Source organism: Ailuropoda melanoleuca, chromosome 6 (assembly GCF_002007445.2).
Source record: "Ailuropoda melanoleuca isolate Jingjing chromosome 6, ASM200744v2, whole genome shotgun sequence".
NCBI classification, from domain to species: Eukaryota; Metazoa; Chordata; class Mammalia; order Carnivora; family Ursidae; genus Ailuropoda; species Ailuropoda melanoleuca.
This window is the reverse complement of record NC_048223.1, coordinates 45,435,543-45,507,631: the sequence shown is the minus strand read 5'-3', so window position 1 is coordinate 45,507,631 and position 72,089 is coordinate 45,435,543. Positions and strand designations below refer to the sequence as shown.

Genomic DNA, 72,089 nt, shown 5'->3' with positions numbered 1-72,089 from the left:
ATGCAGCAAACTAACAGACATTTCTTTCCCAATGTGTAAAAGAAAGTCCATAGCTACAGTTTTGGGGAAGCAAAGCTTGGTGGTCAAATGTACCATAGAGTCAGTAAAAATAGGAAATAATGGCAAATGAAATACTATATATGTGTGATACATAATATAAAAAAAGAAGTTATTTATTGTAATAGTCCTAATAAACCCAAGCTAGAAAAGTACCTTGATTCAGTAGCAGACTTTAGATAATATATTCACATCTTATCTGAGGGTCACAGAAATTCAATGCTACTTCTTCAAAGGTGAGTTTCCTGAACAGAAACCTCTGAACCTTGGACTTCAGATATGTTTACTAATAGAATTACTTAAATTATTTAAATTGCTTGCCCACACTGCTCCTCCAATTCTTGAGATTTGAAAGAATTATTAATATTAATATTAAATATTATTATCCTTAAGCCTACATGAAATATACTATTTTGTGTATCCTAGTAAGGCAGAATATAATCTTTTGCAACATTATTTTTATTTCTTTAATTTTTAATTTTGGTAATTTTCAAGCAGAAAAATCTGAACATGTACTGTGCACATAAATGTACCTACCTAGATTCAATAATATTTGCTTTATTTATCTATCCAGGTAGCTAGACATACAGGGTTTTACTCTTTGTTTTTCTTTTTCTGAGTGAGCAGAATAATTTGCAGAAAATAGTAATATTTACCCCAAACTAATTCAGCTTTCATATATAAAAATCAGAACATTCTCTTACATAATCTCAGTCTATTATTTTTTCCAAGGAAATTAACAATAATTTCCTAGTATAAAATATCTAGCGCATACCCAAATTTCAAATATGCTTTTATCTCACACAATATATTAAAAAAAGATTCAACATGGATCATAAACATAAAAGCTGAAAGAAGAAAATCCTAATGCCCTCAGAGTAGGCAAAGATTTCTTAGGACCGTAAATAAAAATTATAGATTGGGCTTCTTCAAAATTAAAAAATCTTCAGGACTCTAAAGAACACAATTGAGAAAATGAAAGGCATGGTATAGACTGGGAGAAAATAGTTGCAAGATTTATATCTGCCAGAAGACAAGCATCTAGATAGATTATATAAAGAATAATTATGCCTCAATAATAAAGGCAAACAGCCACTTTTTGTAAAAGGACAAAAGGTTTAGAAAATATTTTATGAAAGACGATATTAGAGGGGCACCTGGATGGTACAGTCAGTTAAGCATCTGACTCTTGCCTGGGCTCCATGCACACTCAGTGGAGGAGGAGGAGGAGGAAGAGGAGTCTGTTTGAGATTCTCTCTCCCTCTGCCTCTTCCCTTCCCACTAGTGCTCTTGCTCTCTCTATCTGTCTCTCTCTAAAATAAATAAATAAATCTTAAAATGGAAGAAAGAAAGAAGATATTCAAATGTTCTCTAATCATATGAAAAAATCTTTAATATCATATTAGCCAGGGAAATGTAAATTAAAATCTTGACGCAATATCACTATAAAAGTACTAATATTTAAGGGGCAACTGGCTGGCTCAGTCAGTAGAGCATGTAACTCTTGATCTCAGGGACAACCCTGAGTTCGAGCCCCACGTTGGGCATGGAGGCTACTTAAAAAAAAGCACTAAAATTTAAAAGACTACATAATTTGCAATATCTATATAGTGGAATATCATTCAGCAATAAAAAGAATGAACTACTTATACATTCAATACCATTAAAAAGTAAAAGAGACTAAGAATGAATGAGAATATTTCTTGTATTTCATTTATTTAAAATTCTAGAAATCAAAAAAACATATCTACAGTGAGAGAAAGTAATTCAATAGTTGGCTGGATCTGGGAGCAGAGATTGACCTCAAAGGAATAGGAGAAAACTTCAGAGTAATGGACATATTCTATATTTTGACTGTGAAGGACATTATCAGAATACATACATTTGCGGAGACCAACTGAACTATACAGTTAGGAAAATAATGTCTCAATAAAGTTTATTAAAAGCATAAGATCAGTGCAATAAGTAAAATATGTTACTTAACAGAGATAAATAAAAAATAAATACTGAGGTTTATAATGCTACCAAGTTATTAGACTGATCTGGTTAACAGGGAGTGAAGAAAACAGGAGACATTTGTTTTGATAGGGGAAAGCATTCAGCTTTAATTAGGGGGGACAAGGGCAACTTCAGTGAGAGAAGGGTGGGGGCAATTGAACCATATTGTTAGGGAGAAAAGGGAATGAAGTCCCCAATGGATTGTAATAGATACTGCTTGCATCTCAGCTGGTCACAAATCATGTAATTTATTTATAAACAATCTTTAATTTTTTCTTGTTCACTGTGTTTATTAATAAGACATGGTACTCATAATTCAAAATCATTAAAAGTAAGTTTGATGGCTCATACTTTCATATTCCCCAGAGTAAGCCTTTAATGCCTTGAAGCACATTAATAAATAGTACTTGATTAATTATGTATCTTGTAATAAAGTTCAAAAAACATGGTTGGTTTTCTTTCTTCTTTAACTATACAAAGCAATAACTACCTACCTATTAATTTATCCAGGCTTTAGCTAACATACTTGGTATTGCTATATCTCTTTTTCCAAGTATGTATCCAAATACTGTCACTTCACCTTAAAAAGTAAGAATTAAGCTTGCTAAGTATGATTCCTTTAAGACAACTGGGCTCAAATTTAAAAACTGGTGATAATGTATATTTGTTTAAATATCTCTTGGATTATTAAAGAATATAGATGGTGGCAGATTTCCTCATGATTATAGAATGATACTGCTTGTTTACATATGTAACATGGAGGAGTAAGTTTGTGCTATTTGCCCTTAGATCTAGATGAATTAGAAGACTGTACTCTTATTATCATTAACAATATTATTGCTCCGAATAATATTAACGTGTGTCATGTCATAAAATAGATAAGACAGTTTCTATTGTGTAGTGGCAGCTATGTTCAACTATTCTTTCTCTTGTTCTCTCTCTATCCATCTATCTCTGCGGTAGGTCTCATTTTCCTATTTTGCCATTCATATTTTCAGTTTGTCCAATAAGAATCACAAACCTCATGTTGTAAATTTTGGACTTCATTAATTTTTTAAACGAGCTTGTTATCTGTACCCTAACAATCTCTTAGGTTGTTCTTCCATTTGTCTTCAAATTTTTAAGAAGGTAACAAGGGGCCAGTCCCCATAAGGGTGGCCATCTGCTCTGGAGGCTATGGCTGCCCAGCTCCTGGGTGTTGTATGGTTCATCAGTGACCACAGTACCGTGGGGAGCTGCTGCCACCACTATCACGATGGAAAGGAGATGCTTAAGTGTGAGAACCTTAAAGTGGGGGAGTATAATTGTAAAGATTCAAAAAGAAATGACACTACACAAGAACCAGTTAACTGTACAAGATACACAGCTCATGTTCCTTGTTTTTCAACACCCAACATAATTTGTAAGGCTTTTGGCGGCAACGAAACACATTTTACTGGAAATGGAGTTGGTTTTCTTAAGCCCAGGTCTTGCTGAAATGCAAATGGCTATTTGTATCAAGCAGCAGTTGCACTGGCTCCTTCCCTTGGATGGCTGGGGGCAGACTGATCTTACCTTGGATATCCTGCTTTATATTTGTTTAAGATTTACACTGTAGAGTTTTAGAAGCCTAATTGATTTCCATTCCTATTTCAATGCAGGATTTGGGCTTCCTTGATTTTAAAAGAGCACTCTCAGTATGTGGATTTCCAAGTTTTCCATTTTACTTCTTCACATACCATTTAATGGATCTATATAATTTTTTGTTGGTGGTGGTGGGTTTTTTTTTTTTGCTGTTTTAGTTAAAAGCATATTATTCTGAGATTTATTTGATAGAATTTTTTTTGAAAGCTGCATGATAACACTCTTTCTTAGGTTACTATCACTATGCGATAGCTAGCTTATTACCCTGATATTCTTTAATGTCCTTTCCAAAGGTAAGTTGCCACGTGTCATTTTCACTTCTGAAAAATAAAAGTATGTCTTGTTGAAAAAAGAAGAAGAGGAGGAAGATCGATAAAGAGAAGGAGGAGAAGAGAAAGAAGAGGACAGGAAGAGGAAGAAGGAGGAGGAGGAGGAAATAGAGGAGGAAAAGGAGAAGAAGAAAAAGAGAAGGAGGAGGAAAAAGAAGGGGAAGGAGGTAACTGTCTATTTTCATGGGAAGCTAGGAACTGAAAATCCTTTTGGAGCCCTCAAAATATTCAGTTATCCTTTCACTATTAAAATCACATCCTATTAGGAGAAGAAAGGGATAAAGAAAGGGGGGGTAATCAGAAGGGGGAATGAAACATGACAGACTATGGACTATGAGAAACTGAAGACTTCAGAAGGGAGGGGGGTGGGGGAATGGGATAGACTGGTGATGGGTAGTAAGGAGGGCACGTATTGCATGGTGCACTGGGTGTTATACACAACTAATGAAGCATGAACTTTGCATCGGAATCCGGGGATGTACTGTATGGTGACTAACATAATATAATAAAAAAAAAATCACATCCTATTGATATTTGGCTATCAACACTGAGTTTTCCATGACTCCACGGGTAGAGGACATGTGGAAACTCCATGTTTCTCTGCATTAAGAGTTTCTTTCCTTGGCTGGCTTTAATCCATATCCTGTAATAACCATACCCTCGGAGTATAACAGCCTCAGTGAGTTTTGTGATTTATTGAACCTGAGGGTATTTATTGTGGACTGCACTTCCTCTAACTTTTGCAATCCGCCATGATAAGGTGCTCAAATCTATATTCTGTTCCATACCCATGGTTCCTTGCCCTCATGATCATTAATGCACTACTACAACAGATTTGCACCAATTCTCTTCCCTTGGATATCAATTTTCTCCCTTTAGTTACTGCTATAAAATACAAATCTCTTCACATAGGCTTTGTCAACAATAGATCGCTCCTTCACATAACATTTAATACCCTTGCAATATGGCTCCTTTAAACTTTGGAGGTTTCATATCCCTCACATCCTGCTCTCCACCAACCCCATGATTTGGTCATTTATACTCAAACATGGTTTTCTATATAATCCATGAAATTTCTTGCCTCTGCTTTTTTGGCTTATTCATTCTTTATTCACTTGTCTATTCATCTTTCAAGACTTTGCAAAAATCTAACTCTGTAGTGCCTTCCTTTGTGGTCCAGGCAGAATTAATTTGTCTTCATTTTATATTCTTTGAGCATAGCTTATATTTATTATAGAAAATTCCATGTTTCTCTCTTATTATACTTATTTAGACTGTAAGTAAATGGCAAGTCAGGAGATATATTTTGGAGGAGGGAGGGAGGAAAGTCTTCCAGTGATTAAGAGTATGATAACTTGGTATTAACCTTATCCCAAGAGTATAACTTTTACTTACAAATGCTAATGTGATCTATCCATGCTTTGAGATGAGAAGGCTGTCTGTAGAGTGGAGGCTCAGGTTTCAGTATCAGAGTAGGAAGATCTGGGTGTTTGAAGAAGTGGAGAGAAGAATTACTTAAATGAGCAGACTTAATAATAGGAGTGTGATTATTTAAAAAGTGTTTACTATGTGCCAGGCACTGCATTAAACATTTTTATGCCTTACATCAATTATGAAATGCAGAAAGGCAGAACAGTGGCAGAAGAATAAGTAAACAGTAATATATTTCAAACTCCAAATCATCAGGCCAGGAACTACATCCATTATTTCCTCTGTGTTCTTTGAGCTATCATTATACGTGGGACATAAAAACTAAAGTGCAAAATGAGTAAAATCTTCCTTCATGTAACATGCCATCTAATAAAAGAGAAAAGATATTTTTAATGCCGTGGGAAGATTATTAGGGGGTAATATAATATAACACGCAGAAACACAGAAGACAAATTATCCTTCTCTAAGGATACTGTAAATATTCTCTGAGGGGGTAGTATGTGAACTAGGACTCTAGGGAACAGTATTATTTTCCCTTATGATACAGACATTCTGGTCAGAAGGTAAAGGAAATACAGAGCCATATGGAGTTCATGTCACTTTAGCACGAAAGAATTTTCCACCTTTACACCTTAAATATGTTTTTTATTTATTTAATTTATTTATTTTTTAAGATTTTATTTATTTCTTTGACAGAGAGAGACAGCCAGCGAGAGAGGGAACACAGGCAGGGGGAGTGGGAGAGGAAGAAGCAGGCTCCCAGCAGAGGATCCTGATGTGGGGCTCAATCCCAGGACTCTGGGATCATGCCCTGAGCCGAAGGCAGATGCTTAACGACTGAGCCACCCAGGTGCCCCATTAAATATGTTCTTTATTAAACTTATTAGAGGGAGTAGCTTCACCAAGACTTTGGATTTCTTTAAAAAAGATAACATATTTCTCAGCATATGACATATGAACTTCTCCCGCAACCACTTGGTGTACCTGGGGGGCTCAGGTGGTTAAAATTCTGCATTTGGCTCAGGTCATGATGCCGGGGTCCTGGGATTGGGCCCTGCGTGGCTCCCCGCTTGGTGAGGAGTCTATTTCTCCTTCTCTCTGACCCTTGCCCCTGCTCATGTTCTCAATCTCTCTCTCTCTCTCAAGTGAATAATAAAAAACTTTAAAATAAAATTAAAAAGGCATATTTATTGCTAAGGACTGATAATCATGTGTCACACAGAGGTTCCCTATCTTTAATTACTTAGTTTGAATGAGGTAAGCACTAGTATAAATGTCTTTCCCTGAACTTCCCCTGTAGATAATCTTCCCACCATCTTAAAACATTCCCCTCCAACTTCTTTCAGTTGCTTAGGCCAATCTATGTAGCTTTTCTTCAGTATTTTGATTTGTGTTTTGGCCTTTTGTTTGATTCTTTATATCCCTATCCCAAATGTATTTACTTTCTGTACAGAATTCTTTTTTTGGTCCTTGTCTATAATGACAAATGCACTTTTTAAAAAGATAATGATAGAAGCAGGAAAGTATAAGCTATATATTTTAAGAAGATGGTTGGTTTGTTGCATTATAAAATGATACAGATTGGACATTTAATATTATTCATAAAGAGAGTCCTTGGATGGCTCACTTTAGAAAAACAGAACCACATTAAATTCTTTTATTCTTTTTTAATTATTATTTGAGAGAGGCAGAGCAAGCACGAGTGGGGAGAGGGGAAGAAAGGGAGGGAATCTCAAGTAGACTCCACACTGAAGCTGAGCATGGGGCTAGATGCAGGACTCGATCTCATGACCTTATATCATGATCTGAGCCCAAATAAGGAGTCAGATACTAAACCAATTGACCCACCCAGGCGCCCCAAGATTCTTTTACTTTTTTTGTACAATAGCCTCTTATTTCTTTTGGGAAGTGCCACTGTGCGCCCACCCATGGTTCTTTATCACTGGGCTAATATGTCCATATAAGCACTGCAAACTCTTTCCCAAATCATAAAATGAATTTGGGTCAGACTGGAATCATTGTCTCTTAAAAAAAGATATATACTCTGTCCTTTAATTTCAGCAATATTTACACATAAGAACAGCTTCATAAAGTTCACTCTACAGAAGGTTAACAGCATTTCCTTTCTGTATTTAAAATGCTCACATTTTATTTATCTTGCAATTAATATAAGCACAAATGTCAAGAAAGCATTGGACACTCACTGCTTGATGGCTTTTATACAAATCTCAAAATCCAATTGACATTTTGTGCTATTTTCTCTTCTTATTTATACCTCATAATAACCATTTGCTTTTCAGTATTTTTATTTTTAGAATTTTGCTTACATTACTGGGTAGATGTAGTATGTATCATCATTTCTCACTTCCCAAATGGCCAACCACGATAGGAAAAAAAAATTCTTTCAAAAGTGGCATATCGGAATTACTTTGGGATGTAATTTAATGTCACATTGCTTAAGTTTATTTCCCCACCCTTTACTTTCCCCCCTCGTCAAAGTGCCAGGAGATGAAAGTAGAATTTTCCACATTCAGTCATTGTGTAATCAACTACATACATTTGTGATACTAGCATGGTATCCAAAAACACTATCCTTAGCTATGATATGTATGTGATATATATATATATATATATATATATATACACATATACCTATATATGTATATGTATCTTACATTTGGCTTCTTGATAAAAATTGTGAAAGTCGGCATATATAATGTTCATGAAAAACATTAAAAAAGTGTCTAGTTTAGAATCTTCATGATATGTATTTGGTCTTGGCCACTGATTGTAGGTGACTTCACCTGATTTTATAATTTTTGTACCTGATTTATAACTGAGAAAAAAGCTATATTGCAAAAGAATTTGAAATATCTAAATTATTACATATTTTCTGTATGTATTAATTAAAATAAAAATTCTTATCTCTTCAATCTTCAAAAATGAATGTAAATGACTATTCTTATCTTTCATTAATATGTCCAATACATATATTTCCTGAATGATGTTTCACACTAGGTTCCTTTTTCATATTTTATATACTATATGCTACAATGTTTTGAAATATACTCCAATACAATTTTATTGTATTATAAATATCAGATGTCATTTCTGGCACTTGATATACTTACACAATACCTATTAAATAATTTTTCACTATATCAATTCTGATATTTACATACTAAGCTGAGGAAGTCAATTAGCAATTTTTCAAATTACCTCAAAACTAAATGCAGATAATCCCTTTAGATTCTGAGGAATTAAAACCAAAGCATATACCAAAATATAAGCAGAGGAACTGAGTAAGCCTATATTGAAAATGCCTACCTGCATTTGTGTTGTTATATGTCCTTTGGCTAGCAAGTTAATATACTTGGAACAGTGCGAAAAGTCTTGGTAGTTATTAAACTAAATAACTGACTTTTGTCTAAGCCTAGATGTTCCTATTCCTAGACAAGTACTATGACACTTGTCATAAGACAAATGCAAATGAAAAATTTTCAGAGAAAATTTTTGAAACCATACATCAAGATACTACTTATACTTAATTTACATTTTTTAGGAGACTTAAATATCTGACTTTCCAGATTGCCATTCATGTGAGAAAAAGGAGTGTGTTCCTAAAGGCAGTACAAATGTGGCCTGTGAGAAGTGACTCCTGGAGTAAGGCAGGAGACAAATTTTATACCAAATTGACACAAAGATCCTAAAGCTAACAAATTTACCAGTGTGAAGAAGTAAAATCTACTTTGTGTTCTAAGGTATTACAAGCACTATGGAGTGTTACAAAATGAGTAAGTATGTACACTCATTGTTGTGGGCTGAATTGTCTCTCCCTCCACATTTGTATGTTGAGGCTCTAAACCCCAATAACTCCAAGTATGACTGTATTTGCATAAAGGACCTTTAAAGGAGGGATCTAGGACATTTCTTTAGCTATAAATGAGCATTCTCTTTATTGGTTACCATTTAGTTAAGTACTAAGAATGAAACAGATGAGGACTTTTAAATGGCATTCTTTTTAAAATCTGAGATATTAGAAAGAGGTCTGATTGGAATTTAGACCATTATATTAACAGAAAATTCCCTGACAGTCCTTCAAGAAGTAGGCATGATATTATAACTTACAGAGGGGAATATGAATTAGTGCACTGTTGGTCTGCCAGTGACCATGTACGGGTTCTCTTGATTCTCCTGCACACATACCACGAATGAGAAATGAACTCTAGTCTGCTAACAGTGTAAGACACAAAAGCTTTAACCTTTTCTTACATTTAACAAAGAAATATGCTTGCCAAGGAAGTAGATTTGACAGGATCATCTGACTGCATATTCAGAAGAGAAGTGTAATCTGTCCCTCTAACTGGCAAACATCTGTTGGCAATCAGCACACGCAGATACCTGAGCCAGCAAGACAAGTTCCCATTCTTTAAGGTGCAGAGACTGTGATGAAAGTTGTGGAAGTGGGAAGCACGATCTGCTACTGACTATTTGCTCCTTTCCTTCAGGAATTTTGTGTCTCCAGGCTTCATTTACAGCAATAAAAATCAGATTATAAATGAAATCTGATTTTGTTAAATGTTGCCACATAACAAACTACCCCTAACATTTCGTGCCTTAAAACAACTATTTTAATTTGTTCAAAATTTGTTGTATTAGGAATTTGGGAAGGGCTTGACTGGGTGGTTATCTGATCCTTGTTGCAGCAGGTGGGAAGACAGGGGGAGGGGATCTCATCCTCCAGGGCCTTTCCAGGTGGCACAAGTTTCTCCCAGAAGGACAGTCTTAGGGTAGTCATTTTTATATCATAGTTGAGGGCCTCTAAAGTAAAAACGCCAAGACTAGAAGGAAAAGCTGCTGTGTCTTAAGGCCTAAGTGCAGAAACTGCCAGAGTCACTTCTTTTTTTTTTTATTTTATTTTTATTTTTTAATTTTATTTTATTATATTATGTTAATCACCATACAGTACATCCCCAGATTCCGATGTAAAGTTTGATGCTTCATTAGTTGCGTATAACACCCAGTGCACCATGCAATACGTGTCCTCCTTACTACCCATCACCAGTCTATCCCATTCCCCCGCCCCCTCCCCTCTGAAGTCTTCAGTTTGTCACTTCTTCCATAATTTATTTGTGAAATTGATCACAAATCTTTCCTACATGAAAGGGAAGGGGAGAGGGATCTCTCTCAAAGGAAGGGGTATCAGAGAATTTGCAGCCATCTTAATTTGCCATAACTGCTGAGTCTTCCTAAAATACTGGTAAATAGTAAACTGCTAGTTTAGAAACTCAGTTCTAAGCATGGTACAAAGATGCACTAACTTCCCAGGAAAGTAACATTAAAAGCTTTTAATCTCTAAAAACAGAATTGATTTGAAAAGCATTACTCTTTTATTTTATCAAGGCAAGCTTTGCAAGGAAAAGTCATATTTTTCCTATTTTCCCATTGTTTTAAGCAGGGATCGGCAAACATTTATTCTGTAAAATGCTAAATAATCAGTGTTTAAGGCTTTGCTGGTCATAGTTTCTACCACAACTACTCAGCTGTGCTGTTGAAACTTGAAAGCAGCTATAGACAATAGGTAAATGAATGGGCAAGGCTTTGTCTCAAAATGTTTTTACTTAGAAAAAACAGAGGGCCCCAAAAAGTTTATTTAGAAAAACATTTCTCTTATAGGTTGAAATTTGCTGACCTCTGGTGTAGAGTACTTAACACTATATAGGGAAATAGTTTTCATACATGCATTAGCATACGAGGCAAAGAGAAGTATTTGTCAGTTTGTTGAATGACATCACTGACTTGCTGGAAAACCAGATTTTACATACAAATGAATGATTTTAGTTACAATTGGGTAATTTCTACTTAAGTAAAATAAGTTTAAAAATAGTTATAACTTTTAAAAATGTGGCCTTTTTTATATTTTGAAGATTTAAACTTTATGATCTAATTAAATGATAAAAACCAAAATAACTATAATTACACTAGCAATTACAACTACACAAACTTAAATGTGATTATGATGGAATTGTTTTAGTGACAATCTGTAGTATTTATGAGTAAAAAAGTCAATTTTTCATATGGAAATTAAATGGCAAACTAATTAACTATAACTGAAGTAGGTCATTCTTTTAAAATGGGAGACATTAGTCTCTCAAAACATCTACTACAAATCCACACACAAAAACACAAAACTCTCAAGAATACAGACAAGGTAAAAGTAGAATCTGAATTGTCCTAATATTCTGTTTTTATACCTGTAAAATGAAAATCACTGACTCAAAATGACTTCTCAACTCCATTCTTATTCTTGGGTTTAGAACTAATTTTTGAGGCTTGAGATATTCTAATTCTCACATTGTATTTCTACTGCCTTTCTCATTCATCCAACTTAATCAAATATTCGTTCAATAAAACCACAAGTGCTTGTTCTGTACCACTGTGCTAAAAGTTTGCAATGTAACTTTGAACAACATAAGGACCCTACCCTCATGGGAGATATTTTCGTAAGGAAAGAGACAGTCAGACTTGCTCAAGAAGGGAAGTTGAGGTGGGTTCCGTTTGAAGGAAGCTAGACTCTGTCATCAGGCTCTCGCCACTTATACTTACTGTCATGACATCACTTGCTCAGCCCATGTGTGACCAGAGGTGACTCTTCCCATGGTGCCTGTATCATGGATTATCTTGGATATGTCTTCTCTTTGCAGTCATCTCATATACTGCTGTTTCCTGTGTTCCTGGGACCTCTACTGCCTTTGCCTCTCTGTCTCCACACTCTTCTTAACCATAGCACTGGAGTTTGTCCTATTGTTTCTGCTGTAACCAAGTGTGCTTGCTCTAACCAAATCTAAGGCCAACCTGAAAATTACAGATGATGACCTTGTCATAGCTCTCCCAAGTAGCTAAACTGTGGGATATACTATCAGAGTATGCTTCTTCTTGATAAAATACTTAATCCTCATCTTTCCCAAAGTAAAAATGTGATGTGAAATTAACTGACTAGTACATCAAAAGCTATTAATACTAAGATTATTTTTGACTTGAAGTGCATAGTCATTATCTCCATGGATCAGTGGAAAGCTGAACTCTTCATTCCATTTCAGCAAAGGATCAATATGTAATAAATGGCTAAAGTGCACCAGAACCAAGGTCAGTAACACAATTTTAAACTAGTTTGATATCATCAGTCTTATTGTGACTTTAGTTGTTATAAATTGGGAATTTTTTTCTTGTAATCTCACTCTGATGATTATAATATAATCAGATTGATTTGTGAATGTTAATTTCCTAAATCACAGTTTATTAATCTTTAAAAATAACAGGAATAAATTCAACTTCCAGCCAAAATAGAATAACAAATCCAGATTTACTCTTTCTTCTGAAACAACTGAATTTTAAAAATGAACAAAACATATGAAAGGTTCTAGACATCAGACAATGAGGGACAGTGATCCCTAAGGAAACAAACCAGGAAATACCTAGGACTGCCTCAGCCAAATATACTTTTCCAGGGCATAGTCCAAAGAGGTGGAACCCAAGTGGGGTTTGGCATACTCCCTGACTATGAGGAGACCGGGGATACCAGTGCAGCCAGAGTTTTTAGCACAATGTCAGAGACAATAGAGGTGCAGAGACAGAGAACTCCAGATCTGCAGAGAGTCTCCTCTGAGTATTAATCCAAGTACTGATTACTACATGCACCATGAGAAACCTACCTAATGCTGGAGAAAAGTTCACCAAAAACGATTACTGGTAACAGTGCCTGACATTTCCTCTTGGTTGTGAATAGGGCCTGTTCTCTTCAGGCACACTGGAAAAACTTGTAATTCATAGTGCATTACACAGATTACACAGAAGAATCTTGCCTCAGTAATGAAAGAAAATTAGACTAAGATTGAGCATTGTTCTTGTCAAGCACAACAAATCTTAAAAGCAAGACCCAAAGATTCAAATTATTTCCAACTAATTTAACTAGGTCCCAGAGGATAAAGAATGTATATAAGAATGCAAATAAATCCAACACCCAACATAACAGAATTCACAATCACCAGGCACGAAAGGAAATAGGAAAAATTGACCTATAATTGAAAGATAAGTCAATAAATAATCTATTGATCCATAAAGAAGGCAGAAAAAGGGGAGAAAGAGAAAAAAGTACGGATGAGATATACAACAAATAATAGCAAGATGATGATGGATTTAAACCAACCATCTTAATAATACATTAAATGTAAGTAGGTTAATGCTCCATATAGAAGTCATAGATGGACAGATTAGATCTTTTTAAAAAGCACATGCTGCCTCATAAAAAAACCCACAATTCATGTGTGTAGAGACCAAGGAATTGAAAGTAAAAGGGCAGGAAAACTATAACCTATTATTTCCCTAGAACTATTGTTTTAATTATCAAAAACAAATAATACTAAATCATTTTAAATTTTGTTCCAACTGAGTAATTTCACTGTTGCATTAACTAGAGAAATAAATTCTACAGTTTGGAATGATAATACAATTTCATTAACATACAACATCAAACCAAAAGAGTAATGAACTTATTTTTTTCTTTATGAAAAGACTTTTTACTTATCTAAATTACCAGCTAGATGATTCAAATTCCTGATTCCATTAAAAATACAAAATGCAGGGGCGCCTGGGTGGCACAGCGGTTAAGCGTCTGCCTTCGGCTCAGGGCGTGATCCCGGCGTTCTGGGATCGAGCCCCACATCAGGCTGCTCGGCTGGGAGCCTGCTTCTTCCTCTCCCACTCCCCCTGCTTGTGTTCCCTCTCTCACTGGCTGTCTCTATCTCTGTCAAATAAATAAAAAAAAAATCTTTAAAAAAAAAAATACAAAATGCAAATTTCTTTTATTTTTTTAATAATAATATTTCTTTATTATATTATGTTAGTCACCATACAGTACATCCCTGGTTTCTGATGTAAAGTTCGATGATTCATTAGTTGTGTATAACACCCAGTGCACCATGCAATACGTGCCCTCCTTACTACCCATCACCAGTCTATCCCATTCCCCCACCCTCCTCCCCTCTGAAGCCCTCAGTTTGTTTCTCAGAGTCCATAATCTCTCATGCTTCATTCCCCCTTCTGATTACCCTCCCTTTCTTTATTCCTTTCTTCTCCTACCGATCTTCCTAGTTCTTATGTTCCACAGATGAGGGAAACCATATGATAATTGTCTTTCTCTGCTTGACCTATTTCACTTAGCATTATCTCCTCCAGTGCCATCCATGTTGCAGCAAATGTTGAGAAATCGTTCTTTCTGATAGCTGAGTAATATTCCATTGTATATATGGACCACATCTTCTTAATCCAATCATCTGTTGAAGGGCATCTCGGCTCCTTCCACAATTTAGCTATCGTGGACAATGCTGCTATGAACATTGGGGTGCATATGGCCCTTCTCTTCACTACGTCTGTATCTTTGGGGTAAATACTCAGTAGTGCAATGGCTGGATCATAGGGTAGCTCAATTTTTAACTTCTGAAGGAAGTTAAGGGACCTCCACACTGTTTTCCAGAGCAGCTGTAGAAAAATAAGATTCTACTAGACGTCTGTCCTCTCCATTCTCTTATTCTAGGAAGAATATTCTGCCACTTCTAGCTGCTAAAGGAAACACTTGGAATATCGATGAGCCTTAACAGAGGTAGAAAACAGCTTTCTAACAAATGCCAAAACAGTCTGATGGTAAGCTTGATTTAACAATTAAGGTCTTACATTTCAGTTTAGATTTCTATTCCTCTGGTAAAATTACTTAGGTAAGTATTGCAGCAATGACTAGAGTTAGTAACCCTGGGAAAGCATTTGCCACTGACTGGAAAATATAGGACATGAAATTCAAGCACCTGTGAAATTTAGAACTCTGTTCCTCATTGAGAATTCTAAAAACAGTAATCATCATTATTGGGAAGAGAATGAATAGTTTTAACAAAAAAAGTTTACACAAATACACATTTCATAAATGTGTTATCAAATTAACTTGATTTCAGAAGGTTTTCTGGACAGAATGATCTTTATGTTGCAGCAATAATGTTATTTATCTCAAGTTTCCAATCACTAAATTTTTATCCAAATGAGAGATGGCATTTATAAATAAATCTATTAAAATTTTTCCTGTGAATAGTTTAGTATTTATTCCTTGTGAAAAATTTTTATGTATTATCTCAAAACATGTATCTAAATGTTGCATCTTTTTTAGAATACATTCTTTTATTTAACAAAAATTGCTACCATTTGCTGTGTGCACTGTATATTACAAGATTTACATACCTTACTCAAATAATCTTTACAAATACAAAATTTGCCTCTACAACATTGCTTGTAAGAAGTAGACGTAAGATCCCGGCTCATCCTTTTCTAATGTTCAAGTTTATGATCCTTCATTTCACCATGTCACTTCCCCATATAGAAGAGCTCAAATATAATCCCATGATAGTATATGGACAGATGTTTCTCCCAGAAGTAAAATAAAAGCATCTTACCTAAAAATTAAGGAATATGCTATGTATATAATCCCGAGAAAGATTTATAATATACATTAATCTATAATATTTTTCAGAATACTGATTTTTCAACTCCTTCCCTTTCCATTTAAGTGTATCCAAATTTATTTGAATGTAGCATCTTCCTTAGGATTTTTTATTGCTATATTTTTACTGTCCTGACACTTATAAACTTCACAAAGAAGTAGCATTGTCTGACTTGCTCCCATGTATAGGAAAGGATGACCTACATTAAAGACATTCAACATCAGTTTTACATTATAACTTTTTGAGAAGCCATTCAAAGCAAAAAAATTCACTTTGTCTTCTAATATGAATGCCTACAACTTCAGGATGTTCAAAAAGATAACTATAGAGAATATAAAATTCCTTCCAAAAACTCATCTTGTTGGGAAAAGAACCCAGTTGCCATAAATTGCCCAAGTCCTATCTTTTTTCCTTTTTTCCAGCACCTCTGGGTTAGGTACAGAATAATTGGGCATGCTCATAAACAAGACCATACAATTGCCCTTTACTCATCCACTGAATCCCACAGGCAACTACCATGTTAAACTAATCTGTCTGTCAGCCAAATAAGTTTTTTTTCTTTCCCCTCTTTTAAATCTAAGAAAAAGAGAAGTCTCATTTATTACAGATAGTACCAAAGTAAGAAAGGAAAAAGATGTATGAGCTATTGACTCATATAGCATCAAAAAGAGGGAAATTATTTCAACAGAATGAAAGACTTCAGAGATTTTATGAAAAAAGTCTAAAAAACAAGCATTGGAGAAAACGTGAAGTTGTGAAGCTTCTCATGGAACTGGTATCACATTAAGTACAAACTAGTTTATTCCATCCAAATACCAGTCCTCCTCATGATATCACCAGCAAGCCAGAGACCACCACAGAGTTCCTAGACACCCAGTTCTTGTTCTGTTTTGTTTTCATTGCAACGTGTTTCACTTCCCAAGGGTCTCTTTCCTTTTCCAAGAAATGCCGTACAGCCAACATTGCTTTCATCCTCCTTTTGGAAATCTTAACTGGGGAAAAAGAAGACCTGAAGGTGGGTTTGGGAATCAAGGCTGTCTTCAAACACTCAAGCACTGCTGGGTGCTTCGGGGCACAGAAATAGACTAACAAGATGAAGTTAGAAGGAAGCGTTCTGACTCTAAGTAAGAAGGAACCCTGATTCTTGCATTATTTCTCTTTACGCACTTTGCTAGGTGCATTACCCATGTTCCATCATTTAACGTTCCATCCACTTCATGATGTACAGATTATTACACTTCCCTGCTAAATAAAAATGTTGTACCTCAAACATGTAGTTTACACGCCCAAGATGATATAATAAGTAAGCGTTGAGGCTGGGACACAAATATGACTATCTGATACCAAAGTCTACCATTTATTCCACTGCACCCAGGGACTTCCCTCTGGACTGCATTCCATTCTGTGAAATACCAATCAGCTGATGCTGTTGTTTCTCTCAAGTCTACAGGAAATAACTGAAGTCCTTTGTACTGATTCAATAGATAACAGAAACCCTTCTCCAAATAACTGTTGTTTTAATAGACTCCAAATGATACATATTTTGATAATAATGTTTATTAGGATTTGGAAAGAAGAAAGGTCTTCTAAAAATTTTTTTACCATTATATATAGGGATTATGTCCCTTGTTAGAGATGAATTAAGAGACTATCTGAAACCACTTTTTGCTTCCATGGTAGATAGTATACCTCTTCCGCTTAAACATTACACAATAATTTTACAAAAAGCTTCAATCAGGAGAATTATCCAGTCCCATTTGCTGAACATTATGCACTGCTTTTAGCTTCTAAGACATTCCTTTTCACCAAAATATCCTTTTTCCTTTTCACAGTTTTTAGGTTACAATAGCTGGAGTCCATTTCTTTCCTCAGTCCAATTCAAGATGCAGCAACCTAATCCTAGGAACTGCTCTAATGGCCCTTCAATGGCATTCAAAAAGTTCACAGCAACATTTGTTCAAGGTAAAACAAACCACAGAAACTCCATATTCAAACAACTGTTTTTCCACGGTGCTGTGATTTTTCCATGAATTAATTGTCAAAATAAGATAATTTTGCTTTTAATATTTTTTATAATCTTAATATTTATATAAACTTATAAATTTGTATAGACATTAAAAAGAATATCAGACTAACTATTTAGGAATTATAATTCTTTTTTTTTTCTTGATCACTGAAAAATTTGCATATTTTTTTCTCAAAACCAAATGGTGGGGCATGATTATATTTAAAGACTAACCAGTGGCATCAAGCACTGGATTTGATGGATAATTACAATAGCCACATTTCAAAAATCTTTATATAAACAATCTAAAAATTACCTCTAATGTCATGCTTAGGCAAAACATGCCAAAACAGATTAGATGCAATATATACAAAGACATATATACTGCTTTCTAGAATAAAGTTTTTCAAAAAACACACAGAGAATACAATAATTTATATTTATAAAGAATAGCTGTTTATATAAACACTGTTTTGAAGAATGACACAAACTCAGAAAAATGTGTTCAGATTATTCCCTCTCACACATAGGCTACTAATGCCCTGGTATCTCAAAATCCTTTACAAAAGGATATGGCTTAGTGAGTTCTCATCCAGGGGTTTTTGTTTGTTTGTTTGTTTGTTTTTTAATGTTACTTCTTTTTCTTCTCTTCTTTTTTTCATCTGCTTCCATTTTAAGTCTAACTTCTTCACTGAAAGACCTCCCAGTTTCTTATTCTTTACTTTCTTAACCTGTTCCTTGATGGCAGCCACATCAATTTTATTTTCAGTAGAAGCTTCCTCTGGTTTCACAACTGGTTTTTCTTTAGGTGGAATAAAAGCTTTGTTTCTTTCCTGTTGTCTCTTACCCGAGAGCTTCCTCTTGTTTAGCCTTTATTGCTTCCATTTTCTGTCACTTCTTTTGACTTGCCTTCAGAAAATATTCACCACTAGCTAATTCTTTACCAATCTTTCCGACTGTGATAGTGGGAATGGTGTGTACTCTTTCTTGACAGTTTTTTTCTTTGGTTCCTTGCATTTATTCACATTCTTGTGCTTGAACTGTGGCAAAAATCTTTCCCAACTTTGTGATTTTAATTCAGAATCTTTTGCCCACTCTCATTTAATCATTAAGGTTTTAATGTTATAAACTGGACGAATATTCTTCATAGTATCTCAGACTACTTTTCGAACCTCTTTTAAGCCACTAAAAGGTCCAATCACTGAAACCATTTTTCCCTGAACCATAACATAACAGTTTGTTAAGAGTTCCAAAGCCTTCAGTGTAGATCCTTTGGGACCAATGAGTCATTATAGGTAGTAACATTGTCTTCTTTTTACAAATTTTATTTCTTATGAAAGAACCATTTTAATGATTTCACAAGCAACATCATCTTGAAGAATTTGTACCGCCTGTTCAAATAAAACACTCGTTGTTAAAAGTTTTATTAGGTCTCTGGCCCTAATGATGATATATGGATCAAAAGTCTTTCTGTAGCAGTTCAATGAAGTCTCAAAGGATTTAAAAAAAAAGTCTTTGTCGGGTATAGGTAGTAACAGGAAGATGGTGGCAGAGTAGGAGGATCTTAGGCTCACCTCATTCCATGAATACAACTAGATAACTAGCAAATCATGCTAAATACCCCAGGAATTAACCTGAAGACTGACAGAACAAACTCCGCAACTAAAGGGAGAGAAGGGGCCACACTGAAGAAGGTAAAAAGTGCAGAGACACACTTTGGGAAAGAAATGGATTACAGCCACTGTGGTGGGAAGGGAGCTGTGATCGCTAAGAAGGTGACAGAGAGAGAGGAGCACACAGGAGAACACACAGGAGAACATTTCCCCATAGCCACTAGCTTGGGAAACAAGAGGGGGTGAAGTTTGTGAGTTCTTGAAATGAAAGAGCACTGTGCTGCTCTTGGTAAGAAAGGAGCCAAACAACCCCGGGGGCAGACAGCATGGAAAGAGCAATCTGAAGAGTGACTGAGGCGTACAGTGGGGAGATTATTTGCTCTACTCAGAGTGTGTCGCTGAGAGGCAGAGTTCACAGACTCACCTCTCAAAGAACAAAGGAGCTGGCTGGTGTCAGTTCCCTTCTCCATCCCTCAGCATAAACACCTAGCCACCTGCAGGAGGCAGTGCAGATGGACACTGGGTGCCTAACTTGCTTACATCAAGCCCCACCTCCACACTTCAGTGGGTCTTCCCTTCTCAGTCACGCTTACTTCACTCACAGTGTAACAGGTCCCTTCCCCAAAAGACCACCACAAACCCCAGCCCGTACAATGTCTCCCGACCAAAGAGTTTTGGAAGTGCTCCATTCCAGTGGACATGGAGACAAGTTTCATTTCACAAGCAGTCCAGAGTACACTTAATTAAAACTCACCACATTGAGGCCAGGGACCAAACGGTATCCACAGCAGGCAAGGAGAGCCTCTATACACAATGGGCCTTAAGGATAGAGAAGCCAAAACACAACAGCAGAACACATGCAGCACACATTGGAGACACTCCCTGAAAAACCAGGCCCTAGGTACTACATGAGGTCTTCTTCATAAGGCCATCACCTTCAAGAACAGGAAACACAACTGGTATTTCTAGCACACAAAAGAAGGTAGAGACATACACAAAATGCCAAGATGGAGAAATTCATCCCAAATGAAAGGTAAGGCCACAGATTTAAGCAAAAACAGATTCAAGCAAAACAGATTTGAGCAACATGCCTAAGGGACAATTTAAAGCAACAGTCACAAGGATACTAACTGAGCTTGAGAAAAGAATGTCAAACATCAGGGATACCTTTACCACAGAGATAAAAGAGGTAAAAAAGAATCAATCAGATATGAAGAGTGAATAAACAAGATTAGAAACATGCTTGATGCAACGAACAACAGGCAGGAAGAAGCAGAAAAATGGATTAATGACCTAGAAGACAAAGTGATGGAAAGCAAAGAAACTGAACTAGAGAGAGAAAGAAGCATTATACAAAACAAGAACAGACTTAGGTAACTCTGTGAGTCCATCAAACATAGTAACATTCATATTATTGGAGTTCCAGAAGAAGAGAAAGAAATAAAGGAATAATAGCTGAAAAATTCCTTAATCTAGGGAAGGAAACAGATCTCCAGATCCAGGAGGCACAGAGAACTCCCATCAAAATCAACAAAAGCAGGCCCAAACCAAGACATATTGTAATTAAATTTGCAAAATATAGTAATAAAGAAAAAAAAAAATTTTAAAGCAGCAAGGCAAAAGAAGTCGGTAACTTACAAGGGAAAACTCATAAGCCTAGTTGGAGTTTTCTCAACAGAAACTTGGCAAGTCAGAAGGGAGTGGCAAGATATATTCAAACTGCAGAATGGGAAAAATCTGAAGCAAAGAATAAAATATAAAGAAAGACTAACATTCAGAATAGAAGGAGAAATAAAGAATTTCACAGACAGACAAAAACTAAAGGAGTTCATGACCACTAAACCAGCCCTGCAAGAGATAGTAAAGGGGACACTTTGAATGGAAAAAAAGACTAAAAGTGACAGTATAAATGCAGGAAACACAAAAGCAGTAAACATGAATATTTCTGTAAACAATCAGTCAAGGAGCTCAAAAAGAAAAGGATATAAAATATAATAACATATGCCTAAACATCGGGAGGAGAGGAGAAGAGAATGGGTTCAAATGTAAAGGACCATCAGCTTAATATTGACAGCTATTTGCAAAAGAGGTTACATATACCTAATGGTAACCACAAATCAAAAATGAGCAGTAAACATGCAAAGAATGAAGAGAAAGAAATCCAAATATATCACTAAAAAAATCAGCAACAGGGATGCCCGGGGGTGGGGGCGTCAGTCAGTTAAGCATCTGCCTTAGGCTCAGGTGATGATCTCGGGGCTCTGGGATTGAGCTCCTGAGTCTGCTTCTCCCTCTCCCTCTACCCCTTTCTACCACTTGTGTTCTCTCTCTCTTTCTCTCTCTCTCTCAAATAAATGATAAAATCTTTTTTAAAAAATCAGCAATACATAAAAGAGAGAAAGATCAGAGAAAATCTTTGGAAGCAACCACAAAAGAAGAAATAACATGACAATAAGTACATATCTATCAATACTTGCTTTGAATGTAAATGGACTAAACATTCCCATCAAAAGACATTGGGTGTCAGAATGGATAAAAGACAAGACCTATCTATATGGTGCCTACAAGAAACTCATTTTAGACCTAAAGGTACCTGCAGATTGAAAGTGAGGGGATGTAGAAATATCATGCAAACTGATGTCAAAGAAAGCCAGGGTAGCAATACATATATCAAACAACCTAGACTTTAAAACAAAGACTGTAGCAAGAGACAAAGAAGGGCACTATATCAGAATAAAAAAAAAAAACAATCAAACAAGAAGAAGTAACAATTGTAAATATTTATGCACTCAACATGGGAGCACCCAAATATATAAAACAATAACAATAATTGATAGCAACACATGATAAGAATAGGGGACTTCTACATCCCACTAAAATGAATGGGCAGATCATCCAAACAGAAAATTAATAAGGAAATAATGGCTTTGAATGACACACTGGACCAGATGGACTTAATAGATATACTCAGAACATTCCCTTCTAAAATAGCAGAATACACAATCTTTTCAAGTGCACATATAACATTCTCCAGAACAGATCACATAGCAGGCTACAAAACAAGCCTAAACAAATACACGAAGATTGAAGTCATATCACACATCTTTTCTGAACACAACACTATGAAAGTAGAAGTCAACCACAAGAAAATGTCCAGAAAGACCACAAATACATAGAGGTAAAATATCATGCAACTAAATAATTACGAGTCCACTAGGAAATAAAAGAAGAAATTTAAAAAAACCACACACACACACACACACACACACACACACACACGGAAAAAAATGAAAACGAAAACACAATGGTCCAAAACCATTGGGATACAATAAAAGGAGTTCTAAGAGGGAAGTGATTAGTAATACAGGCCTACCTCAAGAAACCAGAAAAATCTCAAATAAACAACCTAGCATTACACCTAAAGGAGCTAGAAAAAGAACAACAAACAAAACCTAATGTCAGCAGTAGGAAGGAAATAATAAAGATTACAGCAGAAATAAATGATATGGAAAGTAAAAAAAACATATGGAACAGATCAAAGAAACCAGGAGCTGGTTCTTTGAAAAAAATCTATAGAATCAAAAAATCTCTAGCCAGATTTATCAAGAAAAAAAGGACTCACATAAATAAAATCACAAATGAGAGAGGAGAAATAACAACCAATACCACAGAAAAAGAAACAATAATAAGATAATATTATGAAAAACTATAATCCAACAAATTGGACAACCTAAAGAAATGGATAAATTCCTAGAAGCATATAAACTACCAGAACTGAAACAAGAAGAAATAGAAATTTTGAACAGATTGATAACCAGCAAAGAAACTGAATCAGTAATCAGAAAACTCCCAACAAACAAAAGTCAAGGACCAGATGGCTTCACAGGCAAATTCTGCCAAACATTTAAGAAAGAGTTAACTATTCCAAAAAATAGAAAACAAAGAAACACTTCCAAATTCATTCTACAAGGTCACCATTACCCTGATACCCAAACCAAATAAATTCACCACAAAAAAAGAGAACTACAGGCCAATATCCTTGATGAACATAGATGCGAAAATCCTCAACAAAATAAAAGTGATTCTAATCCAACAATTCATTAAAAATATCATACACCATGATCAAGTGGGACATATTCTCAAGTTCCAAGGGTGCTTCAATATTCCAAATCTATCAATGAGGTATGTCATACCAGGAAGAGAAAGGAAGGTGGAATAGAAAGGAAAGGTGGAATGAATGGTGGGGATTAGCGACTGCACTTGCTGTGATGAGCACCGGGTGATGTATGGAAGTGTTCAATCACTATACTGCACACCTGAAATTACTATTACACTGTATGTTAACTAACTGAAATTTAAATAAGAACTGTTTTGAATAACGACTCTTAGGTTATTGGTAGGTAAATATTCTTCCAAAACTATGAAAATTATTATAATGTCTTTATTTAGGGTCAGTATATGCTATATCTGAACCTGAATACACAGGAAATATTAAAGGAACTTAAATTATATCCACAGTAAGAGCATATCTATTCATTTTGAAATCCCCTAGAATAATTTATTAAAATTTCAATTTATATTTAAATCTAAATCAAAATAAGTATGATGTTTTGAAAGACCTAATTCATGTTTTTGACTCTCAATAATTGCAATTTTAGAAGAGTCTAACTAATAAAAGAACAAATCAACAGTAACATCCATAATTAGCTGATTAATTTACCTCTTTACCTCAAGAGGTAAATGGAATGAGAAAATGATCTTGTCTAAATACAAAGAAGGAAATTAATGGCCAGGACATTCCAAGACAGAAAATGAAGAAATAAGATGGTAGCAATATTTAAAAATCTGCACAGAAATTAACTCTTGAGGTTTCTTGACCTTAATGTTTTATTACACTCATCCATCGGTCCATTCAAACTATTTAATGGAAATTATGCTTATTCTTAATCCACTGGTGAAGAATAGAGACATAGTCCCTGTTCTTGTTGAGTTTATAATTATCTCTATAATAGTGCCCCTTCTTTTTGTTCTTAATTGATAAGACAAATGTAATAGCTTTTTGTTTATAATAGGGTCTGGGGTTATTTCTAAAATTTTGTGTGTGTACATGTGTTAGTAACATGGGTTGCAATAAAGACTTATGATGTTAGTTTAAGAGTTAGACCTCTGGAATATCCATGCCTATTTTGATAAGAAACGTCATTTGTGAATCCAGAAAATGAAGTGAGAATAGACTAGCACATGAAATTGAATGTGGACTGTTTTTGCCAAATCCCTTGGAATTCTTTTTTTTTTTTTAATCTCTTAGAATTCTTAATTGTAACCCAGGTAGGAGGTAAAATGGGCCTTTTAATAAAATACCTTAAAAGGAACATTTGAAGAATAGAGACCAAGGACAATTTTATAAATATGGGTCCATATAAAATACAAAAATAATAATATGAGGGAGAATTTATGTGTTTTTTAGGGGGTTAGTTAACTTTGATGTGCTATGTTGTTACTTATAACTGGGAATAATAAGGGAGAAATTACCAGCAGAAATAGATTAATTTTTCAAGATTGTTTTGGCTACTCAGGGTCCCTTCCATTTCCATGTACAAATTAGGGTCAGCTTTCCTATTTCTGAAAAATAAACAATGGGAATTTTGATAAGGAATTTTATCGAATCTATGAATCAGTTTGGGGATATTACCACCTTAATATTAAATCTTCCAACCCATGAACATAGATCTTATTTTGATCTTTAATTTTTTTAAAGTTTGGTAGTTTCCAGTGTAGGAAAGTTACATTTCCTTTACTATATTTATTCCTAAATATTTACAGTTAAATAGTGAAGGTTACATTGAAAGCATCATATCTGTTGTACAACTTAACAGAAAAAGACAAATAACCCAGTTAAAAAGAGGACAAAGGGTTGGAATAGACATTTCTCTAAAGAAAAATAAGTCCATGGATACACGAAAAAAAAAAGTTCAACCTCATTATTCATTAGAGGAATGCAAATTAAACCCACAATAAGTTATCACTTCACAACCATATGAAGTGATGATGATTGTTATTTATAAAATAAAAAAAAATAAGTGTTATTGAAGATGTGGAAAAACTGAAACATTCACATATTGCTGGTGGGAATGTAAAATGGTGTAGCTGCTGTGGCAAACATTTTGGCAGTAACTCAAAAAATTAAACACAGAGTTATCATACAACCCAGCACTTTTCTTTCCCAAGAGAATTGAAAACATATATTCACACAAAAATCTGACACACAAATGTTCATGGCAGCATGATTTATAATAGCCCAATAGTGGAAACAATTTAAATGCCCATCAACTGATGAATGGATAAACAAAATGCATTTTATCTATACAATGGACTATTACTCAGTTTTTAAAAAGAAACACACACAATATATAAATATATACACAATATGGTTGAAGCTTGAAAACATTATGCAAAGTGAATGAAGCCAGTCACAGAAGATCTCATATTGTGTAATTCCATTTACATTAAATGCCTAGAACAGACAAATCCATGTGGACATAAAGTAGATTAATGATTTCCAGGGAATGCAGGAGGGGTCAATTGAGAGGTGTGAAGTTTCTCTTTAGGGTATGGATATATTATGAAATTAGATAGCGTTATGGTTGTACAACATTGGTAATACACTAAAAACCACTGAATTATGCTTTTTAAAATGGTTGAAATGGTGAATTTTGGTGTGTGAGTTATATCTCCATTTTTTTAAATTAAAAATATTTAAATAAAAATACATTCATAGATTACTGTTTATTGCAAAGGGACAATGCTGACCTTTCTCTACTATTCTCTCTAGCTTCATTTCCAACAATCCTAATAAATACACCCTTAACTGTATTGCAACTAATTGTTGGATGTTTTTGATAGTCATGATGCTGTTTCATGACTCTATACCTTTGCTTGTATAGTTTGTCACGCTTGGCATTCATTTTCATAGCACCCTCCTGAGTTCTATTCAGTCTTTAGATCCCAACTTTATTAGCCAAGATGGTGACTTTGTTCAGTGGTCTTAGTCATTTGATTCTGCTTCTTATTCCTATTACACTGTCAATCATAGCTTCTTCCAACCTGCAAACTTTGATTTGGGTGTTTCTGGTACTTTGATGGTACTTAGAACCAAACAAAGTGCTTGACACATGATGGCCACTTAACAAATATTCAAGAAAATAAAGGTGAAAAGTGTTGAGAGCTCACCTGAGCTGGGCAGTATTGAGTTGTCAGATACTGGAATAGCCTATTAAGATGACAAGCCAAAATGAAAGAAACAGTCAAGTGTTTAATTATATACTGCAATAGTATATAAGCAGGAAGCTAAGCCAGAGAAAGTGCTAACTCTCCTTACTGTTTCATTTTACCCCAAGGAGCTTTGTGCTGGTAAAGGACTGCAAGAGAGCTCTGAAAAAAGTTTCCTGTAGTTTTACGAACCAGAGAGACAGGGACTGGTGATGTGAAAGGGCTTAGTGGAAAGTCTTAGTACTGAGACTGAGTGGGAGAAGACCATCTTCAAGGTTCCTCTCATGCCCCCATAATGAAGTTTTGGCAGGGGCACCCGAGGCAGACATCTGGTCAAAGTCTCAATTAAAGAGACCTCAAAATGGAAGTGCCCAGGCTAGGAATGCAAATATGTGTAAAAGAATGGCTGCCTAGGGGTATCTGAATTCCTAACTGCAGCTCTTTCAGTGACTGTGTACTAAGTCTGCTGTAGTATGGGCAATTCCATCCCACAAGATCAGCCAAACAAAGCCTTGTAATCGCCTATGGTCAGGCCTAAAAATTCACACGTAGGTTCTGGACTCCTCAGAAAGAGGGGACACTCACTCACACGTGTAGTCATTAGGGAAATGCAAATCAAAACCTCAGTGAGACACCACTTCACACTTACCAGGATAACTATAATTAAATAGAGTACAAAGTGCTTTAACTTTATAGATAAATACCCTGGAAGAGAGTTCAAGAAAAATATGAGGATTCTGAGAAAGGAAATATAGTAACAACAGAAAAAAACTCATGAATTCTTGAAATTGACTGGATTTTTATTGGTACGCAGGGACATCTCAGGATAACAGAGTGAGCAAAGGCACCAAGCAAGAGAAAATTCAGCAACTAGAAAAGTAAAATTCTAATTTTTGGAGTATACCTAGTGAAGTCTCAGGAGATAATGATGAAAATAAGTACTTTGTGATCATGGTATAAAATGCCTTCAGTATGCATTTCAAAAAGTCTATATACTTAATTCTGAAAATAATAGAAAGTCATTTAAATTTTTGATTATTTTGAGAGATGATGGAAGTTTCTTTTAAGAGGGGTGCCTGGGTGACTCAGTCAGTTCAGTGTCCAACTCTTGATTTTGGCTCAAGTCATGATCTCAGGGCTGTGAGACTGAGCCCCAAGTTGGGGTTCACACTGGGCATAGAGCCTGCTTAAGATTCTCTCTCTCCCTCTCCCCCACCACCACTCGCTCTCTCTCTAAAAAAAAAAAAAAAAAAAAGTTTGTTTTAAGAAAATCATTTAAAGATCTTATTTATCGTAAGAAAAACAATTTGCCAATATTCACCTTGCTAATTTTATTTTAAAATAGTTAAGGCTGGGGTGCCTGGGTGGCACAGCGGTTAAGCGTCTGCCTTCAGCTCAGGGCGTGATCCTGGTGTTATGGAGCCCCACATCAGGCTCCTCCGCTATGAGCCTGCTTCTTCCTCTCCCACTCCCCCTGCTTGTGTTCCCTCTCTCGCTGGCTGTCTCTATGTCTGTCAAATAAATAAATAAAAATCTTTAAAAAATAAAATAAAATAGTTAAGGCTATCTCAAATTATTAATAAAGCAAAAACAAATGAAATAATTGTACACTCATTTATTCTAATATAATATAGACAACTTGGAAGATGAAATTATCTGGCTTAACTTGGTGTTGCCAAAACCCCTAGCACTTTACCTTGTGCAAAGAAGATAACTGATAAATGTTTCCCGTTTGAACACTATCTTGAAGTCACTACTCATCACAATGTTGGCATTCAATAAATACACAACTCAGAAATGAAGCTGCATCTATTTCATACCCTTTTCCCCTTTTTTATAATTTTCTCAAAGTACTTCAAAAATTTTCAGATTTATGGTCAATTCATATAAAGAATAATACTCATGGGGTGTCTGGGTGGCTTAGTCAGTTAAGCAGCTGACTCTTGATTTTGGCTCAGGTCATGATCTCAGGGTCCTGAGATCCAGCCCTGTGTCCAGGCTCCACACTCAGCAGAGAATCTGCTTGTCTCTCTCTCCCTCTGCCCTTCCCCCAACTCCCATGCACTCTCTCTCTCTCCAGTTATTTAAAATAAATAAATAAATCTTTAAAAAATTTAAAAGAATAATATTGCTAGCATATAGAAAAATATTGCTTTTCTAAAATGTCTTTCTGTTTCATATTTTAGATAAATGACATTCAACCAATTACAGAAGATGTATGCAAATATGCTATAAAACTATTCCATGATTTTTCTGTTGAAAGTAGTAGTTTAGATTTTGTTTGAAAAGCAGCTCCTATGTCCTAAGATTCTGTTATCCATGTAGGCAATCATTGTACTGAATTCTGCTTAAATATTATTGTTAGTGCTGTTAGCAGGTTGTAAAGATGAAAAGTTGTTGCTTTGAAGCTATACAAGAAAATTCGGTAGTTCTGTTTTATGATTCACAGAGTACTGTGTTTTCAAACCTCTTGCACGATTGGCTATATTGCACATGGCATGATACGTAAGGAAAACCAACAGAGTCAACAAATGAAAAAGTCAAATTTGGTTAACATATGCATCTAGATGAAATCTCCCTGTATTTCAGAATAGTTTTATGCTAGGAGATATTGCCCTTCCCCTTCTTGGCCTAAGCATTATGTTATCATTTTGCTTCATTAACATAATTGCAATTATCAACCAATCAAACACAAAATCAGGCAATAAATCACTGAGTAGCTTTTATGTGCAAAGAGCTATACCAGGGAAGCAGGTAGGGCAGACTCGTAGAGATGTTAGAAAGAGAGCTCTGCATTGCAGTAGTTCACAATTCTTTTCCAGTGAATAACCACAGTTTCCCCAAATCAGAACAAAGTAAATTTGTATCTTTGTGTTGGGTTGTTGGTCATCTATTCACTCCTCTTTTTGGTTATAGGACGGAAAATTGAGAGTTCACTTAAGTTTTAGGGGATATAATTCATTTATCAAAAGAAAGAGAGGAAGAAAGAAAGAGAGAGTGATAACTAATAGGTTGGCAAGTATAGAGTAGGCTCTCAATGCACTGGACACCCCATAGGACCTAAAACAACATGTTATTCACTGAAGAAGGAAACATAAATTAAATATATAACATTGTCCTTGCGCTCAATTTGCAAGTACAATTTTATTTGAGTAATTTATTTCCTGTTCAAAGTAAGATTTGTCCTTCAATGCATCTTGTCAAACACTGCCATTGAATGGATGAGAAAATATAGCCCTTGGTGGCAGTGATGGGTAGGGAAGAATGGTGGAAGAGTTATTTGTCTGGGAGCAGAGTATTAGACAATCAGCCTCAAGCCTGGATCTGGGCCTCCTAAGTCCTTACTACAGACTCATCTAACTGTCTGTACAGCACACTGCCTCTAAGACCTGAAGTCACAGGAAGGCATCATCAATGATGGAAGCCCCATAGGCTCCAGATGTCCCAGTATGTAGTCCACTGAGAAAGAAAACAAAACACATACATAGCCCATTCCTTAGTTTACTTAGCAAATTAGAACTGAAATGTTCCCAAAGGAAATAGTTGAAGAAATATACAAAGCATACCTAATATGAGACAGGTATATACTGTTATTCAGAGGGGAAGAGAGCTTGGTGGATTGGAACACAGGGAAGGGGGCACAATTCCTTTCCGAACGAAATTCCAAAAAAAAAAAAAAATCATCCAACTGTCAGAATAACGCTAATGAGAAATTCCAGTTTAAACTTAGTAAAAATGAACCTTCTTAAAGTAAGAGTCCCTCCCATGTTTGGGATGTGATAGCGTCTGGTATGAACAGTGACAGCAGCTTTCTAAATTAATTCATTCCCATCACCTGCTTCCTAGAGTCAGTCACCCGTCGAGGAAAGTTTTACATTTAACCATAGGATATACTGTATCCAGATACCAGATGTAGCATTCACAAACATCCATCAACATACATCTAAAAAGGAGAAAAAATCATTCTCCTTTTGCTGTAAAATTGCTATATATCATTTATTATTTTGTTTAGTTTTAATTTTATTAGAAATTTAAGGCAACATTTTATATTTAGTTCTTAGGGTACCTCCCTGCCTCCACCTTTTGGTAAATCTCATATCCCATAACCTTTGTCATCACTAGAACAGATGGTGAGATATAAAAAACAACAAAATGAAAGCAGTATGTGATAAGAGACAGGCAAATACCAAATAATTTCACCTATATGTAGAATCTAAAAAATAAATCAAAAGAAACACTCATAAATACAGAGTACAAATTGGTGGTTGCCAGAGGGAGAGGTGTTGGGGTGGGATTAAGAGGTACAAACTTCCAGTTAAAAAAATAAAGTGATAAGGATGTCAAGTACAGCATAGGAAATATAGTCGATAATATAATAACTTGGTATGGTGACAGAGGATAACTACACTTATCATGATGAGCATTTTGTACACCTGAAACTAATATAATATTGTATGTCAACTATACTTCAATAAAGAAAAAACACTGTGAAATTTCACCTATATTGTACTACATATGAAGACTTTCAAAAGGTACTGACCATTTATCCAGAATCATTTTCTTGGTGATAAGATGACCTATAATACAATTTTTTCAGATAACTAAATTTAATTTCTTTAAATATCAATTATTAAAGTTTTAAACTATTTTTTATGAAAATACCTCATAGTGACCCTTGACATTCTTGGGCACTGTGTCCTAATACTTCTGCAAACCATAATACTTTCAGCCATTCAATGAATAATTACTATATCAATGTGACAAGGTATATTATGCAGCAGAATTTTGTGCGCAATGTTTAAATTTAGCAATGGATATTGGGCAGTGTTAGGTAGTCTATTAATTCATGATATAATATAGTCTCTTGGTTCTGCTACTTTCCTTCACACATTGGTCTTGCAGTACGATTAAAATTTGTGCTGCAGCTAAACAGCAAATAATTACAAGATGTTGATCTTAGGTTTATGTTCAGTAAGATATGTTAAAAACCTGTTAAAAACAAAAGAGTTATCTTGGTTTGTTCAATTACCTCTTTCAAATATGTCTTATTTTCAGAATCATGATCTCAAGAGTTGAAATTGCAAGAAGATAACCTGTAATTTAATGTGTTTACCCCCAAAACACATAGCATACAGGAAAATTTCAAAGAAAATAGCATTTTGTGGGGGGAAGAAGTCACAAGAACTCAAATCTCTTAAGCATGGAACACACTTGAGAGATTATCAGAACAATGTGACCTGAGAGCATGAATATTGTTAAATGACCTAAAAATGCAGTTTTCAAACTTCCATAAGAGATGAGAATAAAGATCTCAGTAATACATCAAAATAATTGACAAGGCTTTATTAAGCAAGTGGTTAAAAGCAGGCAGCATAGTGGTTAGTATTAAGAGTTCTGAGACCAAAGAGACAAGAGTGGAAATACTGGCTCCACCACTCACTGGCTGTATAATTTTGAATATGTTTACTAACTCTCTACATCTCAGTTCCCTTATCTAAAATGGAGATACAATTACAAATAAACAGTAAGACTGAATAAAAAATAAATGAGATAACACATGTAAAGTGATTAGAACAGAGTCTGGCCCATAAGCTACATTCTGACATTTGTTAACATAGTGGTCTATGTGTTCTACCTTATACCGTTTCAGTATCGTAATTTAATGTTGGAAAATGTGTAATCAAAGTACTAAATGTTATGGCATAATCATATGTCAGGCTACCTGGAGTTAATGGAAAGCAAAAGTCCTTTATTGCAGTCTGAAAGGTCTGTATATAAGGCTTATACCACACATACGAATATACAAACAAGAACTTGGCATCTGCCATTACAAATGCTTAGGATCACACATTGTCCTTGCTACTGACTTAGTTACTTGATATTTGTTACCTGGAAACAGTCCTGGCTCTCAGACCAAAGCAGCATTATGGAAAAGCTCAAACTGACCAAGAGCAGGGAAGCATAATTCTCCTAGACCCTGTCTGTTCTGGAGATAATTTAATCCTAATTTGTAATACAAATCATGCCTGCTAATAAAAAGTAGGAAGTATACTGTTGGCATTAACACCAAATACTCCTTGCTGTCTGATATCTCCCTAAGAATTAGCTTTTAAGATCTGTCCTCACTTGGCAGCAAATGCAGATATAGCTGTATCCCATGTTTTCGATGACCAGCAAATAAGTAATCACATGCCTTTTTGAGTAGTAGCCTTCCAGGAGTTCACTAAAACTTACACAAACACTGCAGATTTATATGACCCTCATCTTTGGAGGACCAGTTTTTTTTCTTGGATACATACCAGACAACCAATGACTAGACAATGCTGGAGAGAACATTATGGATTTTAGGAAAAATGAAGATATTCTTTTGAGGTTATCCAAGCTTATGTTATTACTTATATGACTTATATGATATTCTTGTTAAAATTTGTTAAAAATAATAATTTTTTGCTTATTTGACAGGTGGTTGCTATTGACACTTTTTCTTTCAATAAATCAATAAAATAAAAATTAAAACCATGCGATCACTAAAGTACTACAACCAAAATTGAGACCCTCTTTGGTCTACAAACATACATTTTAATAAGGACTTGATCACTCAAGGGATAATTACAGGAGTCAATAAAATTCGACCTACAATTCTATACTTTGGAAGAAATTATGAATCTGTGAGTAGCATAACAGAAAGAAGAAAGAGAATAATTATGATGATATCTGTTTTACATGCATTAACTCTATTAATTTGTGATATGGTATGTTTTCATCCTTTTGTCAGATAAGGAAACAGAGGCTCAAAGAATTTACATCTTGAAAAAGGCATATTACAAGCGGCCAAACCAGAAACAACTCTTTGACTGAAGTCTATTAATCTTAATCATAAGATAAATTTCACTACCCGTAGATTTGGTTGAGGAAGAATTCCAGTGTGTATGTGACAGAATTAAAGTGAAGAACATAAGACTAAAGCATCTCTAGATTTATGTATAAACCCAGGGTCTAACTATTTGCATTGGAAAATAAGAATCCAACCATCTCAAAGCAATGGACAATTTTGTAACAGCCATTTACCCTCCACAGCTCTCCCCAGCTGGTGTCACTGATGCTCTCCATTTACAGGCCCCGCTTAAGCCAGATTTTGAGTTAATTTAGAACAGATATTCAATTATTTTTACAGTGTTAGCCTATCAAGAAGTGATGGTGCTGCCACAGACATGCATTAAGTACTTGAAGAAAACCTGAATCCTATCATGTTCACAGGGTCAAGAATTTATTTTTTCCTCTAGTATGATGCCAGTTGCTACAAATGACATCATACAACAAAATGGAAATTAAACTGTATTTGAAGTCAGGTGAACCAGGTTTGAATCCTGGTCTACATAGTTACTACCTAATGACCTATAATAAGTTTGTGAAAAACAGAGATTATGAATATAAGAAGTTTTGGCATAATTCTGGATACCTTATAGTTACAGAAAATATAGCTACTGTTATTTAATTAGTAACTGGACACATGCCTTGGTTTCTGCATTTAGAAATCAGATTCCCCAAGTGGTACATGATTTCTGCCAGAGATTCCAACCCATTCAATGAATGTTATGGTTTGTTTGGGTTTTTTTTTTTTTTTCCTTTCAAGTCTACCATTGTGGCATAACTGGAATCTGGTCCTCATATGCTCTATCATCTCTCTATATATACTCTGTTCTGGTTGCCTAGCTGTGAAATGAACATCACTGAACTTTTGTGGCATAACATAACATCCATTTAATTGTGATCTCAATTTTATCAATCAAGAATTGAGGCAGGGGCACCTGGGTGGCGCAGTCGTTAAGCGTCTGCCTTTGGCTCAGGGCGTGATCCTGGCTTTCCGGGATTGAGTCCCACACCGGGCTCCTCCGCTGGGAGCCTGCTTCTTCCTCTCCCACTCCCCTGCTGTGTTCCCTCTCTCGCTGGCTGTCTCTCTCCCTGTCAAATAAATAAATAAAATCTTTAAAAAAAAAAAGAATTGAGGCAAATTGCAGCAAATACAGCTCATCTCTGTTCCATAAAACTTGGGGCCTCAATTAGGGTGGCTCTAGTGGCTAGAAATGGCTGTCCTGTGTCTCAAACCTACAGTTTTGTCTGTTGGTTAGTTTCTGCCACTCTTCTCCACATCTTTGGCCATGTCTGTTGTGCTCTGGAATGCCCATGACTGTTTCTTGTCTCACATGCCTGGTGCCTGGCCTGGAATGGTTGAACCAGCTGTGGCTGACCAGGCATCCTGCTCTCTCCACTGCCTCTCCACATAGCTAGCTTGGGGTTCTTCACAGTTTGATATCTTAGGGCATATTTCTTATATGGAGGCTGACTTCTCTCTAAGAGTAAGGATTTTGAGGAGGCAGATGGAAGCTGGAAGGTATATAAAACAGAATTCTGTGTCATTGTATTGATCAAGCTAGTCAGTAAGGCCACCCTCCAAACTCAAGTGCAGAAATAATAAAGAATGTCTTATTTATAACTTCCCCACTATATCAGGACTTCTTATCAGGAACTACAGCAGACTTCGGTGATCTTTCCTGTCTGATAATTTATCAGACAATATCAAGTCAACTTGCCAAGAGATAACATCTTTAGGTCTTTTGCATTTTTCTATGAAAATAAAATTTTCTAGTTATGTGGCCTTAGGCATGTTGCCTGACCAATAGAAATGTAATTTTTCTTATCTGTCATTGGAGACAATAGCAGCTATTCCAAAGGATTGATCTAGATTAAAGATAATGCCTGACACATATTGAGCACTCAATAAATGAGGGCTGCTATTTTCATCATTATAGACATCAGAACATATTATTCTTATAATATATGACAGTCTTGCTAAACCAAGCCCATGTTCCTTATACCTCCTAAGTCATTTGGCTTCAGCTGACTTAGCTCTCAGCACGAAGGTCAATTCCATGGTTTAGTACTGCCTAACTACCTGTTATCCCAATTTCTTTCAAATTTCTCCTCGCCAACATATTTTCTTAACTCAAACAGACCTGAATTATAGCAGCATACCTTACATTCTCATCATTTTTCCAAGAGTTAGACAGAACAGTGTGGACACATTATCTGGTGCTCCTGCAGAATGAGACTTTGCCCTACTCTCACCGAGATGGAAGATAACTTCAAGTTGCTCAGCTATTCCTGGTATATTAACCACCCACATTTAAGTTTAAATTATATACAGAACTTGGGGTGTTATTATAAACTAGTAACATTTTCTCCCTTATATATACCAAAGTTTGTTATTTTTCTGTATCCATTCAACTCAATCCCTAAAAGAGGCTCATCCTGAGAAAGCTCAGGAAAGAAGCAATGCCCACCTCTGCATGTTGTTCCTTGATCAGGATCACGGAAAAAGATTTCAATCCTATGATAGTTATGCTCAGAAATGCCTGGACTTTAGGGCAATATCCTTGATTTTTTAAAACATGTTTGTCTATGTAAAAGACATACTCTATAGAAGAGTACTACTAATTTTGTGTTAAGTGTTTTCTTTCCTCATGATTTTGTTACATTAAAGAATCTGAGAATCAATTTCTGAGAACAGCTCTTCTCCTCCTCCCTGAGGTCATATTTTGGTAAATATATATATATATATATATATATATATATATATATATATACACACACACACACATATATACACACATACATTTATGACAGTCTAATTGGGTTTTTGTCCTTATCAGTGAGTGGTTTTAAGCAGAAAATGAAACAATAACATTTAAATTTAAAGGTTTTTAAAGTGACCAAGCCAATACACCTGGAGATAACGTCTTCAGGTCTTCTTTGTATGGCTGTCAATCAAGCCCTCTACACAACAAATTCATGTGAGGTAAAGAACTAAGCAGTAATTCATATATCTCATTAATTAACCAGTACTATATTAAGTATTTTAAAAATCCCATTACGTACTAGAATTTAATGCCCAGACACAAAGGCTCAAAACTACTTAAACATACAGTAATTGTACTCGGTAAATACTGTATATGTGTTTGCTGGCTCTGTACAAACCTGTTTGGAAAGAACCATCTAAGCAATGTGGCTGCATTCAATGCCAATCAAATAATATTAATCTGAAATAATATTATAATTCACTTAATGCATGATTTTTATATAATTTAAATGCCTCTCAGAGTGGATAATTGCATACTTTGGAAGAATCCTGAATGACTGAATCATAAGCTTGTGGCACAACTCTAGGTAGGTACACAATGCTGTTCATTTTTTTATTTAGTTTCAAATATTAAGAGATTGTCAGAAATATATTATCTCACGTGAACTGTGACCACTTTCTACCTGTAAATGCATGCTTCCTCTTTTATCTCAATTTAATTTAATAAAATATGATCATTATACATAGCATGAATTTTTTCTTCCTTCACTTATTTTACTGTACTCTGGCAACCCCTTTGACATTGTGTCTCTTCCTCTAATAACTGGGTTAACGGTGCCTATGGACCTAATGATCATCAAGCACAACAATCTGTAAGTTAGATACCCTTATTAAGCCCATTTTACACACTGGGAAACAGAAGCAAAGAAAAAGTATATAACTTGCTCAGGTCACTATTTGGCTTAGTTTTCTACTGTTGCCATAACAAATTACCACAGCTTAAAACAACACTTACTTATCATCCCACAGTTCCGTAGGTTAGAAGTCTGGCGTGGATCCCACTGGGCTAAAATCAGGGCTGTGATCCTTACTGGAAGCTCTGGGAAAGGATCAAACTCCAAACCCATTCCAGTTGTTCAGTTCCTTATACTTATGGGACTGAGGTCCTTGATTCCTGATTGACTACCATCTAGAGGTCTGTCTTTGCTTCTAGAGGCTGTCATTCCTTTCCATGCCTTCCATGAGCTTCTAGAGGCCTCTCTCTAGTCCTCACATGGGGCCCTTATTGCTCAGAACCATCAGAGATGCTTTAACTCTTTCTCAAGCTTGGAGTTTCTCATTCCTTCTCTGATTACAGCCAGAGAAAATTCTCTACTCATTTGATTCGATTGAGTCCACCCAGATAATGCAGAATAACTGCCCTATTTAAGGGCCAGTAACTTCAATTACATCCAGAAAGTCCCTTTTGCATATAATGTAACCTATTCACAGGTCAGGGAGTATGTGCAGACATTGCTGGGGAGGAGGCCTTATTCAGTCTATAATATTATTATTTGATTTCTATATTGGTTTAGTTTCATCTGCCCCGATAAGCCACTTTAAAGTAATTTACTAGAGCAAAGGTAATCTATTCCAATGTACTAAGCAGCAAGACTCTAATCAAAGAGATTACAACAATGTAAGAATGATAATTTAGACAGGCAGTTTCCCCACATTCATTGTTCTGTTCACCTTACCCATTTTCCCAGAAAAAGTTTCATATATGGGGCTGTGTGAGAAGACACAAAAAGGAAAGAGGCAGTCACTCCTTAGTCAAAAGGCTACAACTGTAAGATTTCTCCACCTTTCTCTATGTTTTGATATACCCTAAATAAGGAGAGGAACAGTATGAACTTCACCAGCAACATTCTGATAATTAAATGCATTTCTTCTTCCATGCAACTGTTCTAAGTTTTAACATTATAGGCTGCTATACCAGGTGTCATTCATTCAATTACTCTCTCTCAACCACTGTTGGAGAATTATGTGATAATGCACCATTGAGGTATAAAGCTCTTTCTTCGTAAAACTATCAGTCATGAATAATGATTTACAAACCTATAGGAACTCATCCCAATTAATGATCCTATTCATTCTTGGTTTATAAATTATTCACAAAAGGCATGCTAATTAATTCAGACTGAGTGATCATCAGAAATAAAATTCTGAGCCGGTTTATTGGGTTCCTTAATATGTTTTATTCATTCTATTGACAAGGTCTGAGAGTTGACGTTAATGAAGCAAAAAAAGAGACATACAAATTAGGAAAAGGATGTGAAAGGGAACAGAATGCATGATAAAGACAGATGGGGACAGGATTACCAAGGAAATGGTGATCAATTACACCCATGGAATTTCTGCATGTTTAAAAGACAGCAATCAGTAAATAGCAAAAAAAAAAGGTTTATTTCAGAATTTGTAAAGCAGAAATTTTCTCATAGCATCTCATGGTTACAGTACCTTAGTTTTCAAGACATTTTTTCCCCTTGAATTATGTTCTGGGAGTTAAATATTTTTTCCCCACCTAATGTCTTTTTTAACAGGTGTCTCATGAAGTTCTTAGGAAAGAAATGTTGTAATATATATTGTGCAATTATGAAATCTCCAAAACAGAGGCTGTAAGAGATTCTGAATATTTGAGATAGTATCTAAGAATGCATGTGTGTCATGTTTACATCAAATAATCTTTATTTAAAACTATAATAACAGAGTAAGCAAAAATCCTGTTATATGGCACTTCGTCTGGGGTCCAGAAAAAAATTATTTTAGTCACTAAAACACTGCTCCAACTTACGGGGCTTTGACCTAACTTTTTTGGATCTACCAAATCCCCTTCCTATCTTAATGGGTTCTACGGTATATTCCTATAGGATAGTTGCTACATTTTGTCTTTAAAGGGTACATGACATATCTCAGGACATGGCACATCCAGGTCACTGGACTAGCCCAGGAAACGAGCCAGCTTTCTACAACGGAGTATGTAAAATGCTTTAGACTCAGCTGAAATTGATGGAAAGAAGTACCAGTACAGCGAAATAATGTGATAAATACACAAAGTCTTTTATGACCCATAGTAGATGGTAGCTGTAGCCCAAAGATGGTCAGAATTTGGCAGGAAAACATCTGGACGTAAACAGGTCACGATTCACTGTGAAGAGTAGAATCATCAGTGTTTGGAGAAAGTAGATGAGTTCTGGTTATGCATCCTCAGAATTGAACTCAAAAAAAGGAAGAGAGGAAGCAAGTCCGATTCCCTGGGCTTTAGAGGACATAGGACAAAAGTTCATTTAATTCAAGAAGAGATAAATCAGGTAGACTACGTACTGACTAGGTGCTAATCACCTTAGGCACCCAGGTCTTCATTTGTTATGTCTCTTGCCAGAGACTGGGTCTAGACAATACAGGAAGGTGGACCATCAGAGGTGGAAACCAAAACCCCCAACAATCTGCCAAACAAGACCATTTATAAAGGTTATTATAATGGTTCTCAGATTAAGCATGCCAGAGTGAGGGCACATGAATGGCTTTGTGAAAATGCAGGTTCTGGTTCACCACCCAAACTGCCCTGCTCGATTGTTTTTATAAAGCATCAAAGTCATCTCACGATCATACTTTGGAAAAATGGTTAGTGGTTAGGACTTAGTCCTTGGAAACACAGATCCATGATTGAGTATCAACCTCTTCATATCCTAGTTGTGTGACTTGAACAAGTTTCTCAAATTCACTAAGTTACAGCTTCACAGAATAAAATGATAATGAATTCTACCTCACAAGATTGTCATATGGATTAAATGAAAGGATAATCATGTCACATAATACATATTGAATATTTGCTCATAGAAAATAAGCCCTCATTCCAATTGGTAAAATTAAGGATGTCATTTAGTTTTGACAATTAACAAACTTTTCACCATTTGTTGTAAATATTAGACCAAGGAAATTTAGTCTTTGGAGTAGTATAATATAGCAAATAGAAAGCTCATATAACCCTTGTTTCCTTTATTTCTGAAAATGGCAAAGGGGGAGTGGGCTTATACTGAAAGCTTTAATTGCATGTGGCTTCTGTAGGACATGATATAACAAAATCTGGTGGATATAGACAGTTGAAGTATAAAGGAAAGAAAAGGCAGATCTTCACAGTTGTATAATTTACAGTTCTGTCAAGTTTAGAATTTATGGTATTTCCAGAATAGTATTTCATATCTAATATCTTTGTTTATATTTAAAGAAGAGAAAGAGGACCAAACTTAAGCTACAACATATGTTTTTGCTTAATAAACAGCCAAAAGCAAAGTGAAGAAATAAACAGAAACTATTATATTACAACATAGAAGAATTTAAAAGGTTGACAATGAAAATTTAGTATTCTCAGTAAAAATATTAGTACTTCGATTAACTTTTATTTCTTAGAAAGAATGCAGAATCCATGCTACTCCATACTGGGCATTTTCAGTTTCTTTAATTATATGAACTTTTTAATGATACAGTAAACCTGCATAGTTTTTCAAAAAAATAATCTTTAAAGCAGTTTTTCATCTACATTCAAAATAAAGGGATGTTAGTTATTTTGGGGTCTAAAGAAAATCTAGCCTGTAATTACCATTACAAATGAAAAGCCCCTTCCCCTCTCTTCCCTGTGACATATTTTTTAGTGTAACACTTAGTCTTTAAAAATGTAAATTAAAATCTATCTCAAAATATTGTTGTTTACCTACATGGCAATAAGGATTGTCCATGTCATGAAGCAGATTCTCAGTATTAACTATAATTATTCTTCATGTCCCGAAATTTATCAAATACTTAATAAAACCATGCAAGAGAAGAAAATTTGCGAAAATATTAAACATTATTGCCGAACCATTCATATCCTTAATTATGAAACAGCCAAAAGGCTATATTAGTCAAATATATGACTCATAGTTTTTGAAAAGCAAAATGGAATATTTGGAAATTCATGTAAAATGAATTCAGGCACACTGTATTATTCCAAATATACAAGAAATTTGCATTCCTTAATTTATTAATAGCAAAGGCAAAAATCGGAACGAACTACAAATTGAAAAAAAAAACCAAACAAAATTAGCGAAGTCCATGACATAAATTATATGACAGCATTATAAATTAGGTCCACATAAGCTCATAATGTGTGGGGATTCCAAAACAAGAAGTCGTTTCTTAATATATTTTAATGTCATTTCCTTGGTCAAAGGGCTAGGAAAGGGGCCATTTAAAGAAAAATTTTTGTAGATTTTAAAGTTCTGAAGAAGGGAGTAAGAATGTTTTTTAAGGGGCGCCTGGGTAGCGCAGTCGTTAAGCGTCTGCCTTCGGCTCAGGGCGTGATCCCGGCGTTGCGAGATCGAGTCCCACATGGGGCTCCCCGGCTGGGAGCCTGCTTCTTCCTCTCCCTCTCTCCCTGGCTGTCTCTATCTCTGTCAAATAAATAAATAAAATCTTTAAAAAAAAAAAGAATGTTTTTTAAATACGATCTTCCTGTGTATAATTGTTTAAAGTACCCAGATTGAAACAGTTCTTTTTATAGTTACTTCTAGAACATTTCTTCTTTTTCCTTCATAATCAGATTTGGAATCCGTGTCCTCACACTAAATCACCTATCATCACTTGCTTTGGCAGTCATTTAAGATCTCCAAGTCACTCCTCCTTATTCCTTGAAAATTTTAGCTCTTGGCTTACTGTCATTCTCTTCCAATTTATCCTGTCATAATTCGTGATAACTTAAATTTCAGAAAGACAATCCATCTACACCTTGACGTCTCCTCCTTTGACCCCCTCTCCTTCAGTGATCTTGTCATGCAATGTGTCTCAGCCATTTACTTCCGTAAGCATACTTCTGCTGTGAGACAGACATCCCAGAGTTTTGTTTTTTTAATGAAAACAACTTACTTTTAGCCGAGCTAAAAGAATATATTTACAAGTATCAATTGCAGTCGGGTGGAATTAGGGATTATGTAGGAGATTATAGGATATATAGGAAAATGTAATTTGTTACTCCCAGGAAGTGTCCTTAAAACTGAGGAGAAGCAAGAAGTTATAGAACAATTCAGTAAGGTGGCAGGATACAAAATCAATGCCCAGAAATCAGTTGCATTTCTATACACGAATAACGAGACTGAAGAAAGAGAAATTAGGGAATCCATCCCATTTACAATAACACCAAAAACCATGCGTTACCTTGGAATTAACTTAACCAGAGACGTAAAGGACCTATATGCTAGAAACTATAGATCACTTTTGAAAGATATTGAGGAAGACATAAAAAGATGGAAAAATATTCCATGCTCATGGATTGGAAGAATTAACATAGTTAAAATGTCCATACTACCCAGAGCAATCTACACTTTCAATGCTATCCCGATCAAAATACCGAGGACATTTTTCAAAGAACTGGAACAAATAGTCCTTAAATTTGTATGGAACCAGAAAAGGCCCCGAATCTCCAAGGAACTGTTGAAAAGGAAAAACAAAGCTGGGGGCATCACAATGCCGGATTTCGAGCTGTACTACAAAGCTGTGATCACAAAGACAGCATGGTACTGGCACAAAAACAGACACATCGACCAATGGAACAGAATAGAGAACCCAGAAATGGACCCTCGGCTCTTTGGGCAACTAATCTTTGATAAAGCAGGAAAAAACATCCGGTGGAAAAAAGACAGTCTCTTCAATAAATGGTGCTGGGAAAATTGGACAGCTACATGCAAAAGAATGAAACTTGACCACTCTCTCACACCATACACAAAAATAAACTCCAAATGGATGAAAGACCTCAATGTGAGACAGGAATCCATCAAAATTCTAGAGGAGAACATAGGCAACAACTTCTATGACATCGGCCAGAGCAACCTTTTTCACGACACATCTCCAAAGGCAAGAGAAATAAAAGATAAAATGAACTTATGGGACTTTATCAGGATAAAGAGCTTCTGCACAGCCAAGGAAACAGTCAAAAAAACTAAGAGACAGCCCACGGAATGGGAGAATATATTTGCAAAGGACACCACAGATAAAGGACTGGTATCCAAGATCTACAAAGAACTTCTCAAACTCAATACACGAGAAACAAATAAACAAATCATAAAATGGGCAGAAGATATGAACAGACACTTTTCCAATGAAGACATACAAATGGCTAACAGACACATGAAAAAATGTTCAAAATCATTAGCCATCAGGGAAATTCAAATCAAAACCACACTGAGATACCACCTTACGCCAGTTAGAATGGCAAAGATAGACAAGGCAAGAAACAACAATTGTTGGAGAGGATGTGGAGAAAGGGGATCCCTCCTACATTGTTGGTGGGAATGCAAGTTGGTACAGCCACTCTGGAAAACAGTGTGGAGGTCCCTTAAAAAGTTAAAAATTGAACTACCCTATGACCCAGCCATTGCACTACTGGGTGTTTACCCCAAAGATACAGACGTAGTAAAGAGAAGGGCCATATGCACCCCAATGTTCATAGCTGCATTGTCCACAATAGCCAAATCATGGAAGGAGCCGAGATGCCCTTCAACAGATGACTGGATTAAGAAGCTGTGGTCCATATATACAATGGAATATTACTCAGCTATCAGAAAGAACGAATTCTCAACATTTGCTGCAACATGGACGGCACTGGAGGAGATAATGCTAAGTGAAATAAGTCAAGCAGAGAAAGACAATTATCATATGATTTCTCTCATCTATGGAACATAAGAACTAGGAGGATCGGTAGGGGAAGAAAGGGATAAAGAAAAGGGGGGTAATCAGAGGGGGGAATGAAACATGAGAGACTATGGACTGTGAGAGGCAAACTGAGGACTTCAGAGGGGAGGGGGTGGGGGAAGGGGATAGCCTGGTGATGGGTAGTAGGGAGGGCACGTATTGCATGGTGCACTGGGTGTTATACGCAACTAATGAAGCATCAAACATTACATCGGAATCTGGGGATGTACTGTATGGTGATTAACACAATATAATAAAATAAAAAAAAAATTGATTTATAATTAGCTTAAAAAAAAAAAGAAGCATCAATGAGCGTCATTGATACAAGAGTCATTTCAAAGTGAAATCAAGGAGCAAATCATCAATAAGATCTAACAGTGCCATTTTTGTTAATGGCAGCGTGGTTTACATAAGATTAACATCCGATCAATAACAGTATAAATCCTACATGTACAGCTAATTCTATATATTCCCAGTAGTAATGTTCTGTAAAGTCGTGAACTATACATTACTCTATTCCTTTGCTACGAACTCTGAATTATTGTTCTGAGAGAAAATATGGGTGTGTGTGTGTGTGAGAGAGAGAGAGAGAGGGAGAATACAGACATCTGACAATCTCGAATCCTAAGATTAATTCATCCTTTGTTTTACAAAAGAGTGAATAAGTTTCAGAAGTATTAAATGACTTTCCTGAGATACCCCCACTAAGCAATGTGTGCCAGAGTTGGAATGCAAGCCTCGTCCACTGGCCCCAGTGTTGAAAGAAACTGCTCTGAAGAACACACACTTATCTGCAGACAGCAGCAGTCTCACTCATCTAAGAAGCTAGAGGTCAGAATTCGGAGTGACCAGAACGTTGGAAAATAAATAGGATCCCCAAAATAGGGATCCATAGCGGGAAAGCTGCAATATTTGAACAGAAATCCCTCTCAAATCTTTTGTCAGAATTCTTAACTGAGTAATGCAAGAGTATCATTAAATCAATCACAAATAAACAACTGGGAAAGCTTAAAAATCTAAACAGAGATTTCAGAAACTCCTGAGTAAGATAAACTAAAGTTGATAAAAAATTTTTTTTCTAGCATAATCATACTACCAGTAATAAATACTAAATGAAGAGCTACAGGCAAAAGGGAAATAATGGATGGGAATTCGTATCTAGAGGAAAGAATGATGAAATGGTAAATTTATGGATTAATATAAATGACTGCTTTGCTTTCTGTTCTTAAACACTGTAAAAAAAAGTCAATTGTTTAAAGCAAAAGTTATAATAATGTGCTTAAAGTAAAAGTTATAACAATGTGTTCTCAGGCCTATAAGATAAGTTTAAGTTAAAAGCATGACAACAGTAGTGGAAGAAATGGAACAGATGGTTAAATGGTATAATGGGACAAATAGAAAACAAATAGCAAGAATGGTAGGCATATCAATAAATATATTTTATGCAGTTAAAAACTCCAAAATAAAAGGCAGATATTAACAGACTGGATTTAAAAAGCAAGACCTAATTATGTCAATATATTCTTTAAAGAAAAAAAACACTTTGAATATAAAGACACAGACAGCTAACACAATGGAATACCATATAAAGAATGGAAAGGAAAAGATTTAGAAAAGACATTCCATTCAAACACTAATGGAAGGAAAACTGGACTATGTTGCTATCAATAAGTTCCAAGAAAAAGAACATTAGAAGACATACAAGAGTCATTTCAAAGTGAAATCAAGCAACAAATCATCAATAAGATCTAACAGTGCCGAATGTGTACATGACTAATAACAGTGAAAATTAATAAAACTAAAGGAAGAAGTAAACAAATCTACAATCATAGTAGATTGTAACAGTGAAAATTAATAAAATAACAGTGAAAATTAATAAAACTAAAGGAAGAAGTAAACAGTGAAATAACAGTGAAAATTAATAACAGTGAAAATTAATAAAACTAAAGGAAGAAGTAAACAAATCTACAATCATAGTTGGAGAATTTAGAAATCCATTGTTGGGAGTTGATGAAACAACAAAAATAAGAACAGAAAATATTTTAATAACTCTCTCAACTAAGTTGACCTCATGGGTGTTTATAGAACGCTATACCAGCAACTGCTATACACAGTCTTTGCAAGTGTAAACCATGAACAAATAAGCCATTGTAAAAAGTATAAGCGAAGTCTCAATAAATTTCAATTAATTTTTAAGATATATCTTACCTCTGAGCACTTAGGGTAAACTGCAAATCAAAATGAAAATATATCCAAAACAAACAGATATTTGGCAATTGAGCAGCACTTCCAAATACCACAGGTCAAAGGAAAGTTAGAGGCAAAAATGTGGAACTACTTTGAAGTAAAAGAAAATTAAAGATCGTGAAAACACAATATATCAAAATGTACAGAATATAGCTGATGCCTATAGAGGGGAACTGATTGCATTAAGTGCTTATAACAGCAAAAAAGAAAAAAGTCAATAATAATCTAAATAATCTAAAATCTAACCTAGTTTTTTTAAAAAAAGCATATCAAACCAAGATAAGTAACATATAATAAGCAAATAATGACAAGAGAACAGATCAAGGTAATACAACACAGAAAAATAAACATTAATTCTGCAAAAATATTAGCAAAATTGATAAACTCTTAGAAATAATAGTTATAAAAAGAAAAAAGAAAAATATAAATAATATCAAGAATGAAAGAAATCATACATCCTGAAAGCATTCAAGGGATAAAGAGATTATTCTGAACATGTTTATACTAGTAAATTAAACAATTTAGATAAAATTGACAAAGTTCCTGAAAAAAAAAACTGCCAAAAGATGAAATAGGAAATATTACTTTATTATTATGAATATGAATAATTTACTTATTTTATAATTGCTAATACAAGATATGAAAAAGTACTTCAAAAAAGAGATATTCAAATGAATCCCTGGGATATGAAAATAAGCTCAACAGTATCAATCATTAAGAAAGTGTGAATTAAAACCATGAGAGATCACTATAAACCACTAGTATAGCAAGAATTAGAAAGACAGACCACATTTCAGTGATATGATGCTTCCAGAACTCTGCTTTGTAAGTGGTACAATTTCTTTGGAAATAATTCCTGTTATTTTTTTAATGAAGTTACACTGACTCTTACTATATAAACTATTCATTCTATTCTTAGGCATTTACATAAGAGAAACAAAAATATATGCCCACATAAGAATTTCTACAAGAATATTTATAGAAGTTTTAATTTATAATAGTTTCAAGTTGGAAGGAACCCCAATTTTCATCCAGAGGTGAAACTATAGTCATGCAATGGAATGGTATTTATAAATTAAAAAGAACGATTTATATTAATACATACAACAACATGAATGAGGAATATACAAGTATACACTGATTTTCATTAATATGAAATTCTAGAGTAGGCAGAGGTAATCTCTACAATGGAAAGCAGATCAGTGGCCACCTGGGGCAGTGGCTGTGGAGGGCTCACCAAAAAGGGACCATGTGGGAATATTCTGAGATGATGAAAATGTCCTATATCTTGATTTGGGCGGTGGTTTAATATGTTTATATTTATCAAAATTCATCAAACTGCATATTTATAAATCACTGCTTTTTATGAAAAATTTGTGTCGATATTGTTAAACAAAAATATTTAAGTATATACAAATAACACTTTAAATGCAACTTTATAAAACAATCAGGATGAACAGTCATATTTTACTTTTTTTTTTCCATTGGAGGATTGGAAAGATAAAAAATCTTTCTGGCTAAAGATAGAGACTACAAACCTGAAGAGTATGTATTCTAAATAAGAAAATCAGACAGATAATTCCCTGTGACTCATTAAGCAACTAATTTAAATCTCTCCCATCCTGGATTTGCTGAGTGATGACTACCAGACTCACCATGTGGTAAGTACTTGTTCTAAATATGAAGAGAACTTCATACCCAGCTAAGAGAGCTAAGATTACAAAATGATACGTAAGTGTCTTAGATCAAAGTAGCCCTCATGATGCATTCTTTACAACTAAAATATCTGGTATACATATACACAACATACAAACTGCACTGAAACCCCAGTTTTCAATAAAATTGGCATATGTCAAGTACATTCATCTTTAAGAATAGAAGCAAAATCTTGGTATAACAACCTATAGCATACATTGTTCAAAGAATTTCTAAGTTTAGGGGCGCCTGGGTGGCTCAGCCGTCAAGTGTCTGCCTTCAGCTCAGGGCATAATCCCAGGGTCCTGGGATCAAGCCCCGCATCAGGCTTCCTGCTCAGCAGGAAGCCTGCTTCTCCCTCTCCATTCCCCTTGCTTGTGTTCCCTCTCTTGTTGTCTCTCTCTGTCAAATGAATAAATAAAATCTTAAAAAAAAAAGATTTTTAAGTTTAGCTGTTCTAAACTATAAAACATATATGAATGATTAAAACTCTCAGTAAGAAAAGCAGTTTGCTAGCCTCACAATAAGCAAATTACAGTTTAAAACTTATAATATCAAAGTAATATTCCCTAAATGAAGAATAAGTTTGCATTTGAAACTTTCTAATGATTTTCAAAAAGATGCATCCAAAAAAAAGTTCATCAATAACATCAAAGTTTTAAGATGAGATAGTTCTATGAAGATAAAGTAATGCAAGAAGGAAAAAGAGCTAGGAAAGAAAGAAGAGATGGAGAGAAAGAGGGAGAAGGGAGGAAGGAAGGAGGGACACAGGGGCAGAGGGGAGGAGGGCAGGACACAGTGAGGAGAATCCTGCCGATCCTGCCATACTTCTAAAGTACTGGAGTGTTGATCACTTCCTAGGTACACACTTCACTGAAGCCCTCAACAACAAAACAGAACAAAAACTTGCATCTGTTTACAAGGATTATCCCCCACTGAACCAGTTGCTTTTCATGGATGAGAGATATATAATTTACACACACACACAAATATTCAGGGTTTTTTTTAATAACTTCTACTGAAAAGTTCAGAGTCATTGATTTCAATGGAATATGAAAACATTTACTATAGGTGATGGAAAGATTATATTGTCCCATACAAAACAAAATAATATATGTTATTATCCATAAAAAGTATGTTACATATTAAGATTAATCATGTGACTGTAATTTTTCATTCCATAATTTCTATAATAATCATAAATAATATAGGCCATCAATATTATTTCAATTTTTAAGAAACCAGTAAAAGGTTTAAGGGTTGTGTCTATATATAATTTTGAGGTTTTTAAAAAAAATCTCAGATTAAGATGTGAAACAAATTATCTGCAGCATTTTTACAAAGTGGATGGTTTTGATACAATATGGATAGTTTTTCAGGAGAATATGTGACTAAAATGAAAAATTGGACAGAATCTCCAGTGAAAATATGTTTGAATGATATATGGCAACTTAAAATATTTCCATTACTTCGGAAAAATTTATTTTGCATTTGTATGCTTGTTTTCCTTTTGTCTCCAAGAGCTCTGATTTGTATTCCAAATAAATCAGTTCAACTAAGCATGAACAATTACTGATGTTCAGACATTGCACTGCTATATAAAGGAAACAAATATAAAGATGGAAGAGCCACAAATGCCTCTGTTCTCCTGACAGTGCCAGCCATCACCTGAACCCACATCAAGAGAGGAGTAGAAAGGATCTATAATTGCAGCCTGTAAAGTACAGCTTTTGAGCACAGAGCAGGTGAGGCAGGGAGGGACTTTTCCAGCACAGTGCCCAAAGCCCAGTTTCCTAACTTCTTACAACATTTACTGTGAAAATCTCCTGGAGTCCTGAGCTTTGAAAATGAATAAATATTTGCTGGTCACACGAGGAAGATAAATATATTGAGGAAGAGGGGCAACAGACAGAGAGCCAGAAAATTCCAGATGAGAGAGTAAGTCCAGTTTAAGGTTCTTGCGATTAGCAACTGCCTGTTGACATATGTAACTCTGCTATTTTCCCATAAAAGAACTCAGAGAAGGGGCGCCTGGGTGGCTCAGTCGTTAAGCGTCTGCCTTCAGCTAAGGGCGTGATTCCAGGGTCCTGGGATCGAGCCCCACATCGGGCTCCATGCTCTGCTAGGAGCCTGCTTCTTCCTCTCCCACTCCCCCTGCTTGTGTTCCCTCTCTCGCTGGCTGTTTCTCTGTCAAATAGATAAATAAAATCTTTAAAAAACAAAACAACTCACAGAAGATGCCAAGCCTTTTCTCTAGAATTAGCCAGGTCCCTCTTTTAGTCACCAGATTTGACAGGAGGTTTGAAAACTCGTAGCCTACCATGAGAAAAAAAGAGGCGTGAGTCCTAACTGCTAACATTATGTAATTAACAGCTCTGCCCTGCTCTAACAAATTACCAAAAACTCTGTGGTTGAAAAATAACACAAATTTATTATCATAGAGTTCTTAAGATCTGAAGTCAGAATTGGGTCTTGTTTGGTTAAAAATCAAGATGTTAGCAAGGGGTATGTTCCTCCTGGAAGTTCTAGAGGAAACAGATTTCTTTGATTTTCCCAGATTCTAGCCCCCTCTATCCCATCTTCAAAGCCAGCAACAGTGGCTAAGGCTTTCTTATGTTACATCACATTTTCATTGACTATCCTGGCTCCTTCTTTCACTTTTAAGGACAATTGTGATTACTTTGGACCCATCCAAAGAGAATAATCCTCTGATCTCAAGGTCAGCTAATGGTTAACAGCCTTAATTCCATCTGCAACCTAATTCCTCCTGGCCATGAATATAGCATATTTACACGTTCTGGAGAACGTGTAAATTTGGACATCTTTGGAGGAGGGGGCATTATTTGCCTGCCATACCCACAAACATTTAAAAAACCCTAATAACTGAGTGATATGGAAAGTCAAGGTCCAAAATGCTCTTGCACTCAGAACCTTGCCAAGTGTCATTGAACCAGCTGGAGAGGACGCACAGGATAGACGGATCATTTTAAAAAGCTTCTCCTTCCCAGGTAAATGCATAAAGACAGAAAGATTGGGGGTTCTCTAGTGCTGAGGTTGGAAGTGGGGGTTAACTGTAAATGGGCATGAGAGAATTTTGCAGGAGGATGATGGAAATATTCTAAAATGGAGTTGGGGTGGTGAATGTATAACTATATAAATTTAATTTAAAAAAGACTGAACTGTAAATTTTATAGTATGTAAACAATACCTCAGTAAAGCTATTAAAAATTTCACTTTGCCTTCCTATACATGAATTTTATTAAAATTATAAGAATATGTGAAATTCTGTGACATTATTTGAGTACTTAAAAAGCATGAAACCGAGGTACTTTTTTTGAGATTGTTTAAATGTGTCCATTTCTTCCATTTTTGCTAAAAAATACTTGATCTTCCCTTGGACTTAAATGTTAATGGCACAAATAGACATTGATATTTACAAAATTTATAAATGTTTTCCATGATTTCAGGAAATTCTTACAAGTCTCCTTCCTGACAGACTATAGGTCTTGAGAAAACAATGTGAAACGGCAGCTCTTTGGCAAATTCCCAGGGGTATCGCCTTGCTATCATTCTTTGAGAGGGCTTCTTGAGGGTTCATTTCGCAAGCAATCACATAAGTCACCGCACAGGCAGACGTTTGCTGATATTGACCCTTTCTCTTCATACTAGTGAGTGAGTCTTGCCAAAGCACAGGAATGGCAGAGTGGAATGGCAATCTTTTTTTTTTTTTTTTTAAAGATTTTATTTATTTATGTGACAGAGAGACAGCCAGCGAGATGAGGGAACACAGCAGGGGAGTGGGAGAGGAAGAAGCAGGCTCCCAGCAGAGGAGCCCAACGCGGGACTCGATCTCGGGTCACCAGGATCACGCCCTGAGCCGAAGGCAGACGCCCAACCGCTGTGCCACCCAGGTGCCCCTGGAATGGCAATCTTTGATGACTACAGTTCTCTAAACACAAACAGAAATGGCACCAAACTGAAGCCCTTTCCCATTGTCCCTTTCTCATCCATCCCATTTTATATTCACAGATAAGCTGTACTAACAGCATTGCTAGACAGTGGTGTTTTGAGAAGGCATGACCTGGAGCATAGGCACAGACCCACTCCCACACCCTCCCCCACACACCATTCCAATTAAGGCTTGAGCTGCTTCACTGATCAAGCAAGAAGCCTCCACAGACACTGTTCTGTGTGTTTGCAATTCACACCCCAACCTCTCTTGTCTGGCTTCTTCATACATTTCTAATTTCTGCTAAAAATTCAGTTATTTAGAAAGGTCTTTACTTGTTACTCTGTCATTCATTACATCTATCACACATTATAATTATGTATTTATTTACCTGATTAGATTTACTGCCCACATTCATCACCTTGTTCATTTTTATATACATAATGTGTTATTTACAGCCTGAAACACAGAAATGTGTTACATAAATATTTGTAGATAGATTGAAAGAATGTTTGAGTAAATAATTGAAATGAAAGTGTCAGAAGACATGACTCTCTCAGTTACTCAGTGTGGATTATTGAGCAAACCACTTGCCATCTCTGAGCTTCAAGCTCGTCATCTCTAAAATGTGAAACTAATAACTTCCCTGCTTTTCTCAAAGGGTTCCATGAGAGTGAATTTTGTAAACATCTAAACCCCACAGAAATATAAGAAATAAACTTCCTATGAAGAAACATAGTAGAGAAGTTAATCCAAAGGCAGTGATAAAATGCTCACTTTTGCAATTAGGCTAGATTTAATAAATTGAGGAAAATGACACTTGACAACATTATATGGATCCCAACTGTGGACAGAGAAGTTTCAGTGCCTCAGCATCTCTCTCCTTTTGACTTGTGATTTATCCAGCAGTTTGCTTGGACTGAATCAGTGAAGTTTGACTCCCATCCCAGGTGTGTCTCCCATAGTCCTCCTATCCTGCCATACGCAGCAGGTGGTCAAAGCTCAGGTGCCCTCCTACAGGAACTGTGGCTCAGGAAGGTGCCACCAGTTCATAGTCCCAGTATTTAATAAGTGACACCCAGAATCTGATATCAAGACTCTAAGCCTTGATATAAGTCACATGCCTTAAAGAATATTGTTTAATTAAAACAATCCCATTGAAATTAACTTTATTTTTCTACCAAGTAGTAGAAAATACAGGGAGAGAAAATCTTTTGGATCATTGCCTTTATATATTAGAATTGCAAATCAAAGAAAGACTGACTCATTTTTGTAATATCTTTTCAACTCTCAACCATTTCTCTGAATTTGACCACAATGTATTGGTAAAACTGTAAGATCGTTTCAGAAATGGTGGATATCAATTGCGAGAGGTAATGGCAGTTCATAAAAACGTTATCCGTGTGAATTCCAATTATGTAATTCTTACCTCAGGTATATTCTGCAGCTCTGTCATTCATCTTACTTTGTGCTGCCCACAAGTTCATTGCCTAGAAGAATAAAAATAAAGAAATGGAGTCTTTGGTTAAAGTCTCTGAAGCAGTTTTTTGGTGAATCAAACTAAGAATATCTTTTCCATTTAATGCTTAATAAAAGCCATAGGTAATGTATACCCTGATTGCTCTATAAATACAGTGTATGCTGTTTCCACGAGAACAGTTATTTAACCCACTGAGAGAAAAATATATACAAAAACTATGTCAGCTAGCTAACTTTATCCATTCTATGGAGTGCAGAGAGAAGTCTTGTGACGATAATATGTATCTAAATTTGATATGCATACAATTGAATTCGCTTTACCGAGAGTAGTTCTACCTCTTTGTCATTTTATTGGCAATCCAGGGAACCAAGGCCATTATTTACCAGAGGACGGTCTTAACACTGAAAATGCTACTTGGACAGTCAACTATATAATCTTATTAAAGGACTTCTGGAAATTACCTAAAGTCTCTCTCCAAATTTTCTCTCAACTACCCAATTTCAATATAAGTGGTTCGTTTTTCTCATGAGTTTAGTTGCACTAAAAAGTTTGATACTTGAAACTAATTATCAGCTAGTAGTACCTGAATTATCCAATCACTTCTCATCAAGAAAGAGTAGAGAAGTTAATCCTAAGGGAGTGATAAAATACTCATCAGATGTTCAATAAATAACTGCTGAACAAATACTCCACTCCAGGCATTGTTTGAGGTGCTTGAACAAAATATAATGATGAAAAATATTAAGTCCAAATCAAGTGGCCTGCTAGAGTGAAATGGCTGGAAAAGGTACTTAATTAGAGCACAACAGGGACTGGACTATAAAATAAATCATCTGATTTCCACTTGCTAACTGTTGTCATCAGGCTCACTAGAATCTACTTATATAAGTTTCCAAAATTCAAATAATAAAACTCCAAGGTTTTCAATAGCAGCTGAAATTAATTCATTATTCCAAGAAGAAATTCATTAGCTCTGTTCCCTTTCATGCAAATATAACTATAATAAGGTTTGTTCCTAATTCATAATTTGTCCTTTTATTGCTTACTCTTTTGAAACTTTTACTTGGTTTAAGTCTGGACTACACCAAAATCTCAAGTTTTTCAGTAAATTGCCCATTTGAATCACTAGAGGAAACAGACAAATCACATCCCTTTTACAGGTCACATCAAGATTATGCCCAATACTAAATTTGGCAGTTTCAATATTTTCAAGGTATGAGTATTGTCATTTAGCAGTATTTAGACTTATTTTCTCAAGCAATCTCTAAAACAACATATATGTTGTTTGAATACAGTGCTTAAATAATAAAAGCATACATTGATACTTAAAAGTGTATTTATGCATGTTTCTATATAATTTCATCCTCCCGACAGTTGAAAATATTATTAAAAACTTTTAATTTTTACTGTGGAATGCTTCAAAAAATCATTAAAAGTTGCTTCATGTAGCTTCAACAATTACAATTCACAGCCAATATTGTTTCATTATGTCTCCAACTAAAGTACTCTCACCACTCCCTGGATTATTGTTAAACAAATACGACTCATATAATTCCATTCATAGATATCAGTACGTGTCTTAAAGATAATAATGCTTTTTAATCATAAAACAATACTATTATCACACCTAAAATAAAATTAATAATTCTTTAACTTTGTCAAATACTAATTCATGTTCAAATTTCTCTGAATGTCCCTTTTTTTTTCAGTTTGTTGTTTTATCAGGGTTCAAATACAGGCCATAACTTTCAACTGATAGTTGTATTTCTTCTAATCTATATAGCTCCCTCCCTGTACTTTTCCTTGTAATTTCTTTGTTGAAGAACCAGGCAATTTGCCCTATTAAGTTTTCCTTACTCTGAATTTCAGAGAACACTGACCCCTATAAGACTTCTCTAACACTATATTTCCTATACATTTATGGTTAGATACAAAGGATTGATCAAGTTTTTTACAGGAAAAATTCATAGGTATTCTGTGTGCTTCCCTGAGGCTGCACATAAATTCTGGTTCTGTTTTTTTCTAAGTTTAACTGCCATTGATATCATTGCCAAGATCCTCTATGTCATGAGGACTGGATAGTAGTAACATCACAATTCTACTGCATCTTCTTTACTAGCTGGAATACCTTTATTGAGGGATACTTTGCTTATCAGTTATATGGTTATACTAAGGCATAGTTCTCACAAAAATAAAGCAAACTAAATGTTTGGTTCTTTATCATTATCTTCCAGTTTTAAAACAGTGAACTGGAGATTAATAACTTCTGAGGATCTAATGTACAGCATGGTGACTAGGGCTCATAATACTGTATTGTATATTTGACATTTGCTGAGAGGAGAGCTGAAGTGCTCTCACACACAAAACAAGGGTAACTATTAAGGTGATAGATATATTAATTAATTACATTGTGGTAATCATTTCACAATGTATATATAGATCAAATCATCACACTGTACATTTAAAAGATATTTAAATTTTATTTGCCAATTATACCTCAGTAAAACTGGAAAATATAAAATAAGTAAGGTTGTGAATTGGTTCCCTAGTAGTATCAAAAGCTAGTTTATGTATCATTATAAACTCATGCCCTTAATCATATATGATGAGTTCCAAACCACTGAAGCCTTTGGTATATCAGGGAGGACCAGGAAAATGAGTTAGACCAGGAACCTCAATAAACCTTTTTAAAAAGTAATACTGAGTAAACTTTTTATCCCAAAGTGAAATATTATATATTGGTAAAATCATAATTAATGAAAAGTAAGTGGCACCATGGAAATGCCCTTTTGAAATAGTATTACAGAGGATAAAGCAGTATACAAAATTGTGTGTGTGTGTGTGTTCAATGTGGGAATACTCTCCTGTGTATAGAAAATCTTTCAGAGAAAACACACAACATTGAAAGTAGCCATGTTAAAGTGTGAAATTACTGAACTTTTCTTCTAATTCAGCAAAATTTAAGGTTAATATTCTATCTCTGAATAATTGTCCTCACCCTGTTAAATATCTTCAAAATTCTCTTAAAGGCTATATGCTCCTCAAATAGTAGTACTCACTTTCTATGTCACAGACATAAAATTAGGGAAATTGACATTTCTCACTGTTGCAGTTATAAAAACTTAACCATATGTTAAGTTGATTCTTCAAAGTGACTAGTGAACTCTTACTACTAACAGAATAAAAATAGGAACAAGGTGAGAAGATATCTTCAAATTATAAGAAATTGTGTCTAACATGAAAAAATGTTCCATATCTCTCGGCATCAGGGAAATACAAATCAAAACCACAATGAGATATGACCTCACACCTGTCAGAATAGCTAAAATTAACAAGTCAGGAAACAACAAATGTTGGCAAGGATGTGGAGAAAGGGGATCCCTCTTACACTGTTGGCGGGAATGCAAGCTGGTATAGCCACTTTGGAAAACAGTGTGGAGGTTCCTCAAGAAGTTAAAAATAGAGCTACCCTATGACCTAGCAATTGCAGTACTAGGTATTTACCCAAAGGATATAAATATAGTAATTTGAAGGGGCACCTGCACTCCAATGTTTATAGCAACAATGTCCACAATAGCCAAACTATGGAAAGAGCCCAGATATCCATTAACAGATGAGTGGATAAAGATGTGGTGTATATGTAAATGGAATATTACTCAGCCATCAAAAAGGATGAAATCTCACCATTTGCAACCACGTGGATGGAACTAGAAGGTATTACGCTAAACAAATAAGTCAGTCAGAGAAAGACAATTATCATATGGTTTCACTCATATGTGGAATTTAAGAAACAAACAAAGGATCATAGGGGAAGGGAGGGAAAAACAAAATTAGGTGAAATCAGAGAGGGAAACAAACCATAAGAGACTCTTAACTATAGGAAACAAACTGAGGGTTGCTGGAAGGAAGGAAGGTGGGGGGAGGGCATGTGATGTGATGAGCACTGGGTATTATATATAAAACTGAGGAATCACTGAACTCTACCTTTAAAACTAATGATACACTATATCTTAATTAATTAAATTTAAATAAAATAGGATTAAAAAAAGAAATTGTGTCTAAAATAAATCACCCAACTCTAGTTTTCTTTGCCACTTTTCCTAACTAACGATCACTGACGGTTCTTAGAGTTGTTTTCTCTCTAAAACTGAATGGGAATCTGTATACCCAATATCCCAGAACGATAATACAAACAATAACAAATTCAAAAAATTAAATACCAGTTCTGAATCATGAATCATAATTGTTATCATGTCAATAGCATCAGGAAAATCCCCTTGTTTCTAGGACTTGTTTTATCCACTTGGGATGTATTAATCTTGTTTGCTTCAAAAAGATATATAAATAAAAGAGATATAAATAAAAAACAACTTAACTTTATAGAGAATAATAAGTAGTTTCAAGCAAAAACTTCTAAATGTTTCACCTCAACATGCATTGCATTTTAAATTCCTTGTTTGTTTGTATATTAAAAAGTTACATCTGAACCAAACTGAAGGTGACTCTGCAAGTATTGTTGAGGGTTAGGGTTAGAGTTCTTGTGAACACAGTGTCTGAGACTTCATATCCCAGACCAAGCTAATGAAGAAAAACCACAAGTTCTAAAATTTGTCAACTTGTTATATTTGTGACATCAAATTCATTTAGCAATACTTGTCTAACTCACTGTCATCTTATGGGCCATAATTATTAATTGGCTATTGTCCAAAGTAATAAACAATTTAAAATACTTTATTATTTGTGACATGTGGGATGGCATGCATTCATTAAAATGCCAATACACTGGCGCACCTGAGTGGCTCAGGGGTTAAGCCTCTGACTCTTGATTTCGGCTCAGGTCATGATCTCAGGGTCAGGCTCTGCTCTCAGCATGGGGTCTGCTTGTCCCTCTCCCACTGCTCCTCCCCCATTCCCATTCCTCTCTCTCTCCCCACTCCCTAAACAAACAAACAAATAAATAAAATCTTTTTTAAAAAATGCTAACATACATTTGAGTACAGTGTCAGGAAAAGGAAAACTTTGGTATATGGTAGGGATGATAAAATGAGATCACTGAAGCCTATCTGTATAGAGCATCAGGATATGGATTAAGGGCAAACTGCAGGAAATGCTTTGCAATTTCTATATTCACATAAAGTAACCAGATATGTAAAATCATCACAAAACTTAAATTGTTTTTTAAACTATGCAAATAGCTCCCAGGTTTTAAATTTTATTAAGGCTTTTACCAATGTACCAAGAAGTTTGAGCCTCATTTAATCCAGCATTTTAACTCATTCCCTTGCTGACTTTATCTTCTAAGCACCCCTCAAAACCAAGAGGTATTTGTTGGCTTTTATAGTCTATATTCAAGCACAGAGGTATATTAAATACATTATATTGATACATTAGGTGTATTAAATATGCCTGTGCAGACTCCACTATGCAACTTCACGACCTGCATTGCAGGTGGAATTAGTTTCTGTATTCGTTTCCCACTACTGTTGTAACAAATTATTAAAAACTCAGTGTTATAACACAACAGATTATTCTTTTACAGTTCTGGAAGTCAGAGTCTAAAATCAGAATTCTGGAAGGAGTATCCAGCTATCTGCCTTTTCTAGCTTCTAGAGACCAGCTGCATTTCTTGGCTTGTGCCGCATCCTACATCTTCACAGCCAGCACTGCAGCACCTCCCAAATTCTATCTCTAAACTCGACTTCAATCCTGGAATCTCTCTCTGATTTTCCTTCCTCCCTTCCCCCACTCAGATAATCTTTCTCAAGATCCTTAATCATACACACACACACACACACACACACACCCGAAGATCCTTAATCACACTGCCTCATAAGATAATAGATTCACAGATTCTGGGAATTAGGATATGGACACATTAGAGAGGCCATAACAGCCGTGATTTACCCACCATGGGAACATAAAGATATGGTATCTTTTGCCAAGAAAGCAGTACCTATATTAACAGCTGATTTGACCTGGCTTAATTGCTATAGTATTCAAATAAGTAAAAATAATTTCTTTCCTAGGTTAGTCAGGCCATCTTTTTGACTCTCGTAATTATTGCAGGTTACTTCTGTTTATAAACTACTTCAGACACTGTAGCTTTTCCCCATACAGAACAATCAATGCTATAATACAATAATTAGTAAATGATGAACAAATATTTAAACATAAGCAAACACTTTACCTTGAAACTCCCAGAAAAGACAGATATAATAGCAACATCAACCAGTATAAATCTCTTCAGAAGATAGCTGTGTTGTTAGCATGTACAATTCAAATTTGGGTATTTATTTCTAATAACAAATGGATAGTTATTTTTTATCTAATACATGATAATTGAACCTACCATCATTTTTTCCTCAAATTTAGGCCATTAATAGTTTTTCTTAAATTTTCTAGTAAAAGAAGTATATATTTTGAAGATAAAATTATTGTTTGAAATGCTTTATCAGCTCACAGATCTAATTAACTGAGTTTAGCTTTGGTCTTTAAAACTAGGTCAGAGAAAATGTTTTGAGTAATAGGTTTTATTATGAAAGATTTATACAACACTTTAATAATTAAACCAAAAAATTCTCATTATATGTAAATAGGTTTTTTGGCCAGCCTGTGCTTAACTTCCTACAAAGTTGACCAATGCAACATTCTATGATGGGCTGAGATGGTAGTAGGTGACTGGGGAGATGGATGCAGAAAATGTCAAATTCTCTTTGCAATTTACCATCTCCCCAGAGAGATGTTTGCAAATTCCATGTCTTCTAAAATCTGACAATAAAGATTTGGGCAAATGCCATTCTTCATCATAAGCAGTAGATGCTATAAAAATTTCAGCACCAAGTCTTTAAGCAGACTGTTTTCATTAATAATGAAAACTTTCCCATGGTGCCTTCTTAAAATACCTAATGTCACTGCATAAGGACAACTGTTCCTCTTTCCACATGTTGGGAAGTCTTTCAAGAAAACTAAAACTATGTTAGATTCTTAAATTATTTTATTCCTTTTATTCATGCCTTGGGAGAAATAACATTCTGCCACTATAAATTCCTATTAAATGAGCCATATTTTCATTTTAATTTAAGGTAGAGGAATATTCATTGGGCATATCTGGGAAGATATTGGTATCTGGAGCAAACATTCCAGGAATTCCATATTTTACATTCCCGTTAGCATATACACTGATGATAAGAGTAATAGTCCTCATTTCTTAAAACTTACTATGTAAGAAGTACTGTGATAGACCCACATATTTTAGCGTATTTAATTCTCACAACAGGGGCACATGGGTGGCTCATTAGGTTAAACATCTGCTTTTGGCTCAGGTCATAATCCTAGGATCCTGGGATTGAGGCCCACATCAGGCTCCCTACTCAGTGGGGAGTCTGCTTCTCCCTCTCCCTCTGCCTCCCCCACCCCTGGAACTTGCTCTCTCACTTTCTCTTCCTCTCCCTCTCTCTGTCTCTAAAATGAATAAATTAAAATCTTTTAAAAATTTAAATTAAAAAAAATAAAAAAAATTTAACACAACCACCTTTTGAAAGAATGAAACTGAAACTCTGAGAGATAAACACCCAAAGTTACTTAGCTCCAAAATAACAGAGCTGAGATTTTGACCCAAATCTAACTGATATCAAAGTCTAATTGCTGAAAGTATGCACACAGGGAAAACTGTATAAGCCTGAAAGGTAATCAAGTATAAATCAAATCCAAGTTCTAATTTCCATTTATAACAAAGATACAAATGAAAACAGAAATTTTCAAAATGGCATAATAAATCTATATTTCAAATTTTTTAGTATAGTTGGCATAAAATATCACATTAGTATCAGTAAATCTACATTTTTTAAAATTAAGATTATATGTGACACATAAAAATACTTATTAGAAAAACTTAAGCCTGGAGAAACACAAATGATAAGGAGTATATCACCATATCTAAGGTGATAAAATTACCTCCTTCCCAAGAGTGATTTTTAAAACTATTTACAAACAATTCCAGGGGAAGAGTTCTACCCTATACTCTTCATTAACCTGGAGGAGAAAGAAAACCCTATAACCAAGTACTAAGAAGTCACTTGGGGGGTGCCTGGGTGGCTCAGTCACTAAGCATCTGCCTTCCACTCAGGGCGTGATCCCAGGGTCCTGGGATCAAGCCCCGCATCGGGCTCCCTGCTCTGCTGGGAGCCTGCTTCTTCCTCTCCCACTCCCCCACTTGTGTTCCCTCTCAAGCTGGCTTTCTCTCTCTCTCTGTCAAATAAATAAAATAAAATCTTAAAAAAAAAAAGTCACTTAGGAAGTCCTTAAGAAGTCACTCCAATTTCAACAGATCTCAACTTCAAATGAACATCACAAAGTAACCTGCTGCACCTTGGCAGGAACAATTTTCATTTGTAAACTGTTTTGAGTAGTCAAAGTCCTCAAACTTCAACATTTTATAGTCACAGCTGCAGTGACCATATAGCCTATCACTAAAAAAAGAAATCTTACTAGTGAAAGGAAGGACTATTGATAATTATGTCAGGACAAGTACAAAACATGACTGTCTAGGCAGACCAGAGCACAATGTCACCCTAAAGACACCACAAACACAGGAGACATCATAGCTAAAAGATAATATATCTGCAAGGATACATTAGTAGGATCAGAAACAAGATGAAACCAGGATAAAAGAATGTTCAAATGAATTGAAAAAATCAAAAAACTGAAACATCTTCTGCTTCTAATATGTATGGCAGAATACTCTTCTACTGGACCAACTATCCTAAAAATAAAAACTACTAACTGTGAATTATGATCGAAAAAATTTTAAAAAGACCGCCTAAAAATTGTGGGAGTGCCAAAAGACAGAATCTGGAGTAGAATTAGTAGAATTAAAAGTTGAAAAAAAGGACTAACAAAACAAAATACTGATAAAGAAATAAAGGAAAAAAATCCCATTCACAATAGCATCAAAAATAAGAAAATACCTTAAATCTAACCAAGGAGGCAAAATATCTGTACACTGAAACTATAAGACTTTAAAGAAAAAAACTGAAGAAGACACCAACAAACAGAGAAACATCCCATGTTCATGGATTAGAAGAAACAATATTGTTACAATGTCCATAGTACCCAAAGCCATCTATAGATGCAATATAATCTATATCAAAATTCCAATGGAATTTTTCACAGAAATAGAAAAAAGCAGTCCTAAAATTTGTACAAAACCATAAAAGACTCCAAGTAGCCAAAGCAAATTTGAGAAAGAAGACCAAAACTGGAAGAATACTTCCTGATTTCAAACTATACTACAAAGTTATAGTAATCAAAACAGTATGGCACTGCCATAAAGGTAGACATGTAGATGAATGGAACAGAAGTGAAAACCCAGACATAAACCCACGAATATATGGTCAACTAACATTTGACAAAGAAGCCAAGAACACTCAATGGGGAAAGGATAGTCTTTTCAATAAACGGTGATGGAAACTGGATAACTGCATGCAGAAAATTAAAGTTGGACCCCTTCCTTACATCATGCACAAACATGAACTCTCTCTACAGACTTAAATTTAAGACCTGAAACTGTAAAATTTCTGTAAGAAAACATAAGGAAAAAACTCCTTGACACTGGTCTCAGCAGCAATTTCCTGGATGTAACAGGAAAAGCATAAGCAACAAAAGCAGAAACAAATAGGCAGGACTCATCAAACTAAAAGCTTCTGCACAGCAAAAGAAACAATCAACAAAATGAAAAGGCAACCTACAGAATGTTAGAAAATATTTACAAATCATTTATCAGATAATGAGTTAATATCTTAACTATATAAAGAACTCATGCAACTCGACAGGAAAAATACTAATAACCTTATTGAAATTAAAGCAGAGAACCTGAATACACATATTTCTAAGAAAACATAAAGATGGCCAACAGAAACATGAAAAGATGCTCAGCATCACTCATCATCAGGAAAACACAAATCCAAAAAAAAAAAAAAAAGAAAAAAAGAAAAGGAAAACCACAATGAAATATCACCTCACATCTGTTACAATGGCTATCAGCAAAAAGACAAGAGATATCAAATATGGTGAAGGTATGGAGAAAAGGGAACCCTAGCACACTGTTGGTGGGAATGCAAATTAGTACACCATGGAAAACAGTACAATGGTTCCTTAAAAACTTAAAAATAGAACTACGATATGATCCAGCAATCCCACTATTGGGTATTTATCCAAAGAAATTGAAATTAGGATCTCAAAAAGATATCTGCACTGCCATGTTCATTGCAGCATCACTTACAATAGCCAAGATAAGGAAACAATCAAAGTGTCCATCAACGAATAAATGGATAAAAAAGATAGATATATTCATATATTCATATATATATTCATTGCTACATATGTAATAATATATTCATATCTATGCATATGAATATATATAAATATGTTCATATATATGTATATGAATATATATATGAATATATATTATTCAGCCATGAGAAACAAGGAAATCCTGCTGTTTGCAACAACTTAGAAGGAACTTCAGTGCATTAGGCTAAGTGAAATAAGTCCCACAGAGAAATACAAATACTATATGTTGTCACTTATTACGTGTAATCTAAAACAGACAAACAGAAAAACAGAATAGAGTGGTGGTTACCAGGGGTTGAGAGGTGGAGGAAATGAGGAAATAATCATCAAAGGGTACAACTTTCAGTTATAAGATTACCACGTTTGGGGATCTAATGTACGGCATGATGATTATAGCTAATAATACTGCATCACAGAGTTGAACGTCACTAAGAGAGTAGATCTTAAAAGAAATGGTAATTATGTGATGGGATGGTGGTGTTATCTAAGCTATGGTGGTAATCATTTCGCAATTTATAAATGCATCAAATCTTAAACCTACACAATGTTATCTGTCAATTATATGTCAATAAATCTAGAAAAAAAGTTGAAAGAAGGGACAACCACCATAACGTGTTTTCTTTTTTTCTTTTCATTCTTTTTTTCTTTTTCTTTTTTTTTTTTTTTTTTTTTTTTTTTTTTTTTTTTTTTTTTTTTGCAGTTTCTTGCCTGAGGGCTGCAAGGTTGGCAGCTACACAGTGTGGCTCAATCTCTGATAGAACAACTATGACTTTTTTCAATATGAAAAAAATAAGTGGCAGTGTTTAATCAACCTCTCAGCAGCTGAAAAATGAAGGGAAAAATCCCAGAAAGAAGCAAACCAGAGAGGGAAAGCCCTAAATTTTGTGCATAAACTCTATAAACCATTGTTGATAATAAACTTGCAAGCATGAGACAGAAACCACCTAAATTCAATGGAACTGATATTTGAGCTGCTGCCCAAAACACATGATTTGCAGTTGAAGTCCAACCAAGTTACAGCCTACTGAAACAACAATAATCTGCACTTTTCCAAAGGAATACAACAAAACCCACCACATGCCACTCACAATGTCCTAGAAAATCCAAGTTTACTTCATATACTAAGAAACAGAAAAATGTGACCCTACTCTTGAGCAGGGATTGGCAAAAATTTTTCTATAAATGGCCAGAAAATAAATTATTTTAGGCTTTATCAGTTATTTAGGATCTCTGTAACATACTCTTTACCTCCTCTTCCTCTTCCTGCCTCTCCTCCCCACATCCTCCTCCTTCTTTTTTAATTCTTTACAAGTGAAAATACTTTCTTGGCTCACCTCAAAAGGCCACAAATTGGGGCGCCTGAGTGGCTCAGTCGTTAAGTGTCTGCCTTCAGCTAAGGGTGTGATCCCAGGGTCCTGGGATCGAGCACCACATCAGGCTCCCTGCTCTGCTGGGAGCCTGCTTCTTCCTCTCCCACTCCCCCTGCTTGTGATCCCTCTTTCACTGGCTGTCTCTCTGTCAAATAAATAAAAAATCTTAAAAAAAAAAAAAAAAGGCCACAAACTATGAGCCCAAGCATTGTCCCACCCACCCCCCCAGAATAGGGGTTGGCAAACTATGGCCTATAAAAAAATTCCAGTGCATTACCTATTTATAAGACCCATGAGTTAAGTACAATCAACATACAATCAACATACATATAATCAATTCACATATACCAGGTAAAAGATATCACTTATCCTAGTACTTTTTTAAAAAAAAAAATCTACAAGACAAATTTAAAACCCTTGTTACAGAAATTGGAATCAAAGGATGTTTGCTTGATTTTTAAATCAGTAATTATTAGTAATAATTTAGAATTATTTAGAAAATGTTAGTTGCTTAACATCCAAGAGGAAAAACTCTCTTCTTAAGCAATTTTTATGGAAAGGGGAGAAGTGCTAAAGATGATTGTTCACTGCTCAATGGTTAAATCTTCCTGTAAAATAATAAGTGAATTTTAAAACAGCTGAGCTACATCCTGGAAACTGGATAAATCAGGTACTTCTATCCTTATGCAATAGTTAAAAGACAAACAAGCAGGGTTTTTCTTATCTTTTCTTTTTTACTGTATAATTCATTTGTAGTAAAGGAGAACACCCTCACTTTTGTATAGTAAAAAGAAAGACTGTAACCAAGATAATTCCTTCATAGACATCAGGTATACTTACTTTAAGAATTAGACATAGCTCTAAGAGGTGAAAATCACACATTACACATAGAGACATTATAGACTGAAAAAAAGATGGCGGAGGAGTAGGGGACCTTCTTTCAGCTGGTCTTCTGAATCGAGTTGGATATCTACCAGACCACCCTGAACACCCACGAAATCAGCCCGAGACCTACGAAGATGCATCTGGATCTCTGCAAACGAACACCTCCGGTGCTGAGAATTGAGGCACAAAGCGCAGAGCCATGAATCTGTGCACAGATATTAGAAGATAAACAGAAGGGGGAGGGAGCCGCCCCTCTCGGACGCTGGGAAGCAGTAGCCTTCTGCACTGGGGAGCAGGCCGGACTCGCGTTCTGGTAGCCACCGAGAAACCAGACTGAAACTGGGAGCTCCAGAGTGCACGCGTGACCAGCCTGAAAACCGGAGCTCTGGAGCGCGTGCGAACCACACTGAAACAGGGAGTTTTGGGAGCGCAAGCGGAAACCGGGGCAGCTGGCGGTTTTAGAAGCACAAAGGGCAGAGACATGCTGCAGCTGGGAGTGAGGACTGGGAGAATGGCTGTAGGGCGCACAACCCAGGACGCTGCAGGGTTTTTAGCACCACCGACAGAAACAGAGTTAGAGTGGCCAGGAGAGCTCATTGAAGAGCAGACTGCGATCTCTCTGTTCTGAAACAGAGGCTAGGATACGGCCACTGCTGCTCTGACTCTCAGAAGAGTCACAGAGAGCCGCCAGGGAAAGTTGCCAGAGAACAAAAGCCCCAAAACTGGTCCTAAGTGAGCCCATCCCCCCCACCACAGGGGACAGGACAACTCTACCCAAACAGGGTTGCCTGAGTATCAGCGTGACAGGCTGCTCCCCCAGAAGGCAGGCTGAAAAAACAAGAAGCCCACATTGCTTTGGGTCCTGGTCAATAATTTGGGCTCTCTACATCCCCACAACCACACCTCATCAGAATGACAAGGAGGAGGAACCCCCAACAAAAGAAAGAAACAGAAACTATGGCCTCTGCCCCAGAACTAATGGATATGGATACAACAAAGCTCTCAGAAATGGACTTCAGAGTAACAATGGTCAAGATGATGTGTAGGCTTGAAAAAAATATTAACAAAAATAGTAAGGAGAATATAGAATCTCTAAGGCCAGAAATGAGAGCGAATCTGGCAGAAATTAAAAATGCTATGAATCAAATGCAGTCTAAACTGTATGCTCTAACAGCCAGGGAAAACGAGGCAGAAGAATGAATTACTGAGTTGGAAGATGAGATGATAGAGAAGAAGGAAAAAGAGGGAATATAGCTTAAAAAACTACAATTTCAAGAATTTAGAATATGGGAGATTACCGACTCAATGAAACATTCCAATGTCAGAATCATCAGCATCCCCAAAGGGGTGGAGAAAGAGAGAGGTCTAGAAGAGATATTTAAACAAATTGTAGCTGAGAACTTCCCTAATTTGGTGAAGGAAACAAGCATTCCTGTCCAAGAGGCAGAGAGGACCCCTCCCAAGATCAATGAGAACAGACCAACACCACGTCAAATAATAGTACAACTCGCAAATCTTAGATATAAGGAAACAATCTTGAAAGCAGCAAGGGGGAAGAGATTCCTCATGTACAGAGGGAGGACCATCAGAATAATGACAGACCTGTCTACAGAGACCTGGCAAGCCAGAAAGGGCCAGCAAGACATATTCAGAGCACCCAGGGAGAAGAACATGCAGCCAAGGATCCTTTATCCAGCAAGGCGGTCATTCAGAATGGATGGAGACACAAGGAGCTTCCAAGACCAGCAGAAACTGAAAGATTATATGACCACCAGGCCAGCCCTACAAGAAATATTAAGGGGGGGTTGTATAAAAGTAAAAAGACACCAAGAGTGATACAGAACAGAAATTTACAGAGACAATCAAAAGAAACAAGGACTTCACAGGCAACATGACAACATTAAAATCATATCTCTCAATAATCACTCTCAATGTGAATGGCCTACATGCTCCCATAAAATGCCACAGGGTTGCAGACAGGATAAAAAGACATGATCCATCCATATGCTGTCTACAAGAGACTCATTTTGAACCTAAAGATACATCCAGACTGAAAGTGAAAGGATGGAGAACCATTGTTCATGCCAACGGACCTCAAAAGAAAGCTGGAGTAGCAATTCTTATATCAAACAGATTAGATTTTAAGCTAAAGACTGTAGTTAGAAATACAGAAGGACACTCTATTATTCTTAAAGGGTGTATCCAACAAGAGGATCTAACAATTATAAATATCTATGCCCCCAACAGGGGAGCAGCTAGATACACAAGCCAACTCTTAACCAGAATAAAGACACATATAGATAGTAATACACTAATAGTAGGGGACTTCAACACTCCGCTTTCAGCAACAGACAAATCATCTAAGCAGAAAATTAACAAAGAAACAAAAGCTTTGAATGACATCCTGGACCAGATGGACCTCATAGATATATAAAGAACACTACACCCCAGAACAACAGAATACTCATTCTTTTCAAATCCACATGGAACTTTCTCCAGAACAGACCATATACTGGGTCACAAAAAAGGTCTCAACCAATACCAAAAGACTAAGATTATTCCCTGCATATTCTCAGACCACAATGCTTTGAAACTGGAACTCAATCACAAGGAAAAATTTGGAAGAAACTCAAACACTTGAAAACAAAGAACTATCCTGCTCAAGAATGATTGGGTAAACCAGAAAATTAAAGAAGAACTTAAACAATTTATGGAACCTAATGAGAATGAAAACCCATGAGTCAAAAACTTATGGGACACTGCAAAGGCGGTCCTAGGGGAAGAATACATACCCATCCAAGCCTCACTCAAAAGAATAGAACAATCTAAAACACGGTTTTTATATTTTCACCTTAAGAAGCTGGAGCCGGAACAGAAGAACAGGACTAACCCATGCACGAAAAGGCAGTTGATCAAGATTAGAGCAGAGATCAGTGAATTAGAAACCAGGAGCACAGTAGATCAGATCAACAAACCTAGAAGTTGGTTCTTTGAAAGAATTAATAAGATCGATAAGCCACTGGCCAGACTTATTCAAAAGAATAGAGAAAAAACCCGAATTAATAAAATTATGAATGAAAGGGGAGAGATCGTGACCAACACCAAGGAAATAAAACAATGATTAGAAACTATTATCAACAACTATATGCCAATAAACAACCTGGAAGAAATAGATGCCTTTCTGGAAACCTATAAACTACAAAGACTGAAACAGGAAGAAAGTGATTATCTAAACAGACCAATTAATCATGAAGAGATTGAAGTAGTGATCAAAAACCTCCTAAAAACAAGAATCCAGGGCCTGATGGATTCCCTGGGGTTTTCTACCAAACATTCAAAGGAGAAATAATACCTATTATCCTGAAACTGTTTCAAAAAAATAAAAACAGAAGGAAAACTACCAAACTCATTCTATGAGGCCAGTATTACCTTGATCCCCAAACCTGGCAAAGACCACATCAAAAAGGAGAATTACAGACCTATATCCCTGATGAATATGGATGGCAAAATTCTCAACAAGATCCTAGCTAATAGGATCCAACAGTACATTCAAAGGGTTATCCATCACAACCAAGTGGGATTTATCCCTGAGATACAAGGGTGGTTCAACATTCGCAAATCGATCAGTGTGAGAGATCACATTAATAAGAAAAGAGACAAGAACCATATGATCCTTTCAATCGATGCAGAAAAAGCATTTGACAAAATACAGCATCCTTTCCTGATTAAAACCTTTCAGAGTGTAGGGATAGAGGGTACATTCCTCAATTTCATAAAAACGATCTATGAAAAGCCTACAGTGAATATCATTCTCAATGTGGAAAAGCTAAAAGCCTTTCCCTTAATGTCAGGAACACGACAACGATGCCCACTCTTGCCATTATTGTTCAACATAGTACTAGAAGTCCTTGCAACAGCAATCAGACAACAAAAAGGAATAAAAGGTATTCAAATTGGCAAAGAAGAAGTCAAACTCGCTCTCTCCACAGATGACATGATACTTTATATGGAAAAGCCAAAAGACTGCACCCCTAAATTACTAGAACTCATACAACAATTCAGTAATGTGGTGGGATACAAAATCAATGCTCAGAAATCAGTTGCATTTCTATACATGAACAATGAGACTGAAGAAAGAGAAATTAGGGAATCGATTCTATCTACAATAACACCAAAAATCATAAGAGATCGCGGAATATACTTAACCGGAATGGTAGAGTAAGGGATTTATACTCTAGAACCTACAGAACACTGATAAAAGATATTGAAGAAGACACAAAAAGATGGAAAAACATTCCATGCTCATGGATTGGGAGAATAAACATAGTTAAAATGTCTATGCTACCCAGAGCAATCTACACTTTCAGTGCCATCAAGATCAAAATACCAATGACATTTTTCAAAGAGCTGGAACAATCCTAAAATTTGTGTGGACCCAGAAAAGACCCCAAATTGCCAAGGAAATGTTGAAAAAGGAAAACAAAGCTGGGAGCATCACGTTGCCTGATTTCAAGCTATACTACAAAGCTGTGATCACAAAGACAGCATGGTACTGGCACAAAAATAGACACATATACCAATGAACAGAATAGAAACTCCAGAAATGGGCCCTTGGCTCTATGGTCAACTAATCTTTGACAAAGCAGGAGAAAACATCCAGTGGAAAAAAGACAGTCTCTTCAATAAATGGTGCTGGGAAATTGGACATATATATACAAAAGAATGAAACTTGACCACTCTCTCACACCATACACAAAGATAAACTCCAAATGGATGAAAGACCTCGATGTGAGACAGGAATCCATCAAAATCCTAGAGGAGAACATAGGCTGTAACCTCTTCGACATCGGCCACAGCAACTTCTTTCATGACACGTCTCCAAAAGCAAGAGAAGCAAAAGAAAAAATGAACTCTTGGGACTTCATCAAGATAAAAAGTTTATGCACAGCAAGGGAAACAGACATCAAAACAAAGAGGCAACCCACAGAATGGGAGAAGATATTTGCAAATGAACCTACAGATAAAGGCTGGTATCCAAGATCTATAAAGAAATTCTCAAACTCAATACATGAGAAACAAATAATCAAACCAAAAAATGGGGAGAAGATATGAACACTTTTCCAATGAAGACATACAAATGGCTAATAGACACATGAAAAAATGTTCAACATCATTAGCCATCAGGGAAATTCAAACTCAATACATGAGAAACAAATAATCAAACCAAAAAATGGGGAGAAAAATGGACAAGGCAAGAAACAACAAATGTTGGAGAGGATGTGGAGAAAGGGGAACCCTCTTACACTGTTGGTGGGATTGAAAGTTGGTACAGCCACTTTGGAAAATAGTGTGGAGGTTTCTCAAAAAGTTAAAAATACAGCGACCTTCTTACCCAACGATTGCACTACTGGGTATTTACCCCCAAAGATACGGACATAGTGAAGAAAAGGGCCACATGCACCCCAATGTTCATAGCAGCATTGTCCACAATAGTTAAATTGTGGAAGGAACTGAGATGCCCTTCAACAGACGAATGGATAAAGAAGATGTGGTCCATATATACCATGGAATATTACTCAGCCATCAGAAAGAATGATTACCCAACATTTGCAGCAACATGGATGGCACTGGAGGAGATTATGCTAAGTGAAATAAGTCAAGCAGAGAAAGACAATTATCATATGGTTTCACTCATTTATGGAACATAAGGAATAGCAGGGAGATCGGTAGGAGAAGGAAGGGAAGAATGAAGGGGGGTAAACAGAAGGAGGAATGAACCATGAGAGACTATGGACTCTGGGAAACAAACTGAGGGTTTCAGAGGGGAGGGGGATGGGGGATTGGGATAG

General features: G+C 35.7%; 1 pseudogene; it reads right to left on the bottom strand.

The window, feature by feature from the left end:
- Window positions 1-18,626: 18,626 nt before the first annotated feature.
- Window positions 18,627-51,804, bottom strand: LOC100477994 (annotated as a pseudogene).
- Between the last annotated feature and the right edge of the window lie 20,285 nt (window positions 51,805-72,089).